The sequence below is a fragment of the Ipomoea nil genome, unplaced genomic scaffold, assembly GCF_001879475.1.
Source record: "Ipomoea nil cultivar Tokyo-kokei standard unplaced genomic scaffold, Asagao_1.1 scaffold0191, whole genome shotgun sequence".
Classification (NCBI taxonomy): Eukaryota; Viridiplantae; Streptophyta; class Magnoliopsida; order Solanales; family Convolvulaceae; genus Ipomoea; species Ipomoea nil.
The window spans coordinates 457,643-529,731 of NW_017616619.1; the positions used below are offsets into that span (position 1 = coordinate 457,643).

The 72,089-nt window shown below is 40.7% G+C and overlaps 2 protein-coding genes across 2 annotated transcripts; one reads left to right on the top strand and one right to left on the bottom strand.

Moving 5' to 3' along the window:
* Positions 1–18,633: 18,633 nt before the first annotated feature.
* LOC109187581 lies at positions 18,634–20,669 on the bottom strand. The gene is made up of 2 exons (XM_019337815.1): positions 20,499–20,669; positions 18,634–19,835 (listed from the first exon to the last, which is right to left on the bottom strand). Exon 2 carries the CDS (start codon positions 19,833–19,835, stop codon positions 19,020–19,022), a length of 816 nt encoding a protein of 271 aa, XP_019193360.1. The 5' UTR covers positions 20,499–20,669; the 3' UTR covers positions 18,634–19,019.
* A 3,955-nt stretch (positions 20,670–24,624) lies between these two features.
* On the top strand, positions 24,625–26,671 carry LOC109187787 (ABC transporter G family member 10). The gene has a single exon (XM_019338116.1). It carries the CDS (start codon positions 24,804–24,806, stop codon positions 26,643–26,645), a length of 1,842 nt encoding a protein of 613 aa, XP_019193661.1. The 5' UTR covers positions 24,625–24,803; the 3' UTR covers positions 26,646–26,671.
* The last annotated feature ends 45,418 nt before the right edge of the window (positions 26,672–72,089 follow it).

Genomic DNA, 72,089 nt, shown 5'->3' on the forward strand with positions numbered 1-72,089 from the left:
AGAGACTCAGTAGAAGCAGGAGGCACACAAACCGAGCCCGCACCCCATGGCGAAACCACACCTGAACCTGAAACCTGCGCAGGCATAGAAGCAGCAAACGGATAAACGGTTTCATCAAACCACACCATGGCGGCAAAAGAAAACCTTATTGTTAGCAAGATTCAAAAAGCGGTAGCCACGAAACAAACTAGGATAGCCAAGAAAAACACACGGGGTAGAACGAAACTGTAAGTTATTACGATTATAGGGACGCAAAAGAGGATAACAAAGACACCCAAAAACACGCAAAAAAGAATAAGAAGGATTAGAACGATGAAGCCGATAATGTGGACTAACACCGTTCAACACACGTGTGGGAATTTTGTTAATAAGATAAACGGCGGTCTCAAACGCGTAATCCCAAAATCGAGAGGGCACAGACGCTTGAGCCATTAACGCAAGGCCAGTTTCAACAATATGGCGATGCCGACGCTCTACCCGACCATTCTGCTCGTGGGTATAAGCACACGAGCGCCTATGATTAATCCCAAGAGACAGAAACGTTTTATGAAGACGATTATACACACCCCCCAAATCAGATTAAACGAAAACAATTTTTTGATTAAACGACTGCTCAACAAGATTGCGAAATTGATCAAAAATAGCGTACACATCAGTTTTGGCACGCATAGGAAAATACCAGACATAGCGAGTATAATCATCAACAAACAGAACAAAATAACGAAAACCATTGACAGACAAAAAAGGTGTTGGCCCCCATATATCAGTATAAACTAACTCAAGTACACGAGACGAAGTAGAAGCAACACGGGGTAGGGGAAATCTAGCCGATTTACCCAACATACAAGAATTACATAAATTCGAGCTATCCCTAATACTAGTAGTAGGCGAACAAAAACGCAAAATCTGACGCAAAACACGATCATGAGGGTGACCCAGCTGACAATGCCAAACGGACAAAGACGCACGGGTAGCCACTAACGCAGCAGGACTCGGACGAGAGACAGGCCACGAATAAAGACCACCCAAAGCCTGTCCCTTATAAAGGACCGCCCGCGTGGAGAGATCCTTCACAAAAAAACAATCCGAGTGAAACTCAAAAAATACACTATTGTCTTTAGCAAAACGCTGAACAGACAAAAGCGACGCAGATAACCCAAGAACACACAGAACACTAGACAAATTAAACAAACGACTGGGAGAAGCTACTGTAGCCGAACCTGTACTAACAATAGGCAAACGCTTACCGTTTCCAACCCGAAGAGTATCCGTGCCAGAATAGGAAGCCGAAGACGACATCAACGACTGATCCGGAGTAGCATGATCTGAGGCCCCCGTATTCGGAAACCAATGCTCAGCAGCCACGGTACTCGAGGCATCCATCGGGTAAGCAACGTGAGCTTGCGGACCAGGAGCATCAGAATATCGCCGAAAACATGTGATGGTCGAATGGCCACTGCCATCACAAATCTGACACTTCGGAGTGTTCGTCCAGCCACGGCCTCCCCCTCGGCCACGACCACCGCGCCGACCACGACAACCGCCACGTTGACCACCTGTTCGGCCACCACGCTGGGCAGCTAAGGCGACCGAAACAGCAGCTGCATCACCGGCATCATCCGCACAAATGAAAGCCTGCGAAACAAGAAAGTCAGATAACTCACTAAGAGAGAGCGGCGGTCCCCTGGTTAGAGATGCAACCAACGGGCGATACTCCGAACGAAGACCACGAAAGATGAACATGTTTTGGTCTTCGAGCGTAACCGGCCGGCCGGCTATTGCGAGATCCTCCACCAAAACTTGCGCCCGACCAAGATAATCCGAGATGGACGAATCCCCCTGCCGGAGAGATTGCAACTGGCCGGAGAGTCGAAGTGCACGGGCACGAGTCGTGGACCCTAAAGTCTGCTCAATCGTCTGCCACAACTGCCGAGAGCTGTGCTTCCCGATCGCCAAGTGCATCATCTCCTCCGACAAGGAAGAGATGAGTAAAGAAAGCACTGCCCGATCTTAACGCTGCCACGTGAGACGGGACGACGCCGGCGCAGCAGAGGAAGCTTCGGAACCACCCGTCGACGCCACCGGTACTGCTGGACAGACTTCTGATCCGTCGACATAGCCCATCAAACCTTGTCCATCAAGAAAGGGAAGCAATTGTGTACGCCAGAACAGGTAGTTGCGAGACGTCAGTTTGATGGAAACAAAATGATGTGCAGAGGAAAACGACACGGTAGATGGAACGGAGGCCGAGATCACAGCCTCGGAGACAGTCCGTTCTGATGAAACAGAACCGTCGTTCACACCAGTGCTCGCCATGAAGAAAGAATGAAAGAATACCAAGGACTCTTGATACCAGATGAGGATAATATGTTCTGTGTATACCAACATAATAGATACATCAGATAATATAAAGACTACACAAGAGAAGTCCTACTACAACTAGAGAACCAATAACATAGACTCCTAATAATAATGACATAATAACAAGAACACATACAAGACATGAAACAATATTATTTCTAATATTTCATTAGACATAAAATATGTCAAACTATATTAATTAAACGTTGAATTAAAACAAAACACAAATTAATGAAAAATTTTAAAAGTATGTGAAACATAAAATGAGAACTTACCTGTATAGAGTGAGAAGTCATGCTAAAACTCCAATTAATTGAATGAAGCCGGATACAGGATACTGTCATAATTGGTATAATTAAATCATTTAACATTGCTAAGGAGCTTATGATCCAATGTCACATAATTGAGAGGTTGTGGGTTTAAACCTTAGTAGATGCAAAAATGGCTATGAATAGATATGCAAATTATGATGTGCAACCGTGTGCACCATGTATGGTGCACACGGTTGTAAAAACGGCATCGTTTTGACTAAAAACGCGCGTCCCACTTTAAAAAAAAAAAAAAAAAAAAAAAACAGGTTCGATTCCCGGTAATAGCATTTTTTTGTGCACAATTTGAATTATATATCCACAAATTCATAACTATATATCCACAGTGAATGAATAACACAAAATCCAGAATGAATAAACTAAATATCCACAATGAATGAACTAAAAATCCACAATGAATGAACAACATAATGCTGTTGAGGGGAATCGAAACTGAATTTTTTTTTAAAAAAAGGTTAGGAAAATCTAAGTTGTAGCTAGCAAGATTCAAACCCGGGCCTTAAAGTTTCTAAAACCATCCCTTGAACCATCTAAACCAATAATGTTTCATAAACCTTTTACCAATTAAATTCCTTTTAACCTTTTCCACAAAACCTACCTAAAAATCCCCAAATTAAAATCTTCTTTTTTTCAATTTTTCCCTAAACCATTCCCTCTCTTTTTTCTCCTACCCGTGTGTAGCAGCCGAAACACCACCCCACCCGTCGACCTCCTCTACCCGTCGCTCAGGCCAGCCGCCCGTCGTCGAAGCAGCACCACCGCCGGAGCTCGTCACCGCCATTCCTCGCCGTTTGCCGGAAGCCGCCATCGTCGTCAGCCGACCGGAAATGCAGTCGAGGAGAAGAGAAAGGAAAAGAAGAAGAAAAGGGAGAAGTTTTGGGTCTACCTCACCTTGGACATCTTGCACCATGCCTAGAAGATCAAAAACCGCGAGAAGAGTGGAATTGGTGGATGCCCATTAGTCGGTTTTGGAAGGTAAAGCTTTTGACCCCGAATCTTTTTCAAGCTCTATGTTGGATTTGTTAAATTATCAAGGCTTGTTAGATGGGTATCTTGCGGTTAGAACCGAGACCTACCCGAGTTTGGTAAAAGAATTCTATCGTCACTGTAGTGTGACTAAGGATGGAGGGAAGTTGGAAATCACCTCGAAAGTGAGAGTTGTAAAGTTTTCCTTGACCGAGAAACGGTTAGCTCAGCTTTTGAGTTTGACGACCACCGGGGTCTCACAGTATAGTGGTGATTCTTGGATTGAGACGGGTAATATGGGCTATCAGAATTATTTGAGCTTCTTGTTAGGTAGGACAAGTGGTTTTACCCACGCCACGAGGCCAGAACGGAAATGGCTTTCTGCTGAACAGAAGATTTTGGTGATGCTTGTTTAGGATTGTTTGTTGCCTAACAACAATAAAAGTAGCTTGTTGGGAAAGTTGGAGTGCACCTTTGCCTTTTGTCTAAAGCACAAAGTGAAGTTCAATTTGCCCTCCTTGATGTTACAGCACATGGATTGTTGTAGGGACCATAACCGTAAAAGCCTGCCCTACGATATGGTTTTGAGTTGGATTTTCTTGAGGAAAGGAGTGAAAGTGGATAGCCTTGTACCCAAGCCTGTAGGCAAGACGGTTTTAGATGCCGTGAATCTCTGGAGTTGCAATTTGTTTTAGTTGGAAAATAATGATTACATCACCTTGGAGGAGGTAGCAAAGAAATCTCCTGCTGAGAGGAACTCTTTGGTGGAACAGCTTGAGATCCCTGTTAAGAAGTGGAATCGGGAAGTGCAAAGTTTGGGAGGGGATGAAGAAGAAGAAGAAGAAGAGGAAGAAGAGGAGGCAGAAGAAAGTAATCCCGAGAGTGAAGAAAGCTTGAGGAGAAAAGATGTGAGAACGAAGAAAGAGCATGATGCCATAACCCACGAGGAGTGTGTGGTGGCCCTTCTCCGTCAGCAAAATCGGATGATTGAAGAGGGTTTTTCCTTCATGAAGGCCTAGCTGGTCAACGTGAATCAAAGGATGGATGTGCTGGAAGCTAGCTCTAGCCGAGGTGGAGCCGAGGAAGCTTCAGATGAGGATGCTGAGGATTCGGAGGATGATTCCTCCTAGGCTGGAGTTGGAGGTAAGCTCGTTGCGTTCCTTGTTTGTTTTGATTGTTGGCTCGTTGGTAGTTGTTTGCTTAGTTGTTTTGTTTAGTTGGTGTGCTCCTTGTTTGCTTTGGTTGTTAGCTTGTTGGTAGTTTTTTGTTTAAGTTGTTTTGCCTAGTTGGAGTTTAGTCTGTTCGTGGTTTAGATCTAGCGTAGACGGTTGGTGGTAAGCCTTAAGTTGCGTTAGTTGTAAAGTTGCTTGAGAGTTTTCTCCGTTGCCTTGAAGCTTTGCCTTACTCTTGACCTTTGGAGCTCTTGATTGTTAGTCTTTGCTACCTTGTCACATCTTTGGTTCATTGTTTTTCCTTTTTGGTAACCCGTCGTGACCAAGCTTCGGCAACGAAGCTTCTTGTTAGGGGGAGAGGATGTGACACCTCGTAAATCTAAATGTTAATTGGGATTAATTAAGGAATTAATCCTAGCCTTCCTTGGTTATTTCTTCCTCAAAATCCTGAAATTTAATAGTCGAAGGACTAGAATTTGACTAATCTCTTTAGTCAACCAAGTGTACCTTTTGCCTTATGTTTTGTACCTCAACCCTTTTTGCCTTCCCAACCTTAGTAAGGGTAAAGTTGACCTTTCACACATGTTTTGTTGTTCAAGCTATCACTAACAAGTCATTCCATCCATTTCTCATGCTAGCCAAAGTTCCAAACACTCCATCCTCTCTCTAAAAAGAAACCTTGCTTATTCTTCAAGCCAAAAGGAGGATTTTCTAGCTTTGCAAGATCCCACCCCATTCCTACTTTCTTCTTCCCAAGCATAGGAAAGGGTAAGATTCATAGCTATTTAGTGGTTTTAGCCATCTTTTGGGTATCTTTATCTAAGTTAGAATCTTTCTTGTGTTTTGGCTTGTGTAAGAAGTTGGTGGAGAAGAAGGACTCCAAGAGGAAGCTTAGGAGAGTTTAAAGGAAGAATTTGTAGTCTACAAAGGTAACCCATGCTATACAAAATCTCTTTCTTACCTAAATGATGATTATTGGCTTCTATTTGATGTTCTTGATGTGATTTTTGAGATTTGATGCATGATCTTGTGATGATGCATGTTTAAAGCTTGTATTTAGGTTTCTTGAATGCCATTGCTTGGCTTATTCTTGGGTTCAAGTCATATCTTTGTTGTGTGTGAGGTTTTGGGTGTTTTGGACTTGAACTTGGCTTTGTTGATGATTTTTGCCAAAGGGAAATTTGTGGAGTACGAGTGTACCCCGCGGGCGGAACGACGGGCAGTGGCCTACCCGTCGCCCAGGCCCACGGGTGGGGGCCTACCCGTGGTCCCACCCGCGGGGAACGTGAAAGGGGATTGCGGGGATTTGTTCCCCGTGATCTTTTCTTCTTGGTATTTGATGTTTTGACCTCCCGTTGTTGGATTATTGAGCTTTTGTGAGTCTTCTTGATGTTTCGTATGCCTAGAACGATGAGTTAGGAATCCATGTTAGGATTTGGTGTCTTGAATCATGTTTATGGTCCAACCTTGTGATTCGTTGGGCTAATGTGAGTCTTGAAGGTTCGTTGGAACCATTTTCGATTTATCCGTTTGATGAGCATGCTAGTTTGATGTTGTTATGCTAGTATGTGTGGTTTGTTCCTTCTTGTTGGGGTTGGCAACTTGTGTTGTCAATCATTTTGATGATGGATTGTAGTCCTTTGTTGTTGAGTATTGCTTCATGTCTTCATTGAAGTCTCTTGGTTGATTCTTATGATGTTATCTTGTATAAATCGTTGTACCCTTTGTTGATACTTGATTGGGCTATTGATGAGCCTTAATCTTCTTGATGATGATGACTATGTGTGATTATGATTGAGATTGGTGGTATATTATTGAGCTTTTCTCATGATATCGGTGGTAATATTGTTACTTTACAGTACCCTTGTGTACTATGAGATCGGTGGTAATACGGTTCTGATTGGTGGTAAAGATTGGTGGGGGACGACGGTCCCAGGCGGAATAAGGTTGGGCTCAGAAGTACAGGGTGGCACTAGGAGGCAACGGTTGGAACTAGTTATAAGGCCGGGGGTAGCCATAAGGTTGGAACAGGGCATAAGGTTGGAACTTTGACCTATTATGTGAATTGTCATTATGTGATTGTTGTACTTCTTGCCTTTGAGCATGTTTATGATGAACTCTACCTTGTGTATGGTAGGTTGCATCTAGAGTTGTGTTGTCCTTTGTTGTTTGTGGTTTTGTTGTCTTGTTGAGGATGATGATCCTCGGTCTTTGTTGAGAGTGTGATGAGTCTTTGATGTTGATCTTCCCTCTCTTGGTTTTAAAATGACTATATATTGTATTCCTCAGTCTCAAACACTTTTGATTATAACTATCTATATAATATGCTATTTAACGCGTATTGATGGGTTACCAGCTTTATTCGCTGACCGGGTGTCATCCCCTTATCTTTTACAGGTTTTGCTTAGTTGTGGAGCACACTAGTTGAAGTTGGTAGCTAGTGTAGTTTCCCCTTTTCCCTAGCTTATGTTTTGGCCTGTGAGCCTTAGTTGTTAAACTCTGAATTAGACTTTGTGTAGCCTGTGCACCTATGTTATTTAGGTGTGGCATAATATCTCCGTTTTAGACTTGCTTCCGCTTATGGTTTAATGAATATTTAGTTTGCTTATCTTTGAATTTAAGTTTTAAAAATGTTGGTAAAATCGGGGGTGTTACATTCCCTATATGGATTAAAACAAGCCCCCAGAGCTTGGTTTAATCGCTTACATACCTTCTTGATGACAACAGGTTTTAAAGCTTCAAAAACATATGTATCTTTGTTTTACTACTCACGGGGTTCAGGTTTCATTTATGTTACGTTCTTGTTTATGTTGATGACATTCTTGTAATGGGCAATGATCAAGGTCTTATCAGCTCCCTTCTAACTGCTCTATCATCTGCATCAAGATTAGGGATCTTGGTGAACCCGGTTTCTTCTTAGGGATTGAAACAATCAAGTATACGGATGGAATTTTGCTCTCTCAACAAAGATACATGACAGATATCTTAAAACGTGTTGGCATGACAAATTGTAAACCTCTAGCCCCTCCTATGTCTGCTTCTAAACCCACTATCTCCAATGCTAATTTATATGACGATGCCACACACTATAGAAGTCTGGCAGGTGCTTTACAATATCTTACAGTTACGCGCCAAGAATTGTCCTTTGCAATAAATCAGCTATGTCAGTACATGCATGCGCGTACAGTCTCGCATTGGGAGCAATTTAAGTGTGTTCTAAGGTATGTAAAGGGAACTATCACTTCTGGTTTGCAAATTCGGCGATCAGTATCCATAGAATTACATGCTTTCACAGATTCTGATTGGGTTGGCTATCCTGAAGATCGTAAATCAACCAGTGGGTATGCAGTTTTTCTTGGTTCTAATCTTATATCGTGGGTATGCAAGAAGCAACGGACAGTTGCTAGATCATCTACTGAAGCCGAGTATAAAGCTTTAGTAGATGTCTGTGCCTAGGTAATCTAGACTCTCTCGCTTCTACGAGAAATTGGCATAATCGATGTGCCCGTTCCCAAGCTTTGGTGTGATAGTCTTGGAGCTACATATATGTGTGCAAACCATATTTTTCATGCTAGAACCAAGCATATAGAAATTGAATACCATTTTGTTAGAGACAGAGTTGCGAATGGTGATATACAGGTTAACTTTATTTCAACCAATGATCAGTTGGCAGATATCTTTACAAAGGCTCTACCCGGTCCTCGGTTCTCGCTCGTTTCTTAGGGACAAGCTACAAGTCACCAGTGTACCTTGTGCTTGAGGGGGAGTATTAGGATTCTATGTATTTGAGTTTGATTATGATTCCCTATCTAGTCTCTCAGAGACTTCATCTTATATATACCTGTAATCTGTACATTGTATTACACCATTCAATACACAACTCTATTAGCTCTCATCTCCACTATCTATTATATTTCACTTTCTTTTGTTGAATAAAGTTATCTTTCACTTTTTTGATGTGACTTTTGCTCAACCTGCATAAACATTGAGGCACTTTTCTTTTTTTTTTTTTTTTTTTTTTGCAAACGAATTGAGGCACTTGTTAAGAAATAATATACCTTAAAATCTTAAATGCAGGTATGATTCCAAATTGCCAAACTATTTTTACAAAGAAGATCAATGTGTAAGAAAGCATTTTGAAGCTTGAGAATTCAAATCTTAATCTTTAACTGGTTAGGCGGGTAGATTTTCACCAGCATAAATTAAAAAGTACACACAAAAGAAATCAGTGCGTAAGCTAAGGCATTGTTAAGTCCGTGAATCTATAGTAAGAATGTCATTTCATTCATTTGAGACTTGAGAGCTTGATTTTCATGCATCAAGAAATAATGCATTGTCATTATAATGTGTACTAGTCGCGCGTTGCACAAAAATATATACCCAATATTTATATTTTTAAAAATAACTAACAAATACTTACTAATCAAAATCTATATAAAATCAAATTTATTTATTATATTAATCCAATATATAATGTCTTCAAATATTATTATCATTGAAAATATATGATGGATGCATGTACATGGTAATTAACAATAGTGGAAAAGATAACGAAAGTTATAATGATATGGGTATTTTTGTCTTAAAAAAAAATTTATAATACAATTTTAAAAGCATAATGTACAAAATGATTAGCACTAAAAACATAAACATAAATTAGGAATATAACTTTGATTGAGACTTATTATATTTTTATATTTGATAGATAGTATAAAAGCCTACTGAGTCACCGGTGGCAAAACTTTTCAGCCTTTTTATTTTAGTTTGAAATTCATTTCCAAAAGAGAAAAGGGTCAAATAGACCCCTAAACTTTACCCCAAAGGTCAATTAGGCCCCTAAATTTTAAAAAAGGTCAATTAAACCCTCAAACATGTTAAATTGGATCAATAAAACCCAATAACCGGTAAATGACCTGTTATTATAGGTCATTTCAATTCCGGCGACGAATTCCGGCCACCGACGAAAAAATCCGGTCGTCCGGTCGTCTTCCGCCGGAGAAGACGACCGGATGGCCACCTTCTCCACCAGGTCCGGTCGTCTTCAAGGAGAAGATGGCCAGATCTGGCCGTCTTCTCCAATGGACGAGACGGCCAGATATGGTCGTCTCCTCCAATGGAGAAAACGACGACCAGATCTGGCCGTCTTCTCCTTGAAGACGACCGGACCTGGTGGAGAAGGCGGCAGTCCGGTCGTCTTCTCCTGTGGAAGACGGTCGGAATTTGTCGTCGGTGGCCGGAATTCGTCGCCGGAATTGAAATGACCTATAATAACATGTCATTTATCGGTTTTTAGGTTTCATTGACTCAATTTGACATGTTTAAGGGTTTAAATTGACTTTTTAAAAATTTAGGGGCCTAATTGACCTTTGGGGTAAAGTTTAGGGGTTTATTTGACCCTTTTCTCTTTCCAAAATAATATGTGAATTTGAAGCCAATTTCTTGATTTTTGTTTGGGTTATCAAGCATTCTACCATACAATCTACAATACTAATAAGAGCACAAGAGAGTTAGGCCTATAATGGGTAAAAAAAAAAAAATGACGGTCAAATTTTTCAATCAAATGAATGACTCAGATTGATCATATTTTAATTTTTCCTTGAGATTTCCTAATTTATCCTTAAGTTTATGATTATCCGTTAACTTTTCTGTTAAATATTATCTTCTCCGTTAATTTCTGTTAGTTCACCGTTAACTTACTCATTGATTTCAATAAGAAAGGTCATAATTCGAACCCCATCCCAATCAAAGTTGACATAATTAGTATTCTATTTTACTCTTATTAAATTAAATAATAATTTAGTATCTACAACAAAAAAAAAATAATAAATATGCATTTATTTAATTTAGAATTATGTGTATACCTGGCTTTTTTTAAAAAAAAAAACTATTTATTATCAATAAATTAAATAAGAAAAATAAGCTTTCAAAAAAAAAATAATAAGAAAAATAATTTCATTAGTTATATTGTCTTTATTTTTCTCCAATATAAAAATTCTTTACATTCAAATTCATCATTTGTGTTAAAAGAATATACAGAATAGACAAGGGAGAAAGGAGGATCATTTCTATTCATTCATCTGCTTCCCTTCATATTACAACAATACATATATGTAATATACATTTGTAACGGAAGGTAATAATGGTAGACATAAATCTGACCCCGTTACATCAGTTACATAATCAATCTCATAATGTCCACACTTAATTATATTTATAACACTCCCCCTTGGACATTATAACACCACGATCTTGCCTCATTAAAAACTTGCTAGGAAAACCCTGTGGGAAAAACCTAAACAAGAAAAGAGTACAAGGTATATGGATAGCATACATTCATGTCTCATTAAAAACTTCACTAGGAAAACCACGTGGGAAAAAACCTAGTTGAAGAAAAGAGTACATGATATATGTAAAAACATATATTGTATTGGTCGCCTCATTAAAAACCTTAACTTAAGAAAACCCTGTGGGAAAAACTTAGTTAAGAGAAAAAGAGTACAACCGTGAGCCTTCAAGGCATAATCGGCATACTCTTCAGGATTTTGGGATTTGTCTACTGAAGCAATTATTTTGCAACATTTTCCCATTTAAATTATTATATCATACTCATGCCTCGTTAAAAACCACACTCAAAAACCCAATGGGAGAAAACTAGTGAGGAAAGAGTACATGATATTTATGTATTTATGTGTTGCAAATAGTGCGCAACTGTTAGTCTTTTATGACTTAATCTTCAGGATTTTACATTCAATCTTCCGGATTGAGTCGAGTAGATGTACTTCCCGTCTCCCCCTGAAGATAACAATCTTCAAGTTCTACATATATTTCAAAATTTGAAGAGATGGATTGGACAGATCTTCTGGATTGTCACTAGAGTAGTGTACAATAATCTTATGGCTCTTCTAGAGCTCATATAACATTTGTGCAACACAAGTGTTATTGTCCTCATTTTGAACATTTAAAGAAATTCATTGTATAACCAGTTTGGACTTGACATTGCGGGGATCAAACAAAACAGCCAGTACTCAAGTTGTAACACCCCGAAATTTTGAAACTTTTAAAGCTTATATAATAGAGGTAATTTCTCATAAACAGAGTAATACTAATCACAAGTGTACAGGGTGCTATGCCACATCTGAGCTGGAGAACTCAGATGCACAGGCTAAACTAACTAATATCCTCAATACATTATTATGGCACGCAGGCCGAAAGGAAAGACTATCTATCTAATCCACGATCTTCTAGCGCGCTCTGGGATCTACTCGTCTGTGCCTGAAAGCCAAATATATCTGTTCAGCGAGAGATGCTGGTAACGCACTCCAACGCGTTGAAATACATTATAGATAGATATATATAGATATAAGAAAAACCATTTTGAAGCATGAAGATATATCCTAAGAGACTCTAGCTTTTAAAACAGGGAATAGACTCGACAGATAGGGATAAGCACAGTCAACAGTCATATAATTCACAAGCACAGGGAACAGACTCGACAGATAGAAATAAGCACAGCCAATAGTCATAACCAAGCATATACGGTTTACTAGCATGTATCCTATGGTCACGCATTCATAACATTCGTAACACCAAACCATCCATATCTCATCACAAAGCACACTTTGATGGCGCCACAGGACCAATCGCATGCCCATACATGAGGGTCAGCGCATATAGTTCTGACACGGCCCCGCAACACCCTGCCCCGTATCGCAACACGGAGGGGTCGATCGCAACCGACCAATGAACCGCAGCTCATCATAATGTTTGATCGCAACCAAACAGTGGACCGCAGCCCAAGAGTAGTCATCTGACCGCAGCCAGGAATATGAAGCGCAGCTCATGTAAAACGTTTGATCGCAACCAAACGGTGGACCGCAGCTTAGGAATAACCAATTTGATCGCAACCAAATTGGGGTATCATGCACACATAACACATAGCAAGCACATGCAACCCACATTGACACATTGGGAAGGGGGAGAAATCGTATAACGAAACCTATGCGTGATCATCCACATACTAAGAATAAACCTAAGGGGTTCATACTTCTCACACCTAGGCCAACGGGATACCAATTCAACTAGCATGTAATATATAAGACTTATTCAACCTACGAATGGTACCCGAACATCAAACTAGACATAGGCACGATAGACGGAGTCCGTTGGGACACCACGGGGGTCGGGGGAACAACAAACGGGGAAGCCGGGGTCCCGAAGTGGGAAATTTTCCAGCGGGTAGCCGGTGGGTGAGGGGTCACCCGCCGGCGACGAATTTCCGGGCAACGGGTGCCCGGCGGGCAGTCGCCTGCCCGCTGCCGGCGACGCCAAACTTGGCCGCGGGTAGGTGGCGGGTCCCCTACCCCCACCTACCCCCCACTGACTCTTTTTCACAATTAACGCCCCGGGAACCTTTGTGGAACCCGAAACCATGCTTAGACACCTTTAAACGCATTTGATGACAACACGTAGACAATTAACGGATCAAAAGCAAGAAACATACGGCACATATCCTATCATGCTTTCGAAACATAATTCGCACCCAAACATGCGAATTCCCACCCAATATATCAAGAATAACACCACACGAGTCTCACGATACATCCTAGGGCTCTAATTATATTTAAATCATCAAGAACGCAATTCATCTTTTTTAAGCAACAATGTGATTTATCAAGAATATCACACAATCATTAGGAATCTAGGTTTATCAAGAATATCACACAATCATCAAGAATCTCTTTCCATCATCAAGATTACCAAGATTACCCAAGAAATCATAACATCAATTATCAAGATCACACCATTAATATCATAACCGAATCATCAATACACAAGAATGTAGAGGGATGCCTAGAGGGAGATCATAGCTAAGAAAATAGGTTTTGTTGAGACATGGGTTACCTCTTAGCCTTAATTGATTTCCTTGGCTATGAAGGATCTTTCTTTAAGTCTTTCTTCTTTCTTGATTTCTCCTAGGGGAATTCTTGGAGCTCCTTGTGTGGTGAGAGATTATTGTGGTGTGGGTTCTAGGTGCCTCCTATGTCCCCTATTTATATATCTAAGAGTCCTAATTAGGGCCCAATACTATAGGCTTGCTATCTCTATTCCTTTTAGGACTAGGGGTTGGGTTTAGAGATGAGGGCCCACGGACTATGATGGGCCTTTTCCTAATTAATTATTGTAATTTAATTCTTTCTTTGGATAATTGGTTAAATGATTAATTGGTTTTAGGGGTCGTAACACGGGGTGTTACACAAGTAGCCTATTAAAACCGTATCATGGTTTCTTACATACATGTCATGTCTTTGTATCTCGAAGATACCGGAGGATATGTTAATCATTATTCAAGTACTTCATTTGTAGGGGGAGCACTAAATTTTGCTAGCAATTTCGTCGCAAATATGTTGCGATTATGGAACTTCTGGTTCTAAAAATGGTGCTCCAACGATAATGAAGTAAGGGACTTCGAGTCCAAAAAGGTTCCTTATCTGCTTCAAGAGATTATTAGGCAACATTTAGTTTGATAAAAACATGACACTTATATGCATTATAGACATGTGAAAAAGCAATTTTAGATGTAGGCTGACTGGTGTATATAAAAAAAAAAATCTTCAAAGAAAAACTCGATCTTCAAGTCGAGATAATACTTATAGCTTTCACAAGCTTTTTATTTCAAAAATCTCAGTCTTTAAACATGAAGTAACATTATCAAGCTCTTTATATATTTCATTGATGTTTACACCATCAATCTTGACTGAGATAATAAATAATAAATAAGTTCATTATCAACCCTTTATCGAGCACACAATGCTACATATTATTCCTTCAATGAGGATATTAACTCCATTCGCAACCCTTTAAAGAGTAAATAATGACACGTAATAATACTTAAATAAATCCTCATTTCGAGAATTATGAATCCATCCAGGATTTCTCAAAAAATTTAACTACATATCTAAATTTATTATTCTGCCAATTGTATTATGTAGCGGAATTTAATGCCATTTACCGTGGGAGAGAATATTTGATTAAAATCAATCAAGGGTCTCTGCGTGAACCCATATGCTACAAACTCGCTTCATATTCTATTACCTCATTATTCTTGCTTATTTCTCTTTCATGCACACACCCATTTGTAACCTTCAGGGTTAACGCTCAACGGTGTAATGTTATAAAGAGAATTTTTCATTTTAGCGAGTCGAGCTATGCCTTAATTGCTCCTTTATACGTTAAATAGTTATGACACTTCCGGTGCCTAACTCTGGATCCAGATTATCATATAACGAGCAATTTGTAATGGCAATTGTGTTGTCGACAACTATAATATTTTTATAAATGTCTCCCATATATGTAAAAGTAATGGCAATTTCTAAAACAACCAGATTCTAGACATTTCCCAAAGATATTTTGATTTGGTCGTTCCGCATCCCTAGAATTATGTTTGTTTGGTGCACCAATAAATTTTACTAGGATTTTTCGTCATCTGGACGAATGTCTGCAGGACATAATTGTTCAAATTATTTCAAGAGTGACAATATTTCTTTACTAGATCTAGTATTATGATTCGTATCTTTTTCATCGATAGATCTCCTGCACTTCTGGCGTTAAGGAGTATCGATAGAAATATTTGGTCCATGTTGGCCGGGGAAGGTACATGGGACCTAGTCACTCTTTTATGATCGGTTGATCAATAGATGTATTTGGCAGATTGTTTGCTATCGCAAATAGATTGTCTTCTGAACTTCCAGTTCAGTCTAACTAATACGTGGATTTAAATAGTGAAGATGTTTTCATTCTATGAAGTTTCTTGGCATTCCATTAAAAGCTACGGAGTAGTATATTATCTCCCCCTAATGCCGAGAAACCATCTTCATTAGGAATGCAGTCAACGTACCCCATTATATGTATTGATCCCCTATCATGGGCTTTCGGTATTTAATCGATAGACGGATGTTTCTTTGATAGCCCTTTTAGAGGTACGTTGTGGTGGTGATATATAAAAAAATAAACTGCGCACTAAAAATAACACAGATAGAGAAATGTTACTTTTGAAACCACGTATTAGGTGAAAAAGGGGGTATATAGCAATCATTGAGGGATTGATTTGTGATATGCAGTGAGTTGGGTAAAAAGAACTTGACTCGTAGTAATGTCATAGCAATCCTTCGGGGATTGATGGGATAGGTGGACCATTTTCGGTCAAGAATTTATCGTCAAAGTTCATCCTAAAGGGTGACTTAGAGAATTAAAGTCCTTAATTTACCTTCTGGGCAAATAAATATACAAAAAAAAATGAGGGCTATAAATTTAAATATCATATGCCCAAATCTCATGTCAAAGAGTTTCTATAGCATAAACTAACACTGTAAACATGTCATAGCCTTTAATTGTTATCATATGCAAGCTAAGGCCGTCTCCAAGGAGACGGTAAAGCTGCGCCAAATGCCATTTTAGCGCCTAGTTTGGCGCTGAATCTACTCCAATGTAGCGCCAAATTAGGCGCTATTTTGGTGATTTGCTACAGTGCAGCGCCATATTTTAATTAGGGAGGGACAATATATGTCACGTTTTGAAAATTGAGGGACAACATTTACACCACTAATAATTCAAGGGTAACATTGATAATTAACATATTTGTGAGGGCATAAATTACAATTTTCCCTAATTAAAATATAGAAGTGATAAATTAGTGGATCCACAAAAAGTTGTGAAAAAACTTAAAACTAATGAAAAGAAGAGATTCTGTAATTGAGTGAGATAATGGATGATGAGGTGGATATTAGGGCCATAAAATTTTGGGGTAAAATTCCCAATGCCCTAATGATCGCATAGCAATAATACCGCCTCTTTGTCATTCCAGTTCTTTTTAAATTGTGATCCTAGTTATATTAAATTGTTTTAACAGTAGTGTTGACTTGCTCGCCCATTCGCTCGTAGTTGTAATATGGCTCAATTAGTCTAGAGTTTAACACTCGTCTAATAATTTGAAGGCAAAATATTTGTATATACATTGATTTATTTGGGTTAATTAGTGGTTAGAAGATAGTATTGAATAAAAAGATACTCGGTATTTTGATAATATTGGAGTATCGATGGAAGGTGCTCACTAAGGATGTGTTTGGTTCACACATAAGAATTGAAATCAGAATAAGAATCAAATACTTAGTAATGGTAATAGGTTTTGGTGAAAATATTATGCATGTTTGGTAGTAGAGTAGAATTCGAATAGTTATTAATATTGATATTTGGTTGTGTATGACCATATAATAAGAATAAATGTTTGAAAATACAAAAATAAAAATTCAAGACAATTGATCCTAATATAATGACATCCAAAATATCAATATAAACAAAAAAAAAATCAAAACAAAAATCTAAAAGTACAAATCCAAACTTAAAAATTAGATTACCAATAAGATGAAATGATGCTCCTTTTAATTGGGAAATGTGATTTATAATTGCAGGAATAATCAAATCTCATAGTTGTGTTTTAAAAAATTGTCAATTAAACATTAACTATGATTTTAATTCTCATTCTTAGTGTGTAAACTCATGCACCAAACACACTCTAAATTAGCTCAAAATGAGTCTATAGCAATCAGCAATGGCCAATAAGCAATAACACAAACAATATGAAAGAATGCATGATGAATACATATTATTTTACCCTTGCAATAATAAAGGATTTGTGAGTTTTCGATCAGGTTGAGACGGAAACCTAACGTCGGGGACTCATAATCAAGGAACTGAGTTTGTAATATAGGTATAATTCAAGGACTAAATATGTCATTTTCCCTAAAACTATATTCTTATTATTGAACTGGTTTCTTCTGGAAGTAATGTTTTGTTCAAATTCTTTTACCTATTTTAATCATCTAAAGGACCGCAAATTATGATGTGCAACCGTGCGCACCATGTTACCCATGTATGGTGCACACGGTTGCAAAAACGACGTCGTTTTGACTAAAAACGCGCGTCCCACTTTAAAAAAAAAAAAAAATCAGGTTCGATTTTCAACAATAGCATTTTTTTGTGCATAATTTGAATTATATATCCACAAATTCATAACTGTATATCCACAGTGAATGAATAACACAAAATCTAGAATGAATGAACTAAATATCCACAATGAATGAACTAAATATCCGCAATGAATAAACTAAATATCCACAATAAATAAACTAAATATCCATAATGAATGAACTAAATATCCATAAATTCATAACTATATATCCACAATAATTCATAACTATATATCCACAATAATGCTGTTGAGGGGGATCGAAATTGATTTTTTTTTTTAAATGGGACGCGCATTTTTAATCAAAACGACGTCGTTTTGCAACCGTGTGTGGTGCACACGGTTGCACAGCATAACTATCCCTAAAGGACTAAAATAGATATAAACTTAATGGGTAAAACTATGTGAGACCGTCTCACGGGTCTTAATCCACAAAGTGGGCCGGATTTTTGATTAATGGATCCAATCTTTGACCTCATTAATCAAAGATCCGACCCGTCTCACGGATTGAGACCCGTGAGACGATCTCACACAAGTTTTTGCCAAACTTAATAGTCATGAACATTATTGCATAATATCCCGAAAAGAGTGGCCAAATGAGTAGAATATAATTTTCGTTCCCAAAATTCAAGAATTTGACTCAATGCGTAGCTCCTGGTTACCCAAAAAGACATGATTGGATGGAATTGAAAATTGATGACCAATTGGTAAAATTACTATAGTGGATACACCATTTCAGTAATCTACTCCAGCTGATGATAATGAAGTAATAATAAATAAATAATTAAATGAAAAATAGGAAAACAGAGACTACAGAGCAAAAAATACACATTCTGACATACACAATGCCAATAACATTTGGTTTTCTACTGTACTACAGAGCACCTGCTGTAAAACCTTACAAAAGGAGCAAAGGTAATTGGAATTGTTGAGGCAAATAACATGATGAATGAGATTCAAAATTTGTGCATTGTGAATCTTCAGTTTGAGAAAGTAAAGTGGTTATGGCAAGGCAAAGAATAGAATAGTTCAACAACTGGACCTAGTAGAAATCTGTTCACAGAAATTTACATATCTTTCTCCATTTCCCCCGGGAAAGTTCCTTGATCTTCCAAGTGCTGCAAAGTCGTCATACTTCGCCACAGGTGGTTTAAGCACTTGAGGTATAGATCAAACATGAGTAGTATAGCTTAAGGGATGACGGCGGTGCAACATCCTTTGCAACCACCTTCTGCGCGGCTCTGGGTTTAAACAAACAAAACATTCCCTTTCTTCTGGATCTCTGACAATGTCAAGAGCGTCTAGATACATGGTGCTTGATTGAGGAATATCTCCCATTTCATTCAAGCACTTTATGGCAGTAGCTATTGAGGTATCAGGAGCACCATTGGGTGATGAAGTCTTTAATGGTGTCCCTAAAGGAAACTGTTCATTAATGAGTTTGTTGAGTTTACTCAAGCAAGCCCTCACCTCATTCATCCATGTGTCTCCGTTAATTTGAGACTTTGTAGCAGGGGGCTGAGAAAAAATAGCATAAGCAGCAGGGCTTGGCGTTTGAGCAGCAAAATCGCCGCCATTTGTGTACACACACGGCAACCCCTCTGGCAACAACTCATCATGCATATCGATTTGCTGTTCAATGGTCCACTGAGCAGAGACTCCCCTCGGCTCTGAACTACCTCCTGTATTGCCAAAACTTGTATTATTTGTCTGTAACTTCTCCTTTTTGTCAAGCTTAACCACCGGACACGCTCCCTCAGTTACATGGCGAAGTAAAGTGGTAGTCCCACTTCTGCTAGAACAAGAGAAAATCTTGTTACAATGATTACACTTGCATTTCTCGTAAGTTCCATCCTCCCTTATAAGCTTTGTGAAATGCTGCCAGACTACCGACCTCGACTTCCCCTCCCTTCTTAATTTTTCGTCTGTGTTTGTGTCAGTGTGATAGGCCACCTCCATAACATTTTCATCATTTCCATCAGCCATCTACAGAAATACAAACCAAAACATGATAAGGAACCAAAAACAAGGCCTTTCTAAACATACACCCAAATTATCAAGACTTACACAATATATTTCTATACATTTGCATCTAGACGTGATTAGGATTCAAAGTACGCATTAATGAACAAAAACCATCCAAATTATCAACACTTGTACCATATATTTCTATTCATTTGATAGAGCAAATGATAACTTCACTCTTACCTAACACAATAATACTTCTCTTTTTCATGAGTTAATATTCAAAAGCAGAATTTGAGACCAAACTCTTTATCATGGTAGCAACAGCAATGTATTTATAAGAAAGTTAACAACACAACAAAACTCTCAAATGTTAAATCATACGAGTATTTATTATTTAATCTCAACCGTGCGAGAAACTCTTCACTATGCTAACTCCTAAGTTCATGAATTTGATCACTATCGAAAATAAGTGTTTGTCGCCGCCAATCACTTTCGATCATTAACCTGGGTAATCAAAGAACTACATTTGATCGCTGCTGTTAAAATTTCAGTTTTTTTTTTTTTTATATAGGTAATCAAAACAAGCAAGAATGTTGCGATTCAGAGGAATTTATAACTACTGTAAAAGGTAATCTGTATGCTTATATAAGTAGAAATTAAGATATAGATGGGAGTACTTGCCGGAAAGTTATAGGAGACGGCGCGGCGGTGGCCTACGATTGCAGCAGACGGTGGTCAGGCGCTGCTTCCGTTCTCCGAAGGGTTTAGAGGCCGGTTTTGGACGTGAAACCCCCAACGGTGAAGCTTTCTATCAGAAGGAACTGAAACGGTCCTGATTGGGCCCGCTAAAAATTTTCGGGCTTCCAAATTGCACGAACTAGCCCGATTGGTTAAGAAGCAATTCTTATGCCATTGACAATCGTTATACCCAGTACCACGCTGCACGTTGCATTGTGCGCCCCGCGCCTCTCAAAACGATGTCGTTTTGATAAGTTATGTAGGGAGTTAGACGTGATTATGCGTATTTGTTTATACAATTATATACATCCGAAATGTGTATTATGTTAAGAGTTGATGTTTATTATGTTAAAAATTTATGTATATTATGTATTATGTTAGATTATATGTATTATCTTTTAAAAAAAAGTATGTGTATTTTGTTATACAATTATGTACATTCATGTATACAATTATGTGTATTATAGTATAAAATTATGTACATTTTTGAACATGAGATTTTCTTTTACAAAAAATTAACCGCCAACACAGGGTAACGAAATTTCAAAAAAAAAAAATTGAAACGACGTCGTTTTTGCATCAGGGCACACAATGCAATGCGCGCCCTGGTGCAGGATACAAATTGCATGCCATGAACCATGGACCCAAGTCTAAAACGCACGTCTGGAATAACGGTACCATTAGTGGCATTGTTTTCTAAGTCAATGGTATATTTTTTTGAATATAAAGTTCAAAAATTGTGAATATAAAGTTCAAAAAATTGTGAATATAGATTCAAAAGTTGTGTTATACTGTTGAATATAGAGTTCTGAAATTGTGAATATAGAGTTCTGTAATTGTGAATATAGAGTTTAAAAATTCTGAATATAGATTTTTGCAATTGTGAATATTGAATTCTGTAATTTTGTATATTGAGATCTAAAATTGTGAATATTCAGTTCTAAAATTGTGAATATAGAGTTCTAAAAGTGTGAATATAGATGAATGAATTATGCGGCAAGTTAACGACAAGGAATGAAGCAATTTTTTTTTTTTTTTTTAATTCAGACGGCGACATTTTGAAGCATAACGACGCCGTTTTGGACCCGGGTGCACAACATAATTTGTCATTAAGAAGAGTGTCAATGCAACCTAACCCGTCTAACGCAGACTACAAAATTTTTAATGAGTAAGCAGCTTGGTTGGCGTGAGTGGCAGTGCACTCTTATCCCTTAAGAGAGGTCAAGAGTTCGAACCCCTATCATATGGAAAAATCAATCTGGCCAGCACTTTGCCCCTTAATTGTGCCGGCCCGGTATGATACGGGTTTAAAGGTGCCTTAATTGTGCCGGCCCGGTATGATACGGGTTTAAAGGTGTAGGGACCCGGTGCGAATGAAATCTGCTCAAGACACCTCATGGCCAATCATTACACCCTGCACCACGGAGCACATAGCACTGTGTGCCCCGCGCCTCTCGGTGCGAATGAAATCTGCTTAAGACACCTCATGGCCAATCATTATACCCTGCACCATGGAGCACATAGTACTGTGTGCCCCGCGCCTCTCAAAACGACGTCACCCTGCACCACGGAGCACATAGCACTGTGTGCCCCGTGCCTCTCAAAACGACGTCATTTTGATAAGTTGTGTGGGGAGTCGACGGGACAGAGTTTATGTGTATTATGTTATGTACATTATGTTAAACAATTATGTACATTCTGGTATACAATTATGTACATTATTTTATACAATTATGAACATTTTTTTTTATACAATTATGTACATTCGAACACGTGATTTTTTTTAACAGTTAAAAGTTTATGTACATTCTCATATACAATTATGTATATTTTCAAAACATAATTTTTTTTAACAAGTTAACAGCAAACACGAAAAAACAAAATGTTAAAAAAAAAAAAGTTTAAAACGACGTCGTTTTGCATCAGGACGCACAATGCAATGTGTGTCCTGGTGCACGATATAAATTGCCCCTCATCAATAGTTATGCTGTGTAACCGTGTGTATCATGGTGCACACGGTTGCAAAACGACGTCGTTTTGACTAAAAACGCGCGTCTCATTTAAAAAAAAAACATTCAGTTTCGATTCTCCTCAACAGTATTATGTTGTTTATTCATTGTGGATTTTTAGTTCATTCATTGTGGATATTTAGTTCATTCATTATGGATATTTAGTTCATTCATTGTGGATATTTAGTTCGTTGATTGTGGATATTTAGTTCATTCATTGTGGATATTTAGTTCATTCATTATGAATTTTGTGTTATTCATTCACTGTGGATATATAGTTATACATTTGTGGATATATAGTTATGAATTTGTGGATATATAATTCAAATTATGCACAAAAAAATACTATTGCCGAAAATCGAACCTGCATTTTTTTTAAGTGGGACGCGCATTTTTAATCAAAAAGACGTTGTTTTTGCAACCGTGTGCACCATACATGGTGCACATGGTTGCACAGCATAATTTGCGGCTCCTCATGGCCTGATCAATTTTTTTTTTTTTTTTTTAATGAGTTGAAATCCTCTAGCCCAAACCTCTTTACACGAGCTTATGGCTTTGGGCCGATTCACAAGCTAAACTTTTTTTTTGAAGATACATTCTAAACTTTTAAAAATAATTATATTTCGTTATTCCAAAAGGCTGAATCCCAACCCTAAGGATCCACACACAAGTAATTATATTTCATTAATATGTTGATTGTTGTCTTCATTAATTTCTAATTTATTCATAACCACATCCAAACATATACGAACACATATACACCTTGATTATCCATAACAAAGTTGCATTTCATTCGAACAAATACTGATATGGTTTCTTTTGTAGGAATCAATCAAGATATAAACCTTCTAAACTCCAAGAAACCCCAACAAGTTACTCTAATTCTAAACCAAATTGGATGAGAAAAGAGAGAATGCTAACTTTTGGGTGCTAAAGAGTTTGGTTTGATTGTTAATGGGAACCTCATATGACACTACTACTATTCAAACAATCAACACCAAAGTCATGACATTTTTCTCCTTTTTCATACATGCTCTTTCTCTTTTTCACCTCTTTATAACATCTTTCTCTTAAAATAAATAAACTATTAATAAACACAAAATTTTAATATAAAGTAAGAAAAATTGTTAAATAGACCCTTGAACTTTACACAATAAATCAATTAGACCCCTGAACTTTTAAAGAGTGCAATTAAACTCTTTAACTTATTAAAAAGCGCAATTAAACCCGTTAACTACCGTTGACTATTGTTTTCTTCCGATGGATGAACCGCCTTCTCTATTATGGTCGCCTTCTCAAGAGAAGGCAACCAGAAATGGTGGTTTTCTCTCGGAGAAGGCGAGCAACCAAAATTGGTCGCTGGAACTGCGATCGTCGACTGCCAAAGAATTGTTGGAGCAGGGCCGGTTTTTGGATTTTTGTGACTCCGTTCTTATAAATAAATGAGACTCTACCAAAAGTATAAGCGCAATCTTTAATGATGAATGGTGAATGGTATTGGTGGTGAATGGTACAAGTTTCAAGTTATCTCCAAGGTTTGAGACATCATATGTGCCATTGGGGAAACAGAATGGTAGTGAATTTCACCGGAACGGTAGTGATCGGCTATGACAGGTTTGTGGGTTTCAGTGTACAAAAATAACATGTTGATGGGTTTAATTGTACATTTTAAAAGTTTAGGGATCTAATTGATTTTTCGTATAAAGTTTAAAGATATATTTGACCATTTTCCCTATAAAGTATTATCCAAAGAAAAATTACACCAAAGTTAAAGAGTTGGTTGGGTAATAGCTGTCTATTGACTTTCGTGGTTTGAGTTAGAGAGAGACAAAAGTGAACACTATATAACTTGGTTATATCATTAATTAATAACATAAAATAAAATAGAAGAAGTGGCAGTTAGGAAAGAAAAGATTGATCATCAGCAAACCAACAAGAATCTTCAAATATGGTCAACATGCAGTTTACCTGCAAGACTCTACACAAGCAAACTCCTCTGATCTCTAGTCTTCATTGTATACTTGTCTTCAACAAAATACAAACTTAGCGAAAACTCCTTATTCTTTTTTCCCAATTACAGTTAGAAAACTTGTAAACATGCCCATTTTTGAATGACTTATAACTACTAAGCAGGCATAGTTGGTGAGTCAGCTCATCCTCTCCTACCTTTTTTCCCCCTACCTCTTCTGAACCAACTTTATCTAAGTCTCATCACTTTGAGCTTCCCTGTTGTTTCCCAATGGAATTGCCGGTCTCCGGTGGCCGGAGAGCATCATACTCCATAGAAACAAGAAACCTGAGTTACAAAATCTGCAGTTTTTATGATGGTTTGAGGTGGAAGAGGGAGAAGGGGTCTTCAAAGTTTATCATAAAGGATGTCAACTGTGAAGCAAAGGCAGGGGAAATCACAGCAATTGCTGGGCCTAGTGGGGCTGGGAAAACCACACTGCTGGAGATTCTTGCTGGGAAGATATCCCCAGTTGATGTTTCTGGTCAGGTGCTTGTCAATGGGTGTCCAGTGAATGCGAAAAGCTTTCGGAGATTGTCAGGTTATGTGAGCCAAGAAGATGCACTATTTCCTCTGCTGACAGTGGAGGAGACATTGATGTACAGTTCTCTTCTGAGGTTGCCAGGTGGGAAGAAAGAGGCTAAGAGTAGAGTTGGGGTGCTGATTAGGGAGCTTGGGTTGGAGAATGTTGCAGATTCGAGAATTGGGGAGGGATCGAACCATGGGATTTCGGGTGGGGAAAGGCGAAGAGTGTCGATTGGAGTTGAACTGGTTCATGACCCTGCTGTGATCCTGCTTGATGAGCCAACTTCTGGGTTGGATTCATCTTCTGCACTTGATGTCATTTCACTCCTCAAACTTATGGTTTCTGGTGAGGGCAAGACTATTGTCCTGACCATTCACCAGCCCGGTTTTCGCATCCTTGAGCTCTTTGATCGCCTCGTTTTGCTGTCAAACGGATGTGTGTTTCACAACGGTTCGCTGAAATCCCTGGAAAACCAGCTCAGTTTTGCTGGGTTGCACCTTCCTCCAAGGATAAACCTGCTCGAATTCGCTATTGATGTCACCGGAACCATCGTGGTCCAAACTTCAGAAGCCCTGAATAGCAGCCATTTCTGTGTCAAAGATCATAAGGGGATGGTGAGAAAAGAGGAGTATGTTAGAATTTCTAATAACTCCTCCTGTGTTGCTGCAGACAAGTGTCGAAGCTACTCGAATTCTGGGTTGGATGAGGTTCTGATCCTGGGAGAAAGGTTCTGCAAGAACATATTCAGAACCAAACAGCTGTTTGCAACAAGGATCTTGCAGGCACTGGTGGCAGGGTTCATACTAGGATCAATCTTCATGAATGTTGATGACAACCTAGGAAAGATTGCGCTGCAAACCCGGCTAGGGTTCTTCGCATTCAGCCTAACATTCCTGCTCTCCTCCATGGTAGAAGGCCTGCCAATTTTCCTGCAGGAGAGGAAAATCTTCATGAGGGAAACTTCTCGGGGAGCCTACCGCGTGTCCTCGTATGTCATAGCAAACACCATTGTTTTCCTGCCATTCCTCTTGATGGTAGGCCTTCTGTTCACCGTCCCGGTCTACTGGCTGGTGGGACTTAGGCCTGAGATGGACAGGTTCCTCTACTTCGCCCTCGTGGTTTGGCTGGTCGTGCTGATGTCCAACTCGTTCACCGCCTGCTTCAGCGTCCTGGTGCCTAATTTCATAATGGGAACATCTGTGATTGCAGGGCTGATGGGGTCTTTCTTCCTGTTCTCGGGGTATTTCATCGCGAAAGACAGCATTCCTCAGTACTGGATGTTCATGCATTACTTGAGCCTGTTCAAGTACCCGTTCGAGTGCTTCTTGATCAACGAGTATGGAGGGGAAGCAGGGAAGAAATGCATACAAGTTGAGGCTTCTTCAGGTGAGTGCAAGATGTTTGGGAGTGGAATGTTGGCAAAGCAGCAGCTTAGAGAGTCACAGAAATGGAGCAATTTGGGTGTGATGGCATGTTTTATCTTTGGTTACAGAGTGTTGTGTTATGTGATTTTGTGGGTTAGATGTTACAGATCAAACAGAAGTTAATTAATTAAGCCATCAATTTTCTTCCATTATTATTATTATTTTTTTTTTCTGATTATTATTGAGCTGATTTGGGGAAGGTAGATCCAAGTTTACAGGAAAAGAAATTCATCAATCCATGTAATGAATGTTCATATAAAATAAAAAGTGTTGTTGCTTTGCACATTTCTGCTGTACGCCAGTGATGAATTTGGCCGGGGATTAAACTAATATATATATATATATATATATATATATATATATATATATATATATATATATATATATATATATATATTTGTGTGTGTGTGTGTGTGTGTGAATGATCAATTTAGCATTTTAGTTGAGAGATGAGGTACTTGCTCAACATTTTTTGGGCAAATTATTGTGTGGACCAATGTTATGTGGACCATAACAAAAAGTACATTTTTAATATACTAAATGTACATTATTTTTCTACTGAATATACATTATTTTACACTACAAAATATGATCCATACAACTTGTGTGGACCATGATCCACATAATAATGATTTTTTTGTGTATGATAACATTGGCAAATTATGCTGTGCATCCATATGCACCATACATGGTGCATACGGATGCCAAAACGACGTCGTTTTATTAAAAAACGCGCGTCTCCCCTTTAAAAAAAAATTCATGTTCGATTCCCAGCAACAACATTATATTGTTCATTCATTCTGGAATTTTAGTTCATAGATTATGGAATTATAGGTTCATCGATTATGGAATTTTAGTTCATTCATTCTGAAATTTTTAGTTCATAGATTAGATTATGGAATTATAGTTAATCGATTATAGAATTATAGTTCATCGATTATGGAATTATAGTTCATCGATTATGGAATTTTAGTTCATATGTTGCTGCTGGGAATCGAACCTGATTTTTTTTTTTAAGGGGAGACGCGCGTTTTATTAAAACGACGTCGTTTTTGCATCCGTATGCAACATGCATGGTGCATACGGATGCACATCATAATTTGCCACTTGTTTTAAGACAAGATATTGGGCTAAGCTCGGCATCTCTAGTTACAATCGTTGTTATACCATGGACCAGGATCCACCTTGCAAGGTAGATATTGGTTTTAAACAATGTATAAATTGTGTATTTTTAGTATTGAAATTGTGAACTTCTAGAATATAAATTGTGTTTCTAAATCAAAATACATAACAGCTGATAGAGAATATTCATTGGTATAACCTCCCAATATGTTCATGCTCTCGCTTTATAGTCGGGTCGAAGTTAAACGGTTCGAATGAACAGATCAAAATTAAACCCGCCAAATACTTGAGCCCCTATATAAAGAGCCTTAATCCTTCATTTTAGGGGGCTCTCTCTCAACTGTAAAACACTCTCTACAAACTCTCTATAGTATGAAATAATAAAAGGGTTCAAGCCAGATTCTCTTAGGCTCTCCCTGGTTCATACATTTCTACTTGGTTCTTCATACATACCAACGCATATACTACTATACATGAGAAATACACGGAACTAATTTTTCGTATCAATATTCATTTTTAATATACTAAATATTCATTTTTTATGTATTAAAGATTTATTATTTGATAGTATACTAAATAATAAAACTTCAATACACAAAAAATGAACATGTAATATATTTGATGGTTTCTGGGTTTTCAGGCCCAAGGAGGTCCAACACAACCTTCGGCTGGAGGATACACCTTTCAGTAAAAATGTATGCCTATGCTGGAAACGATGCTAGTACTCGGAATCTCTCTGGTATTCTCCTCTCTCCGGGTGCTCAATTGTCTGTCTTTTTACAAGAGTGAAGGAGCCTTTATATAGTAGCTCATCCTCTACCGACTTGAAGGCCCTTAATGGCCGACTTCAAGACTAATCAAGATATGGAGCCGTTGGACGCCATTACTCGGTCGACCAACGGCTCTTCCAGGCTTGTAACAGCCTGACCGAGTCCTGCTTTCAATGCCCTAACGGCTCCCTTTTAAACGAGCCTCTTCAATGCTCCCAACGGCTCCTTGGACCGAGTCTTTCCCTGGGCTTGGGCCTTGGTCGACTCCTCGTCTCAGCCTAAGCTCCCACTGGGCTCCTCTTTAGCAGTTCTGAACCGGGCCCCTAATTCTTGGGCCTGGGCCGACTCCAAGACTCGGCCCAATTGTTCTTCGGGCTCCTTGGACGCTGGCCCACTTCTTCGAACCATTTCCTTTGGGCCCCTAATTCTTGGGCCGGGGTCCTTACCCCATCAACTAGTCCCTCACTTTTTCATACCCGGTACGCTAGCCTGGGTTTGAAAAAGTAGCAACTGTCCATCCCCTTCAATCACCGCATCCACGCCTTGAATAGCCTTTCGTAACGTCCGGATCCTCAGTCATTCTCTCCGGATCTTGCGGGGCCGTTTGGATTCTTCTGTCTAAACTTGGTACCTATAAATGGCCTCCTCCCTTCTCTCTTACCTTCACAAGTCCATCATGGGTCGTTCTCCTCTGAAAGGAAAACGAATTGACTTTGGGTCTCCTTGGCGTCCGCTGCCTTCCAAGCGGACTCGGCCTGAAAGGGAACACAAAAAGAAGACTCCTCGCCCCGCCCCTCAGAAGTCTCCTGCCGACGCTACTTCCTCAGCTTCTCAGTCGCCGACTCCTCCTCGTCGTGAGGTCGCTCCGTCTTCACGCCAACCGCCTACTCCCACAACTGCCCGAGTGACTTCTCAAGACGGGTCCTTTGTTGAGGTGGCGGTTCCAGAGCAACTTACTTTCAGAATGACCTTCTCAATTCCGCTGGACGACCTGGACGGGCCAGTTACGGGCCTGATGAACGATGAGGATTATGCCCGCTACCTGGAGGAGTATCCGGATGATGAGGAACCAATTGCGCCACCACTCATGCCAGCTTTCTGGGACTCGTTCTGTCCATCCCCACCCGGACCATTGGGGGGATTCTTTAGGGGCGACTCTTCCTCGCCCGGCGAGTGATCATATGTACCGGAGTCGGCCATAGTTCGGAGGAATCTTTTCTAGGAGCATTTTCATATTCCTTATTGTAATAAGCTCCTTGTTACTTGTACCCTCCTTTCCTATAATAATAATAAAAAACATTATTTTCGCCTTGCCTTATGTTTTGTCATATTTTGTTGCGTACCCATCCAGACGACTGGTCAAGGAGTCGGTCACGTCATCAGATTCTTTTCAGTCTGACACCTGCAAGATTCCCCGTATCTCGGGCGAATCCAATCTTCTCTGCGTTGGCGTGCGAATCTTGCTCTTCCCGGCGGATTTGATGGAACTAATCTCTGACAGAGATTCGCGTCATCCGTCCAATCCGGCTCAGTTATATCAGTTATAATCTACTTCGTGATTATTGCCTAGGTATTCGCCTTCACTGGGCTATATAAAGGCCCCTCATAGTTGATGCAAATCGCAACACTCTCCACTTTGCGAAGGCACGGCGCTATGAGTTACAGGGATGGTGATCGCCGCTGGTCCATTCGTAACAAGGAGTATGCTCGACTGGAGCAGTTAAGGCAGAAGAGGTTGGCTAACGGAGGTCGTTTGGTGGGCGACTCGACTTCAGACCCCATTGTGGTGCCTCCAGACATGCTGGACCTGATGTGTAGGGAGCCTATCGACGTGGAGATGGAGCCTGTGGTAGAGATGGAGCCTGTAACACCCCAAATTTTCAAGACATTTAAAACTTATAATAAAGGTAGAATCTTATTAAATCCCAAGATATAAATACAAGCGTTCGGGGTGCTATGCCACACCTGGGCTAGAGAACCCAAGTGCACAGGCTAACTAACTAATATCCTCAAAGCGTAAATACGTAAACGTGGCACGCAGGCCAAAAGGGAAACTATCTACTTCTAAGTTCTAGTGCACTCCAGTGACTTAATCTTCTGTGCCTGAAAGCCAAATATATCTGTTCAGCGAGAGATGCTGGTAACCCACTCCAACGCGTTGAAATACATTACATATAGAGATATATATATATATAGATATACGAAAAGTCATTTCGAAGCATGAAGATATATCATACGAGACTCTAGCTTTTAAAACCGGGAATGACTCGACAGATAAGGCTAGACACAAGCAACAGTTATAACCAGCGTATATAATCCACAACAGGCAAGACAGATAAAGATAAGCACAATTAATAATCACAACCCAACATAAACAATCCCCAGCATAAACCCCTTAGTCACATCCCCCAATATACTCATAAACACAACTCCTCCATATCTCATCACATAACACACTTTGTTGGCGCCACAGGACCAATCGCATGCCCATACATGAGGGTCAGCGCATATAGCTCTGACACGGCCCCGCAGCACCCTGCCCCGTCTCACATTACGGAGGAGCCGATCGCAACCGACTGATGGACCTTTGTCCTACATAATATTTATATACCTGACCGGTCTTTACCAGCCTGGTTAACAGTTGGGATGGTTCTCAGCCCATTCAACTGCCCGTATAGTGGACCTTTGTCCTATATAATATTTATATACCTGACCGGTCTCTACCAGCCTGGTTAACAGCCGGTATGGTTCTCAGCCCATCCGACTGCCCGTATAGTAGAACTTAGTCCTATATAATATTTATATACCTGACCGGTCTCTACCAGCCTGGTTAACAGCCGGTATGGTTCTCAGCCCACCCGACTGCCCGTATAGCCCGATTGATCTTAACCAACTCGGGGTTACATGCACACATAACACATAGCAAGTACATGCAACCCACATTAACACATTGGGAAGGGGGAGAAAACGTATAACAAAACCTACGCGTGATCCATCACATACTAAGAATAGTCCTAAGAGGTTCATACTTCTTCCACCTAGGTCAACGGGATACCAATTCAACTAGCATGCAATATAATAGACTCATAAACCTACGAACGGTACCCGAAATATCAAACTAGACATAGGCACGATTAACGGAGTCCGTTGGGACACCACGGGGGACGGGGAAACATCAAACGGGGAAGCCGGGAACCCAAGATGGGGAAAATTCCAGCGGGTAGCCGGTGGGTGGGGGGCCACCCGCCGGCTGCCCGCCGGATTCACTATTCCGGGCAGCGGGTCGCCGGCGGGCAGCTGCCCGCCCGCCGGCTGCCCGCTGCCGGGATCATCATTCTGGCCGTGGGTAGGTGGCGGGTCCCCTACCCCCCATTGACTCTTATCACACAATTTCGCCCCGGGAACCATTGTGGAACCCGAAACCATGCTTAGACACTTTACAACGCAATCAACGACAACACGTAGACAATTAACGGATCAAATACGAGAAACGAACAGCACATAACCTATCATGCTTTTCTAACCATAATCAACACCCAAACATGCGATTACCCCACCCGATAATCCAAGAATAATATCATACGATACAACCTAGGGTTCTAATCACTTTTATATCAACAAGAATACGATTCGCCTTCTAATTGCAAGATTCGGTAAGAATAACACATAAGCATCAAGGGCATCACACAATTATCAAGAACAACACATAATCATCAAGATCTCCATATAATCATCAAGAACATCATAATTATCAAGAATCTCCCAATATCAAGATTATCAAGATCCCCCAAGGGATCATCACATCAATCATCAATCATAATCATCACAAGTCATTGATACACAATAATATGGGGAAACCCTAAGGGGGAATCATAACTATGAAAATAGGTTTTGTTGAGACATGGGTTACCTCTTAGCCTTAATTAATTCATTGGCTATGAAGGATCTTTCTTTAAGCTTTCTTGATTTCTTGATTTCTCCTAAGGGGATTCTTGGAACTCTTTGGGTGGTGAGAGATTATTGTGGTGGGGATTCTAGGTGCCTCCTAAGTTCCCTATTTATATATTTAAGACTCCTAGTTAGGGCCTGAATGGTATGGGTTTACTAATTCTATTCCTTATAGGGCTAGGGCTTGTTTTAGGGATAAGGGTCCATGGTCCATAGTGGACCATATTAATTAAAGAGGATCCTAATCATAATCTGAATAGTAAAAGGCCTACTTCCTTTATTCCTAACAGGCTTAAGATTCTTATTCGGGCAAGGGTCCATGGTTCATGGTGGACCTTACTAATTAATTAAAGGTAAACCTAACATAATTAAATCATATTTAATTATTATTAACGGGATTAATTAAATAATTAATCCGAGATTGAAGGCCGTAACACGGGGTGTTACAGAGCCTGTGGTGGAGGATCCAGAACCAATGGTGGAAGAGAAGTGGGAGGCTCCTCCCCTCTTTGGTGTTGCCATGTCACCGAGTGCTTTGGAGAGGCCCTTGCAAATGATCGATGACGGTAAGCCCGCCGTGTATCTGGACGAAATGCCTGAGCCCGAGCCGAGTCCTCTGCCTTTCCGCTCTCAGTACCTCCTGGAAGGCCCTCCGACTGCTCGCCCGCCAACAGAGAAAGAAGCCAAGCCTTGAACCGTTTTTCTCTTGTAATTTGCACCGGCCGAGTTCTGGGCCTTGTAATCTTCGTGCTAATTCAATAAACTGTGTGCTTTTCTGCCCGACCCTACATTTTCTTTATTATTTTGTCGCCCGACCTCTGGTCTACGAGAATGATTCCTAGTCATGCTACGGCGAGACCCTCATGGCGAGGGAGTCGCCGAGTCTGATTGTCGACCTGGCGACCGGAGTCTCTTCGTGAACTTGGCTGATATCACCTGATGGGCCGGGTTCTGCCGGGTCGCTCTAGAAGTTTCTAGCTCGTACTTCGTGGGCCCAGAGGCCATGGCCTATGATGGGCTTCCGGCTTAGCAGGCCGGGTCACTGACGCCCGACCCTAGCCTATGGCAGACGCGCCGTCTGCAAGCTAACCCTAGGCCTGAACCGTCGCCCCGCCTTTTGAGGCATTAAATGCGGTGTCTCTTCACATCCCGTCACCTCCACTTCCTCCAACGAGAAGGTGACACGTGGCCGGCCTTTGAATTCCTCCCCCTTTAAATATCCATTTCGTCTCTTTTCCACTCTCTTCTCCAGTCTTTCTCTTCATTCTCAACTCGAGCTTCTCCGGCCACTCTGCGTTTCCTCCGATCTCCCACCTAACTTAGGTAATGTCTTCCTCTTCACATTCTTCTTCTTCCCGTCGTTACTCGGCCGATAACCCGGTGGCGACCTCCCCCTCTTCTTCTTCTCCTTCTTCGTCTTCTTCTTCTCCTCCCCGTCGTATGGAACTTCCGGCGGACGTTCCATCGACGTCTTCTCTTCGTCGTATGGAACTTCCGGCGGACGTTCCATCGACGTCCTCTTCCTCCGACCCCCTCATCTTCGAGGGCGGTTACTTCGCTGAGCCCCGCTCCTTTAACGACGGTGGCGGCTCTGCCGGGTGGCATCGGACGGCCGCGAGGCAAGTTTGATTCCATCGTCCGTCCCTCCGGGCTACCGTCCATTGTTAATGCGGTGGACCTGGAAATGGCCCAATACCTTCTTGGGCCTTCAGCCGTAGTCCTCGCCCCGGAAGGCCGGCAAATTTACGACCCCCCGAGGGTTGTGTCGGCATTCACCTGCACTCGGTTGCCTTTGGATTCCGAGTTCCTCCGTGTCCTTTCCTTTCCCTTTTTTATCGCCATTACAACTTAGTTCCGGGCCAATTAGTGCCTAATTCTCACCGACTCCTCACCTGCTTCGTCAACCTCTGACACTGGTGGTTGTGCGAGCCGGATCTAGACCTGTTTCGGTATCTTTTCACCGTGAACAAGGTCGGCTCACACTCGCCGGGCTTTGTTCAAGTTGCCGCTCGCCTGGGGCGACAGCTTTTCGAGGGGTTGTCCGATTCCATTAAGGACTGGAAGCTCCTCTACTTCTTCGTCCGCCCTACTTTCTCTTCCTTCACCTTTTCCGACCTTGTGGTCGGCTGCTCTATTCAAGCCTTGCTCTCGGCGTGCCGTCCCTTCCGATGATGCGGTCCTGGGCGGCGAGTTCTTGAAGGGCTTTGGGCCGTACTCAGTCAAGTACTGGTCCCGAGTCCGGGCCATGGCTAAGCGTGGCTTGCTGCCGGAGGGTGCGGCCACCGTAAGTAGTCTTCGTCGCCTCTCGTTCCTCTTCTTTTTATTCTGTCACATTCCGACTTGGAATACTTATGATTTTTCCTCCTTTCGCAGGTCCGTAAGACTCCGACTCCTCCAGTTCCGACGAGGCTGCTGAACCGACTCCAGAGATGACGGACAGAGCCAAAAAGTTAAGGCGTCGGTTGTCCCAGCGCACTTCCGGCACTGCTGCTGCCTCTTCCTCCCAACCGTCTCCGGCTCCAAGGTCGACTCCCCCACCACCTCGTAATGTGGTGGATTTGACTCCGTCGCCAATTGTGTCGCCCACTCGACAGCCGCCTCCTCCTCAGACAGAGAGTCCAAGCTCTAAGTGTCCGGCCGGTCAAACTGGTGGGCCGACTCCGAAAAGGATCCGGCTGTGCCACGAGGTAGAAGAGGATGCCCAAATCTGGATGGGCGCCTCCTCCGTCCGCAAGTGGTGTACTAACGTCCTTCTGCCTAAGGACGTGGCGGCGACTCACGCTCTGGGGGATGAGTACATCGTCGAGGCCTCGCTGCGCCAGTCGTACCGCGTAAGTGTTCTCGACTTAATTCCTCTCATTCGTTCTTTCCTTTTATTGTCTGAGTCGTGGCTGTTTCGCAGAACCTCACCTTCCAGATGGAGATGAGCAAGCGGCTGCAGAACTACAGGACCGAGACGCGGTCTATGGCCCTCAAGTTACGCCAGACGGAGGAGGCCTTTCTGGAAGAGCAGGCGAAGCACCTCAAGGTGGTGGAAGTGCACAACTCCGAGATGCTGAGGGTCACCCGGCAGTGGGAGGAGGAGCGGGACAAGGTGGCGACGATCGTTGCGACCTCCGTTGAGGCTTACAAGAAGTCGGCCGTCTTTGAGGCGGATGTGAAGGCGGCGATAGAGGCTCGCCAAGGAGTGGCTGTCGACGCCGGATGGTGACGAGTTCCTCCTGGACATGGACGAGCGTGACTATCGCCTTGGCTTTCGCGAGGCGCAGACGGAAATCCACTCTGCCTTGCTGGTCCGCGACTCCTCTTTCACTCCCGAGGGCTGGGGCCTCAAGCCCGTGATAGATGCTCTTCCGGCGACTGAAGGACCATCGACGACTGTTGACCCGGCAGCTCTTCCGGCAGCCGCTGATCCGGCGACTCTTCCTTCAGCAACACCTCCTGAGCTCGCCGAGTCCGCTCTTCAGGCTGAGGACCCTTCTTCTGTTCCCCTGGCTGGACCAACGGCAGGGGCTCAAGTTGAAGGGATTGATGTCGACACCCCCTCCCCAGTAGTTTAGGGCTATTCTTTTAGGATAGTCCCTTTTGTAAAGGCTGGCCTCCTTCTCGGGCCCTTTTAATTTTAATAAAATTCCCATTTTCTCTTCCTTTTAGTATTATCTTGGGCTCGATGCTTTTTCTTTAACCTTGTTTCCTTAACTGCTCACCGAGTCCCTCAGTCGAGGCGACTCCTCATGGCTTTTTCATGGAAACAACTAAGGGTCTGGGCCCTTGTTTCCTAACTCTTTCTCGCCGAGTCCCTCAGTCGAGGCGACTCCTCTTGGCTTTTTCACGGAAACGACTAAGGGTCTGGGCCCTTGTTTCCTAACTCTTTCTCGCTGAGTCCCTCAGTCGAGGCGACTCCTTAGGCTTTTTCTTTCTCAGAAACGTTTTAGGGTCAGTGCCCCGTTGTTTCTTTAAATACTCGTCGAGTCCCTCAGTCGAGGCGACTCCTCTTGGCTTTTTCACGGAAACGACTAAGGGTCTGGGCCCTTGTTTCCTAACTCTTCCTCGCCGAGTCCCTCAGCCGAGGCGACTCCTTAGGCTTTTTCTTTCTCAGAGACGTTTTAGGGTCAGTGCCCCGTTGTTTCTTTAAATACTCGCCGAGTCCCTCAGTCGAGGCGACTCCTATTGGCTTTTTCACAGAAACGACTAAGGGTCTGGGCCCTTGTTTCCTAACTCTTTCTCGCCGAGTCCCTCAGTCGAGGCGACTCCTTAGGCTTTTTCTTTCTCAGAAACGTTCTAGGGTCAGTGCCCCGTTATTTCTTTAAATACTCGCCGAGTCCCTCAGTCGAGGCGACTCCTCTTGGCTTTTTCACGGAAACGACTAAGGGTCTGGACCCTTGTTTCCTAACACTTTCTCACCGAGTCCCTCAGTCGAGGCGACTCCTTAGGCTTTTTCTTTCTCAGAAACGTTTTAGGGTCAGTGCCCCGTTGTTTCTTTAAATACTCGCCGAGTCCCTCAGTCGAGGCTACTCCTCTTGGCTTTTTCACGGAAACGACTAAGGGTCTGGGCCCTTGTTTCCTAACTCTTTCTCACCGAGTCCCTCAGTCGAGGCGACTCCTTAGGCTTTTCCTTTCTTAGAAACGTTTTAGGGTCAGTGCCCCGTTGTTTCTTTAAATACTCGCCGAGTCCCTCAGTCGAGGCGACTCCTCTTGGCTTTTTCACAGAAACGACTAAGGGTCTGGGCCCTTGTTTCCTAACTCTTTCTCGCGGAGTCCGGGGAGTGATTAACTGTAACTTGTACTTTTATTCGAGTGTCTCAGGACCCCTGGGCCCATACATGTTTTGTGCCTTTCTATTGATAGAACTTCTTTAGGTGGATGACGTTCCAAATCCGATCCACGGGCTTGCCCTCCATGGTTTCCAATTTGTAGGTTCCAGCTTGGACAACCGCGGCAATGTGGTATGGTCCCTCCCACTTAATCGCAAGCTTGCCCCCCTCTGTGGGCTGACTGGCCTGTCGATCCCGTAGTACGAGGTCGCCGACCTGGAAGGCTCTTGGACGAATCCTACGATCGCGATATCTTTTTAACGCATGTTGGTATTCAGTCATTCGCGCACTCGGGGGTTCCCTCTTTTCTTCTAGGAAATTTTTCTCGATTCGAAGGCTCTCTTCGTTCTCCATGTCTGAATAGGTACGGACCCGGTAAGTGGGCTCGACCACCTCAATTGGAACCTTTGCCTCGAAGCCGTACGCGAGTGAGAATGGACTCTCTCCCGTTGCTTGTCCCTGGGTAGTGCGGTAAGCCCATAGAACTCGGTCAAGCTCATCCGCCCAATTTCCTCGAATATCTTCCAATTTCTTCCAAATCCCATCCACCAGCGTTCAGTTCACGTTCTCGACTTGTCCGTTGGCCTGTGGGTATGCCACCGACACCTTAGTGTGGCGGATATCGTGTCGGCGGCAGAAGTCGGCGAATGCCTGACAATCGAACTATCGCCCGTTGTCGCTGACAATGTGCTCGGGCAGGCCGAAGCGGCAAATCACCCTTCTCCACGAAAAGCGCCGGCATTGGTACTCGGTTATGGTAGCCAGTGGTTCCGCCTCGACCCACTTGGTGAAGTAGTCGATAGCTACGACACAGAACTTCAAGCCTCCGGGGGCGACTGGTAATGGCCTCAACAAATCGATTCCCCACTTGGCAAATGGGATGGCGGTGGTGACCGGCGTGTAAAAGGTAGCTGGCCGAGTGTCTTTCTTGGCGAATGCCTGGCAAACGCCGCACTTGGATATCCATTCAATACAGTCCCGCATCATGGTTGGCCAATAATATCCTTGGACGACTAACTTCCGAGCGAGCGTGTGGGCGCCTTGGTGCGCGGCACAAATGCCTCTATGGGCTTCATCCATTATTTTCTCAGCCTCGGGCCTGAGCGAACATCTTAACAAAGGTCCTCCGAACGATCGTTTATATAATTGCCCATCAATGATTTGGAAGGAGGGGGCCTTTCGTCGAACCCTTGCGGCGACTCCCGAGTCTTCCGGTAACTCGCCTTTTTCTATGAATCGCCAGATGTCCTCTATCCAGAACATCTTGGGGTTTTTCTCTCGGTCCCATTCCTCGCCAGTCACTTGCTGGATCCTTAGCGGTGTTTCTTCAATGCTTGGTCGATTTAGCTCCTCCTTCTGACAGATTTTTACCAGGTGGTCCGGTACTCCTTCCAAGGCAATCTTGGACAATATGCCAGCTTCTATGTTATCCGTTCGGGATATATACTCTATTTCGTAGGCTCCGAACTCTTTTAACATCTCGACTGCGCGCTCTCTATATAGAGTCATCCGGGCATTCTTGGCCTCGCATGTGCCTGAGATCTGCCCGACTACTAACCTAGAGTCAGTCTTGACTCGTAACCTCTCGACCCCTAGGGCCCTGGCGAGTCGGAGGCCGTTTAACACAGCTTCGTACTCGGCCTCGTTGTTGGAGGCTTGGAACAGGTAGCTCAGGGCATAATACAGTCGGAATCCTTCGGGAGTGATAAGCACAACACCACCTCCACAGTGTTGTCGACTTGATGCTCCGTCCGCATGCATTTCCCACCACTCGCCTAGGCAATTCTCCGTGGCGTGTTCCTTCTCTTCCTCGCTCGTCGTGCATTCGACCAAGAAGTCGGCCAAGGCTTGTCCTTTTATGGAAGGCCGGGGCTGGTATTCAATCCCATACTGGGTTAGCTCTACGGCCCATTTTACCAGGCGGCCGGACGATGAAGGGTTTCGCAAAATGCTCCCTAGCGGTTGGTCTGTCAGTACTCGTACGGTGTGGGCTTGGAAGTAGGGCGCCAATTTGCGTACGATGATCACCAACGCATATACAATCTTTTCCAGGGCGGTATACCTTGACTCGGCAGCCTTCAGGGAGCGGCTTACGTAATAGACCGGGTGTTGGACTCGTTCTTCCTCTCGGACCAATACCGAACTTACCGCCTTGCAGGAGGCGGCTAAGTACAGAAATAAAGGCTCACCCGCCTGAGGGGTAGACAACACCGGGGGTATCGAGAGGTATTGTTTCAATTCCTCAAACGACTGCTGGCATTCCGGGGTCCAAGCAAATCCTTCCTTCTTCTTCATGGCTTCGAAGAAAGGCACGGTCTTATCCGCCGCCTTGCTCAGGAAGCGGCTAAGGGCAGCCAATCGGCCGGTCAGCCGTTGCAGGTCTTTTACAGTGCTGGGAGGCTGCATGTCGACGATGGCCTGTACTTTCTCAGGATTAGGCTCGATACCTCGCTTGGTGACCATGTAGCCCAGGAACTTTCCCCCTTGCACGGCGAACGCGCATTTCTTAGGGTTCAACCGGAGGTTGTACTTTATCATCACTTTAAAGCAGTCGGCCAGATCTTCGGCGTGTTTGCTCTCCTCTCGGCTCTTGACGAGCATGTCTTCGACGTACGCGGCCATTGATTTTCCCAGCAGGTGTTGGAATAGTCGGGCTACCATTCGGGTATATGTGGCTCCAGCGTTTTTGAGCCCGAAGGGCATGACTCGGTAACAATAAACCCCGTCCGGCGTAAAAAACGTGGTCTTTTCTTCGTCCGCCGGATGCATGAATATCTGATGATGACCCCTAAAGGCGTCCATAAAGCTCAACAGTGCCGACCCCACCGTCTCGTCGACCAATTGACCGATCTGAGGTAAGGGAAACGGGTCTTTTGGGTAGGCCTTATTAAGGTCGGTGTAGTCCACGCACATCCGCCACGCCGGGGGCTTGGGTACAAGGACCACATTCGCCAACCACTCCGGGTACTTAACCTCGCGGACGTGCCTGGCTGCTAGTAGTGTGCTCACTTCCTTCTTCACAAATTCTCTTCGGTCGTTGGCCAGGTATCGCTTCTTCTGTATGACCGGTCGATGCTCGGGATCCACGGCGAGTCTGTGCGATATGATCGATCGGTCGACGCCAGGCATGTCCTCCGGGCCCCAAGCGAAAACCATCCGGTGTTCCCGGAGCACCTTTATAATCTCTTCCTTTACTTTCTCGGGGACGCCGACTCCAATTCGGACCCGTCGGTCCGGCTGTGTGGAGTCGATCTCGACTTCCTCCAACTCGACGGCAGGCTCCGGACGAGGTATTATCGTCTTTTTTGGGGGCCTCTCGGTGATCTCATGGACTTGCATCTCGCGTTTGCCATCCCTCTGCATGCCTGCAGATAGCAGTCGCGGGCGACTTTTCGGTCACAGCGCACCGTACCTATTCCGTTTGGCGTGCGGAATTTTAAACAAAGATGCTCGATTGAAATCAGAGCTCTTAGATCATCGAGACCCGGCCGGCCGAGTATAGCGTTATGCGAACAGGCCAGGTTCACCACAATGAACTTCATGCTGAGTTTCTGTACATCTGGGTAACTGCCAATCTCAACTGGAAGTGTGATTGATCCTTCCGCCTCCACCGAGTCCCCTGTGAAACCGGCAAGGGGAGTTTTGACAGGGCTCAGCTGTTCTCGAGTCATTCCCATTTTGATGAAGGTTTCTAGGTATAGCACATTGACGCTGCTTCCGGTGTCTACCAGGATTCGTCGAACGACAACGCCATTGATGTCCATGGCTATAACCAACGCATCTCGATGCGGTATTTCTCCGGCTGGTAAATCTCTGTCGGTGAACACGATGGGCTCTCGGCACACCTTTTTAGGGTTCTCTTCGCGTCCGTACACCGTCCCGACGTACAACTGGCGGGCCCAGGCTTTTCTGGTGTTCGCTGAGTCACCACCTTCCGGCCCGCCGACTATCATGTTGATAACCGGCTTCTGGCGCCACTGAGCCTCCTCCTCTTCGGGAACCGGCTGCTTGCCTCGACTGTTTTCGGCAACGGCGGCGGGATCCTCATCCCCTCGATTGACCGATCTACGCCTCCACTGATTAGGAGGCGGGGTTCCTTCCTGAATAATATCCTCCATGATCTTCTTCAGGTAGAAGCATTCCTCCGTGCTGTGGGTATAAGATTTATGATAACTACAGTACTTAGAGGTCTTACCAGTCTCTTCGTTCGTCGCTCGATCGTCGGTCGGCGGAGGCGGAGGCAGGGCAACCGCTTGTATCTCGTGGACCGGCCGTTCGGGAGCCGGCCGATAGGCGTGGGCGACGGGCCTGTCGTACGGTCGTCTGACCTCGGGTCGCCGAGTTACGTCCGGGCGCCTTTCCTTGGTTTCAGCTCGCGTCCTCTTCCCGCTGGCGGATCCGCCGACTTCACGCTGCCGCTTGTGCTTCATAGCCTGCTCTGTGTTGGCCCTCTTGTTGGCCATATGAATGGCTTCTGCGTAGGTAGCCGGGCGGTTGTCCCTTAGGTCTCGATATAGCTGGCCGGATCGCAAGGACTCGATAAAGAAGGTGAGCGCCGTCTGGTCCTCGACCTCCTCTATGGACTGGATTTCTTTCTGCCAGCGGGCCAGATAGGTTTTCAAGGACTCGCCTTCATCCTGATGAATGTCGCCCAAGTGTGTTAGGTCCTTTTGTGGTTTGATATTAGCGGCATAGTGGCTCATGAAGCGGTCTGCCAGCTCTTCAAAGCTGTGAATCGACCCCGAGGGCTACGCCACTAGCCACCTTTGTGCTGATCCTTTCAACGTGGGTAAGAAAGCGCGGCACATGACTGGATCTCGTACCCCCAAAACCTGCATCTTAGCCTGATAGCTAAGCAAATGCTCTCGGGGATCGCCAGTTCCATCGAACGTGGTCTGCTCCGAGAACTTGAAATCACCCGGTATCTTAAAGGCCATAACCTCGTCCGAGAAGGGTAAGGCGGTCAATAACGTACGTCCTAGAGATTTGGCTTTCCCCTCCATCCGTTCTTTCAGATTTCGCACTTCATGGACTAAGTTCGCCGCTTCGACCCTCTCCCGGGTGCGATTTCCCGTGGATTCCGTGCTCTCACCGACTTCAGACTCGGCCGGTTGGTCGTGGTTGCGGGGGGGTTGCTCCGCGCGGCGAGTCTCAGTCCTGGTTCTTTTGGTACGATTCTTCTCTCGTACAGCTTGTCGATCGCGAGCGGCTAACGGGGCACGACTGGGTTCCTTCCGACCCAGTCGTTCTCTTGCCGACCGACGCCCAACGCTGGGACCCAGTCGAGAATGAACGGACTGTACTGGTTGGCTTTCGGCCCGTCGGTTCTGTTGCCGGTTGTCGGGCCTATGAGGCGGCCGTGAATCGCGTTGTGGTTGGCGAGTGACGGACTGTTCTCTCACTCCCAGGCTTGCTTCGGCGCAGGCGCGCCCAATCGCACGTAGATGCTCTGGGGTGAGTAGCACTTGGGGCAACTGTTGGTTTATCGGTGGTGTCGGCGGCGGTGTTGTCTCATTTTCCCGGCTCCGGGTGTTTCTTCGATTCAGCTGGCTTCTCAGGTCTGCCTCCCGTCCATTGTCATGACGGCTCGATTGTTCCTCACTTCCTGCCATGTTAGGAGCTTTTCTAATTCGACTGAGATTCTAATTATCGTTCCTCGGACTCGCCTCGCTCAGGAGGACACGTGACTCTTAGTTTCGATCCCCACAGACGGCGCTAGTGATGGTTTCTGGGTTTTCAGGCCCAAGGAGGTCCAACACAACCTTCGGCTGGAGGATACACCTTTCAGTAAAAATGTATGCCTATGCTGGAAACGATGCTAGTACTCGGAATCTCTCTGGTATTCTCCTCTCTCCGGGTGCTCAATTGTCTGTCTTTTTACAAGAGTGGAGGAGCCTTTATATAGCAGCTCCTCCTCTACCGACTTGAAGGCCCTTAATGGCCGACTTCAAGGCTAATCAAGATATGGAGCCGTCGGACGCCATTACTCGGTCGACCTATGGCTCTTCCAGGCTTGTAACAGCCTGACCGAGTCCTGCTTTCAATGCCCTAACGGCTCCCTTTTAAACGAGTTTCTTCAATGCTCCCAACGGCTCCTTGGACCAAGTCTTTCCCTGGGCTTGGGCCTTGGTCGACTCCTCGTCTCAGCCTAAGCTCCCACTGGGCTCCTCTTTAGCAGTTCTGAACCGGGCCCCTAATTCTTGGGCCTGGGCCGACTCCAGGACTCGGCCCAATTGTTCTTCAGGCTCCTTGGACGCTGGCCCACTTCTTCGAACCATTTCCTTTGGGCCCTTAATTCTTGGGCCGGGGTCCTTACCCCATCAATATTAAAAAGGAATAAGGGTCAAATAGGCCATCCAACTACACACTAAAATGCAATTAGGTCACTGAACTCAAAAAACTTACAATTAGGTCCCTGAACTGCACAAATTCATGCAATTTAACCTAAAATAATTTGTTTGCCTATTAATGTGATGACGTGTCGGTTCCTTTATTTAAAAATAATTTTTAGAATTTTATTTTAATAATTATAAATAAAATAATTATTTTAACTCAATAAAAAATTAAAAAAAAAAAAAAAAAGTCTTCGTCTCCGGGCAGCCAGCCAGGGAGATGAAGGGTCCCCTTCGTCTCCGGCCGCCATGGAGACGAAGTCTCCTTCGTCTCCCGCCGGGCCATGGAGACGAAGGGGACCCTTCGTCTCCCTGGCTGGCTGCCCAAAGACGAAGGGTTCCCTTCGTCTCCGGCGGGTTTTTTTTTTTTTTTTTTAAATTTAAAATAATTATTTTATTTATAATTATTAAAATAAAATTTTAAAAATTAATTTTAAATAAAAAACTGACACGTTATCACATTAACAAGTAAACAAGTTATTTTAGGTTAAATTGAATGAATTTGTGTAGTTCAGGAACTTAATTGTAAATTTTTTGAGTTCAGTGGCCTAATTGCATTTTGGTGTGTAGTTGGATGGCCTATTTGACTCTTATTCCTATTAAAAATGAATAGTACAATCTTCCTCGGCTATATTCTTTCTTTGGGCTCCTAGAACTATTTGTCTTGTTTTCTATCATCTTGTAAACACAAGGTTGAATGAAAGAAACCCCTTAGGGTCCGATTACTAATTGAAGAATTGGATAATAGAAAGCATAAAGTATGTTTACTATCATATATAGTTTTTCATTTTGAAAATTGAAAACATTTTTCAATTTTATAGAAAATTGGAAAATTTTAAAAATTGTTTTCTAAATGGAAAACATAATCTCTATCATCTATTTAGCTATAAATCATTATAAACTCGTTCTCACAATTATCTACTTATATATTTATTCCTTACTATGATTACATTTATTATAATCTTCGTTTTTTTTTACTTATCACCATTTTCTACTCGCATTTACTTATCTAAACATAATTTATTTGCTTACGCTTAAAGTTAGACATTATTCACATAATCACAATTAAAACTTGAACTTCACACCAAGTTTTAGATTTTGATTGAACTCAATAGATTATTGGTTCATATATTTTTAGTTATGTTATATCGTAATATAAGTTTGATCTGAATATCAGATATTAAAATTGCACATATATCATATGTAAAAGTAAAAAATTATTGATGGTTTTTTCAGAACTTGGCCACCACAAACCGGGTATAATTGTACATAATGGGGGTATGAAAAATAGTAATATTATTTCTTGGGGCGCTAGGCCGAAAATGATATGTACAAACCCGAGATACTTGCCCAAATAGTGAGTGAACAATACAAGTTACAACCTAAGGAATGGACTAAGAATAAAATTATAGCTACTAGGAATCGAACCCAAGTGAATGGGTTGAAAGCATAGACACGAGAACACTAAACCAGGAGGCTTGTAATGATCAAACCAAGAAGCCTTGAGGAAGCAGGCATCCCTCCTTTTATACTGCACTTCAATCCCCGACGTCATCCACGTGTACGACAATCTAAATTATCTCCCTCCACTGTCCACGTATACCACGCATGCCCAATCCATGCAAGACGACCTAACACCATCCCCTAAAAACGAGAGGGATGCGACGCCCCCTAGGGCGACGACAGGCACCGAGGCCACGACGGGCACGCGATACCAACGATGGGCACACGACACCTCCCGCTGCCCCCTTCGATTCACGTCTACCCCACCCTGCCAGCCACAATTGGCCCCTGGCTGCATTGCTAGCAAACAGGGGCGCACGACCTCACCGCACCGAACACACACCGACTGGCGAAGGTCGACCCGCCCATCGGTGCCCCTTCCCCGTCGGCAACACCCTACCCCCTCTCAGCCTTACCTCCCTCAGCCACCACCATTGGACTAACCCAAGCCAAATAGTCCTAGCCCATAACCAATATCCCCATCACAAGTCCCCTACATTCTTTAGGCATCAAGATGGCTAAAGGAAGTATAACTCTAAACCATAACTGCCTCTCGTAATCCCCTATCCTTTCAAATTTCAAATCCTTTAGCAACTCATCAGTTAGTTACCTAATTTTTAGAACCAACCAAAAAACTATTAAGAAAATCTTTAGAATAACCATGGACACCCTATATGGCTTCATAGTATTGCAGATACCATATTCCCCTTGAATAACTATGCCTTGCGATTCTCCTCTGTAACTTGGGGCATCGGTTTCTTGCTCACCCGTAATAGGAACTACAATTCTTGGAAGCAAGATCAGAAGAGCGGGAGAAGCCAAAGGTGTAAACGGTGACGACGATTGGGGCGGAGAGACGAAATCGGGATCATCGATTAAAGGTGTCAAGGGAAGCGGAGGATTGTTTTTCTTCGAGCGGAGCGAATGAGGCGACGCGACACTTTTTCTCCGGTGAATTTGATCCTTCACCATTTGGGAAATTCAGGTACCGGTCTTCTTCTTCTTCCATGGAACCACAACGACGGCATGGCTCCTTCTGCTACAACCCCGGTTGTCAAATTCTAAACAAAAAATTTGCAATAGATCAGAAGAAGATATTTGTGTATATTTGTCAAGCATCCGTGCGTATATTGGGGGAATGAAGATGAAATATACCCTCAGTAGGAGAAATGATGCTTTTACCCCTCAAATTGACATCCACTTAATTAACTAGGATCTATAGAAGGATCATAATTAGAAAGATTTTGATAGCCAGGTGATTAAATTGTCCAAATTAAAAGTCGATAATCAATTGTGGAAAATCACCATACTCAGGGGACCATTGCTGGAATTAACTCTACTTGAAATCATCTCGAAACCTATTACACACACAAACGGGTATAGCGATCTCACTACTACCTAAACCATTTCCAAACCAGACTATCAACTTTTCGAACTTGTCCATTAGAGTTTGGAGGCCAGGTACTTGATATTATTTTATATGTTGTCGTTCATGAATATTATTCTTATTGTCCGAATTAAAACTCGAAAAGTACTTTAATACTCAAAATAATATTTAGATATAACCGACTTAATCCAACTCGCACAGATGACCATACTAATTGATATTATTGATATAACCGACTTAATCCAACTCGCACAGATGACCATACTAATTGATATTATTGACATTTATAACTAGTATTATTTGTATTTTCTCATTTGAAAAATAGATATTAATAAACATGTTTTATATTTTTATATTTTTAATGAAAAAGAATAAAGAAAATTAAAAGAAAATTAAAAAAAAAAAAATACAAAAATGTACTTAACAGGATGAGAATGTACAATAGTTCTGAGAATGATCTTATTATTGATCTTATTAAGATATATATTTATAAGGATACAAAGAGTTCCAGTCATAATAGGAATGGTAAATGATATATTCTCAATAATACAGGGAAAAGGGGAGAATGAATTCTAGTGTGCCTAGAATACAAAGTTCTAATACGCCACCTCTAGCTTTAAGGTTCTCTAGAGAGAACATTGAGTTTGTGCCTTAGATCGATCATTTAACCTTCTTGTGGTTAGTGGCTTGGTGAAGATGTCTGTCAGTTAGCCTTTTTGTAGATATGTAGTTTACATGAAATTCCATTAATACTACTTTGTTACAAACAAAATGATAGTCGTTGAGTTGATCAATTGTCACATGTTCTTTAGTGGTCAATGAGGATATCATAGCACGGTACTCAAGGCAAAGGCTTTTGAATAAATAGAGATTTTGTTCATCCAAACTAATTGGTTGGTTGGTAAGTCCAATTAAAACCTTTGCTTTGCTGAGATACTCACTCGTATTGGAATCCCTCTAGCACAAAGGCAACAACTGACTACAGAAACTCAGATATCGTGCCCGAGAAGAAGACCCAAAGGTGACTTCAATAGTCTGTCATAGGGCCCGGACATGGCATGTCCCACTGCAACATAAAAAACTTCATCGGACAGAGATGAGATGAGCATGGACAAAATAAAAGAATTCTGACGGACCAAATTTCTGGTCGCGTGATCGGCTACAACGGAAGACTACTCATCCGAAGCCTTAATAAATGAAGTCGGGCATGGTAACGTCTCATCAACATATCCACTGAGATTTTGACTGTGGAGAAAGGGAACAAGTTGAGTATTCCAAAACAGATAGTTTGAGAAAGTAAGTTTAATGGAGATCAAGTGATGAGTTGTTTGTAGGGTATTTATTGGGGTTGTGGTTGGATAGGTAATATCAGAGATGGTGCGAGAAGAGGAGGTGATGTCCTCGGCCAGCGGCGGTGATTTTTTTTTTTTATTATTATTTTTTTTTAGGGTTTGTAGCCATAGAATGCTTGGTCTATTAATACAAGATGAAAACAATAGTTTCCATTATATTTAAAATATTAAAAGATATGTATTTATAAAAAAAAAAATACAAAAAATCTCAATTAAAATAAGAATGATAAATGATACATACTCGAAAGAGTGGAAAAAAATTCTGTTGTGTCTAGGATATAGAGTGTTAATGAACAAGGCCATAATGGCATAATGTCTTGAATCATTAATGAGTTGTTTTGCATACTCACTCCATCCACTTGTTCCTCCAAGTTGCATTGCCTTTTCGGTCGAAATTAATGTCACCACTCACCAAGCAGTGAATGCAAATTAAAGGGTATCACCTGCAAAAAGTTATATTACACTGCGCTTGCACTTTTTTTTTTTTTTTAAGTTTTTACTTTGATTTATGAGAAAATTTATAATTATTATCTAGAACTATATGAATAACTAAGTAGTGCTAGTCTAAACTAGAAGTTGTTGCTTGTTCGGAAGCTTTTACTTTGATTTATGAGAAAATTTATAATTATTATCTGAATATGTATTTTTATGAAATTATAACTATATTTTATAGTTAATAAAAAATATAAAAAGATAAATCAGTTTAGGTTGTTCATAATTTTTACTATTTTACAAAATAATTCTTTATATTTATTGATTACTCATGCGTTAATTAACGTCACTATAAATTATATATATATATATATATATATATATATATATATATATATATATATATATATATGTAAAAGAACCAATCAAATAATATCACATCATGAAATGAATACGGAAGAAAATATAACATTGTTCTTTATATTATACTTTAAAATATAAAATTTTATCAATATAAAACATAAGGTTAAAATGCTAACAAATATTGGCTAAAGTATTACATTTTTCAGTATAAGTATTATATTTTTATATTGAACCAATCCGAATCGTCTCACGGATAAGTGTCCGTGAGACGGTCTCACACAAGCGTAACCTCTACTTAAAAGTGTTTGCTAAAAATAATTACTAAATAAGCTAATAAATATATACTTTTTAAAAAAATAAATAAATAAAAATTGGATATTTGACTCAAATGCATGTTAGCGGGAGCAAAAATAGAATAGAAAGTGAGAGTATATGTAAATATTATGACATGTACTTTACAAAATTGTATAATACATTTTGCAAGTTGAAAGCTATATTGCAATGTCCTTGCACTTTTTAATATTTTTTATTTTGATTTACGAAAAATTGACAACTGTTATCTAAATGTGTATTTTGGATGAAATTCGTTTTGTGACTCAGTTGATAAAGAACCACAAAGAGATAAACAAGTCCAAGTTATCCATAATTTTTACTACTTTAAAATACAATTCTTTATATTTGCTGATTACTCATGGATTAATTAACATCACTATAAATTTAAAAAGAAACATATTTATTATTCAAATATTAAAAAAAAAAACAAACAAACAAATCAACCAAATATTGTGATAATGAAGTGAATACAGACCCTTAGGGTTGGGGTTCAGCCTTTTGGAAGAATGAAGTGAATACAGAATAAGAGTTACAGTCTTACAGGATCTATACTATAGAATAAATATTAAATATATATGATTTGAAATGGTCTTCACTGCTGGCAACACTTAGATGGTAATCATGGTATATACCATGTAGTGTGGCATATCATGCCATGTTTGTACCTTGACTTTAAAATGTTGAGTAATTATTAAAATAGCCTCTCGACTATAGTAACTATTATTTAAAATGTTCTATTTTTAATTTCATCCAATAATGTCATTGACTATTAAATGTATGTGTGCCTATTTTAGTCATCTAAAGGACTAATTATAAGTAAAAATTCATCTAGAGGACTAATTATAAGTAAAAATTTAGACCAAACAATACCTCCAGATACTAAAATAGGTACAAATTAAATTTTATAGTTAGACAAAATTAAAAATCAAGAATCAAAGTGTTGAAATCACTATAGTCAAGTGTATTATTAGACAAAATTAGAAACTGATGAGATTCAAAGCAATGATGAAATCTTTCGTTCGTTGATGAATTATTAGAGAAAATTAGAAATTAATAGTCAAAGTGGTGAAATCATTATAATTGATAAATTATTAGACAAAATTAGAAGTCTAGAATCATAGTAGTGAAATTATTATAATTGATAGATTATTAGACAAAATTATAAATCAATAATCTTAGTGGTGAAATCACTATTGTCGGCAGATTATTTTGGCAATTTACTCTAAATTAATATTGGAAACAATTGTGTATGCTCCAATGTAAAGGGCATTTGGAATCATGAGATAAAAGTGGTGATGGCTAGCTAGCAAGAAGATTAGAAATAAAGAGATGCAAAGAATAAAGATGAAGAAGCATAAATACATTCACATTTAGTGAGCAATATCCTTGAATTGGATTGGAGGGCACTGTATTCTTCTTGTCTTTTACTTGCTGCATTTTGCCAAGGAAATCAACCTAAACCTACTCAAAAGGACAAACATAAATTCCTTCTTAGTATTGACATTTGTGTCTACTATTCATTCTTTCCGAAAGGTTGAACCCCAACCCTAAGGGCCCCTTCACCCCTGTCCGACAGAGCATCTTCGATTGCAACGATCGCGTGCAGAAAAGTACCGACATGTCCAAGAACCTCTGCGGCGACTCGATCGCAGGTAGAGTCTAGCTGGTCGGGTGTTACATCAGGTACGAGGTGTTCAGGTTCCGGCAAGTCGGCCCCACCGAGCTGCTCTACGGCTCAACCCAGGCGAGCGGGTCAGGGTTCGACGATAGAGTGGAGACGGCGCTTGGGGAGATCGCGAAGGGCATGGAAATCAGAAACGGGTTCTACACATGCGGCTATGAATCGATGTTCGTGCTCGACCAGTGCGAAGACAATTCGGGAAGCGGCGGCGACTGTTTGAAAAACACGGCGGAGAAGTCAAAGAGCAATTGCGGCTCCGCCATCTCCGCCCAGATATATCTCCAACAGTGCTACATTAGTTACACTTACTACCCCAACGGCGTTCCCACTAAATCATTCCCCTCCTCCTCCTCGAGTAACCCTCCAAAATTTAACAAGATTATCCTTTATATTCATCATTAAAATACACTCATTAATGCCCTTTCTTCATATTATAGGGACAACACATAACACTCAAAAGACAATGGTCATTAGAAGGAGATAACATGAAATGACACAAATAACCTCCTCTCAAACGACCATCTAACGGGAAATTCAGACGGATGACCAAAATTGTCTCTGTCACAATAAGAGTGTCCACAAATTGTCTGATTTTTTTTTATAAAGGACTAAAATTGTCTGCGTGCCATTATAAGTCTATGACCAAAAATGTCTTTTACTCTAATTTAAATTCCTAATTTATTTTTACCTTATTTTTTCCACCGAATTACAATTCTTTTCTCCCTAGTTCATTCATTCCAACCAATCTCCTTGTTATTTTTCGATGTTAGTCTCAATTAATATTTACTATCAATAATTTTTTTTTTCAATGGTCAATAGGAATTTTATTCTAATAGTCTATAAGAATGTTTAACTTCTAGAAACCTTAATTTTGTACTCTTTTTTATCCCATTTTCTTTGTTATGTTTATTATTCACGAGTCAAATTAACTGTGTATCTTTACTTATTTTTTAACAATTTACAATTTATTTTGTTGTATTTAATAACACTTTTAATGTAGTTTATAAATGTATAAATTTTATATAATAATATTAAATTTAATATTATGAAAAATCAACATCAGTTAACTCTCATTGACACAGAACCAAAAACATTAAATGGGATGGAGAAATCGAGTAGTATTTATCAATGTTGCAAAAATCGCGCCTAGGCACCAATTAATCGGCGCCTAGGCGCTAGGCGCTGGCCGGCCGCCTAGCGTATCACCAACCGCCTAGGCCGCCTAAGTGCCGTCTAGGCACTGACCGCCTAGGCCTCCTAGGCATCGATTAGGCCTCCTAGGCACCGACTAGGCCGCCTAGACACCGACTAGGTCACCTAGTCGGCCAATTAACTATAGTTCCATTCTTTTTTAAATGAGTTATTTAACTCAAAACGACATCATTTTGATTGAATAACCCTAAATTGTTCAAACTCTAGATGTTTTTAAGTTTAATATTTAATATTTTAATATTAACTATTAAAGTATTAAATAGTTTACAATTATCAAGTCTTAAAAATTTTAAAAAAATTTAAACAAATTTTTTAAAAATAAAAAATACACGGGCGCCTAGGTGCCGATTAATCCCCGCCTAGGCTCTAGGCGCTCCCCGAGCGCCCAATGGGCGCCCAGCGATTTTTTCAACCATGGTATTTATTACATGGCATACATTAGTTGGTTCAGAAAACTAAGGGCCCGTTTGGTTTGCGGAAAATATTTGAAGGGAAGTGGAATTGAAATTCCATGGAAAAACAATTACTAGGAAGATGAATTTCATTGTTTGGTTGGTGAAAAAAGAATTACTGGGAATACTAATTCTATTGTTTGGTTAGATTTGGAATTGTAAGGAATAACGAATATAAAGACATATATGTCCCTACAAATTAATAAAAGTAATATAATTTAAAAAAAGTAAACAAGGGTAAAATATGCATTCCATCTCACTTTTTCTTCTCATCTTCCATGGAAAACAAAATCCTTGGTCCAACCAAGGATTTTGTTTTCCTCATATTTGAGGAATTCATTTTTCAATGGAAAATGAATTCCATGAGCCAAACACAAGAAAACAACATTTTTCTCCACTTTCAGGACGTTTGGTTGGAGGGATTTTAAATTCCCTTCCCACCTAATTCCAAAGGCCATTAAATTCCGTAGTTTGGTTGGAGGGAATTGCAATTCCCCCAATTTCATGGAATTAAAATCCAATGTCCCCCCCTCCCCCCCCCCCCCCCCCCCCCCCCCCCGGTATTTTAATTCCTAGAAAAAAAAGATAGTGATGAGTCAAAATTACCCCTTCCTTTTTTAACCTAAAATTAATGTCTAACAACAATAATGGACATTTTTGACTTTATACTACTTATTCCCTTTCAATTCCCATGTATACCAAACATTGGAATTGAAATTCCCAGTAATTCTATTCCTGTCAACCAAACACTGGAATTTAAATTCCCACTTTATTCTCAGTAATTCAACTCCCATGGAATTACAATTCCTTTCCCACATAATTCTCCCACTCCAACCAAACGCCCTGCTTAAGGAAAATGTTTTGGAAAACATTTTCCATGAATCAAACATCCCCTAAGATAAATTTTTTCTCTTTTTTTTTTTCATATAATAAAATCAATACACATAACTGTTAATAATACCGTATGAATACAGTATTTTTCATCAAATTATACAAGCCATAAATGCAAATAGAAGCCAGTCATTCCATTATATTGTATGATTTGACTGCCATTTTCTTCAATATGCAGAGACGCGTTCAATTCATTGAATGACCACCCGTCAACCATAGTGGTTTTCCCTTGAATTTGAGCATGTTGGTTGGATGAAAAAAAAAAAAAAAAAAAAAAAAAGTTTTCTTAAGGAAATTTGAGGAATCGTTTGATTTATGGAAAAAAAAAAAAAATTACAGGAATTTTTTTAAAAAAATTTTTGAGGAAAAAGTTTTTCTCAGTATTTTGTTTTCTAGAGAAGTTGGGGAGAAAGTATCACATTCTTGGACAATTTTGTCCTTATTATTTTTATTATCATTATTATTGTTTAGGAGTATGTTACTCTTTATACTCACTAGTAATTGTCTTGTACGATGCACGAACTATTATTAATTTAACAAATTTACCAATTAAATTTTAAACATCCTCTAAATTAGCAAAGAAAGTAATGGTTGTAGAAACAAAAAAAAAAACGTACTTGGATTCTTGAGCTTAGAATTAGTTTGATTAAAAATGTAAGTATAACTATACAATGTAATATTTAATACTTTTAAAAGTTTAATTATGCTATTATTATGTTGATTTTAAAGTTTATTATTACTTGTATTATTATTTGAATTTGAAATTTTTTTTGAAAGGAATTTGAATTTGAAATAACTATTTTAATTATATAACTAAAGTATTTAAATAAAACTTGTAAATAAAATAACAGACGATATTTGTTGAAAATCTTCACCAAAAACTTATTCATTTGAAAAAGATTATTTATGTAAGAACCATATTAATTATGTTGGAAGAAGGGCTGTGGTCCTTTGATAATTTCACACTGGTGTGTCGACAATTGGTGGATGGGGTGATGCCCGGTGACGTGGTGCTTGATTCCGTTGATATGTGGGTTCAGTGTCACGGCTTGCCTATGGGGTATACGACGGACATTATCCAGGAACAGGTTGGGAATTATATTGGCAAATTTATTCGTTGTGATAATCGTTTTGTGGGAGCCCCATGGAGATCCTTTTATTCTATTAGGGTTTCGGTCCCGATAACAACACCATTGAAGCGACGCATGAAGCTTATGAAGCGGGACAAAACAACCTGTTGGGTATTATTTAAGTATGAGAGGCTGCACACGTATTGTTTTTTTTTTCTGTGGAATGATGGGACACGCTTATAAGTTTTGTCTGAAGGCACGGAATTCTGATCTTCCGGTTGAGCTCTACCCGTATGGGGAGGGATTGCGTGCAGGAGGACGAGTTGGCCTGCGTCCGGTGGGGGATCCATGGCTGATCCCGGTCACGAGACCATCTCGGGGAACTGGAAGTCCGGCGGCCGTAGTCGGGGGCGCTGAATCCGACGCGGTGAAGGAAGAGAGGCTTGGTCGTGAGGGTGTCCCGGCGGTGGTCGCGGCATCTAAAAGGCGTCGCGAGGGAGAGGGGGGGTTAGGTGGACAGTCTGGAAGTGGAAGTGGAGATACGGTTATGTCGAATGTGTCAAAAAACTTGCAGTTGGCGGGTTCTGGTTCCCAGGCCCGCCCATCATCATGAGTACTCTAAGCTGGAACTGTCGTGGCTTGGGCAATCCACGTACAGTTCGTGAAATTGTGGACATAGTGTCCAGTAAGAAGCCTGACTTTGTATACTTAATGGAAACTATGGTTGGGCGGATACATGCAGAACAGCTCCGCGTCAAGCTTGGTTTTGATGGTTTATTTTATGTTGATAGTGTGCGTACGAGTGGTGGTTTGGCGTTGTAACACCCCCCCCCCCCCCCCGCCCCCCCAAAATAAGCTATAATAAAAGCCTTAACGCATGCAGATAACATAACAAAACACTAGCATAGCGGAAGAAAAAGGATAACTGGATAACATAAAAATCCAAACGGGGGTGTTATGCCACGCTTATCAACACGATAAACGCTACGGCCAAATCTGCATGGTTTACATCTATCCAAAAACTCATAAGTCTAAAAACCAGATCGGCTCACAGGCCGTACAACAAGGGAAAGATACTACACTATCGGGCACTAGACATCGCGCTCGACTATACATCACCTGTAAGAACACAAAGATAAACATGGGACGACGCCCGGTCAGCGAATAATGCTGGTAACCCACCAATACATGTGAAATAACATACATAAGTAGGATATAAACTGTAAAACCATTTTCGAAACGGAATACATATATATAAGTCAAAAACCGAGAGCAATAGCCAATATAAGACTCAACACTCTCAACAAACAACACGGGAACACATCCCAAGACCACAAGAACAACACGACTCACAAAAGAGTCAAGGCATGATCTATCATCACTCAATAAATCAAAACCCGACAAGTACAACGCAAAAGAATAAGACTTACACAACCGGCAACACATGTCAAAGCAACACATGCCTCCGTGACTACACACGTCACAAGAGAAGAACACACAACACCGGCTACAATAGCCCTCGCGACATCACCCATCACGAGTTGATATGCCTGCCTTATGCCCGATTCCAACCTTATGGCTACCCCCAACCTTGTTTCTTCTTTCCAACCATTACCTCCAGGACCCCTGTACTTCTTAGTCCAACCTTTTCCCTCCAGGACCGTCGTCCCTCACCAACGACCACCAATTTCATAGTACACAAGGTACCGTACACACACAAGGCAACACATGCCTTCCCAAGAAATACGTGGACCCATCACTCAGGCCACAACTCCACAACTCCATAATCACGTCACGGCCACCACGAGGACCACTGCAATACCTCGGTGACTAGTGTCCCATACCACTAATCGTGCAATCCAGGTAAAGCCACACACACCACACCTCAACAGGAATCAATTAACGGATTACAACGAAGGTATGAACATACTCAATCAAGGAATGGGTCACAGCCCAACAACAACAACAATGAATAACACAAGTTATCATCAAACAATCGAAAGGTACAAACAACACACACACTAGCATTTAGATACCAAACTAGCATGCTTATCAAACGGGTAAACCAAACGTAGTTCCGAAGAACACACAAGACTCACCACGGTTCAACGAAACACAATGTTGAACACTTAGCACGATTCAAGACACCAAAGCCTACATGGATTCCTACCATATAGTTCTAGACATACGAAACATCAAGAAAACACTCAAATAGTTCCACAAAAGAACAACGGGAAGTCCAAAGATCAAATACCGAGTCAAAAGAATCACGGGGAACAAATCCCTTCACAACTCCACTTGTGTACCCGCGAGTGGACCCACGGGTAGTGCCCCACCCGTGGTTCCGCCCGTGGGAACACATTCCCACAAGGCCCGTACCCGCGGGTAGGGCGACGGGTGGTGCCCCGCCCGCGGGTACATGTCCTGTACCAAACAACACATTTCGCGGATTTTTCTTCTCCAACTCAAATTCAAGTCCAAAACATGCCAAATCTCACCAAACACAACAAAATGACTTGAATCAAAGGAAATGCCAAGCAATTGCACACAAGAACCCTAAACACAAGCTCTAGATATGCATTTTCACAAGATCATGCATCAACAGTCACATTTCATAGCAAAACACATGTAGAATCCAAGAAATATTCACATATAGGTAAGCAAAATAGGTTTTGTAGAGCATGGGTTACCTCTTGTAGACTAAAAGACTTCACTTTACACTTCAACAAGCTCCCCACAAGGCTTACTTTCCAAACCCATTTCAAAAACAAACCAAAAGATCATAAAGATCCTACTTTTAAGAAAAGGACACCTAAGATGGAACCAAAAACACAAGATGGACTTAGATCTTACCCTCCTAGATGCCCAAATAGGTGAAAGGTTGAATCTTGGAAGCAAATCTTGAAGTCTTGGCAAGGCCTAAACTTAGCTTGGAGGAAAAGCTACTCACCTTTCTAGAGAGAATGTAGAGCTAATGTTTTAGAAAGTGTAAGGGGTGAAATGAAGATGTCTTCTAGGTTAGGTTACAATACTAACACTTGGTGAAATGTCAAGAATGCCCTTACTAACATTTAGAAAGTGTAAGGAACAAGGGAACTCTCTTCAAAGCTCAAGGTACAACATGACTTTGAAGTTGACTAGTCAAATACTAGTCCTCAAGTATTAAAAATCATGATTTTAGGAATTAATTCCTCAATTAAGATAAGATTAATTACTCAATTAATCCATGGATTGAATGTGAATTTTTGGGGTGTCACAGGCGTTATTTTGGAGGAAAAACAATACTGCTAGACTATTGAGCTACTCTAAGAACCACGTAGATGTTGAGGTTCGTATTAAGGAAGACAAGATGTGGCGCATGACGTGTTTCTATGGTCTCCCGGATCGCAATGGGAGGCGGGAATCATGGGATTTACTGAGTACGTTGAGTGGTAGATCAGCACTGCCATGGGTTGTGATAGGGGTTTTTAATGATCTCTTATTCCAACATGAGAAGATGGGTGGAAATCCACACCCAAATAGCCTCCTACGCGGTTTTGGGGAGGTGGTAGACGAGTGTGGGTTAATGCAGTTACCCATGCGAGGGCATCGGTTTACCTGGGAGAAGAGTGCTGGAACTGATAACTGGATAGAGGGAAGATTGGATAAAGTTCTAGCGACATCAACCTGGTGTGACGCTAATGAAGGGGCTACTGTGGAAAATATTATGACACGAGTTTCAGATCACTCAGCTCTCTTCCTCGATGTTAATGCTATGAGCATGCAAAGGGGTCGGGACGGAGGGGTTTTAAGTTTGAGATGGCCTGGTTTGTGGATGAGGGGTGTAGGGAGGTGGTTGAGAATGCATGGAATGATGGGAGACCGGGAGGATTGTTGAACTGCCAGCAACTATGTGGTGCAAAACTCATGCGGTGGGGCGGGGAACACTTTCAGAAATTTGGTGACCGCATTAAACAGTTGCGTAAGGAACAGGAGGTTCTTCATAACCGGAGGGATCCTGTAACAACCCAAAATTTCATTTTATAAATCCAGTATTAAGAAATTTCAAAATAGTCTTTTTCACTCCATTAAAAATTTTTGCGATCAATCGGTGTTTGAATAAAATATTTTCGTTACATTTTAAATTAATTCGACACCAAAATGGATTCTATTCAAAAATTCCTAAGCTTTTGGGTACCTCGCGTACCAAAATTAAATCGAGAAATTTATCTGAGTGAGACCGGGAGAATTCAAAAGGATTTCAAACAAGTGTTTACCAAATAGCTTTTTGAGAAAATTCACTTTCAACCCCAAAGTATTTAAAATAGTATTTCTAGCCTATGGTTAATGTTGCATGGTGGACCACTAGACATCCAAAAATCTCTTCCTGATTCATCTTCTAGCTTATGGAATTACTCCTTTGCCCTCAACCAATCATTGATGATCAACCTAGGGCTTTGAACCCTATATAAACCACCTTATTCCATCTTGATTCCCTGATCTCTTTCTTTGCCTCTCCACACACCATTTGTCTGCCAAGAGAAAGGGAGAAACAACATAACAGTAAGCTTGTTCATCCTTCAATCCTAGCCTTCATTTCTCTTTTAGTTTCTTTAATCTTTGAGGTTCTAGGCTAAGGATGTATGGTGTGTTTGGGAAGTATAGGTGGTGAAGGAGGCTCAAGCTAGATAGAGAGGAAGAAGAGATCCAAGCTAGAAGAAAGACTACAAGAGGTATAACCCCATGGATTCCTCTTTAAAATTGGCTTTGTGAAGCCTTAGTTTTGAGTAGAAATGACTAGAAACTATGAGTTTTTGATGTGTTTATGCTTAGAAGTGATTTAGTATTTGTTTGTGAGTTGTTGAGATTGTTTTGGACTTGTTTGGATTGGTTTTTGTAGATGAAAAACCTTCTGGTGCATAACACAGTGTGCACCAGATCAGATGAACGACCCTAGCCGTGGCCCATCAGGAGGGCCGCCGGCTAGAGCCGTAGTGGCAAGGGACTAGGGCACGGCCCTAGAGGAGGGCCGTTGCCTAGTCCCGGTGAAGTAACGGGGTGTGCGGGGCGGACCATGAGGAGTCCCGTCCCAGGCCCCTGACTTTGATTCTGAGAAGAATCTGTGCAGTGGCCGGGCCCTTGTGGCTCAGCTACGTGTCGTTTCGGGCCGAGTGTTACGGGCCCTTGTGGCTTGGCTCTTCGGGACCATCTCGACGCACGTTTTGACTTTGATTTCGTTGAATTTGGATTAAAAACGAGTATGTTATGAAGGATTTTGTGAAGAATTGCTACATAGAGCATATGTTTGCTTAGTTCACTGTGTATGAGAAATAATTGGTTATGTGATCTGATGATGTTTTTATTGAGTAAAGAAGCATGATCATTTGAGAATATGATTTATTATGAAAGCATGACTAGATTGAGATATTTGATCCATGAGAATTGAAGCATATTTTATTGCTAAAATGTATAGAATTTGCTATGTTGCAAACCAAGCATGATATTATATTCTTGAGTACTTCATGATATTTTATACATGATTTAGAAGCATGTTATAGAGCATTTGGCATTTCACATGTGTTATATTTCAAAAATGCATAAGAGGCCAACGTGAGCCCAAGAATACTTTCAAAAACCATAAGCATGTGGTATATCATTCTTTGATGCATTGAGAAGTAGTAGAGTTGTTTGCATGCATAAGATTGACACATGAGAGATATATTTATGTATTATTTATATCGGTGAGGTTTTGGAGGATACCGTTTGGACTAGGTCCTCTCGGGAGATAATTATGGACATTGCGGTCCCAGTATATGTAACGCGGCATATTCCCACGTTACGATGCTGGAAACTTCCCGCCAGGCTTGGAACCCTGGTTAGGGGGTGTGCACACTAATAGTTCGATACCTGATTCCACAGAGTTTGAACCACGAGATTGGTTCCGTAGACGGTAAGAGATATGTGGTCGGATTTATGCCGTTCCCGATGGGGTAAATCACGCTTCGGTGAAACACTAAGCCATCTACGAGTATAAGGGAAAGAAAGAGAGTCAACAGAGACTCAAGAAAGAGAGTCAACAAGACTCAAGAAAGAGAGTCAAAAGAGACTCAAGAGAAAGAAAGAGAGTCAAAAGAGACTCAAGAAAGTAACAAAGAGCCCTCCACAGAAAGTACTCTATTTTATAAAAGAGTGTATGAGTATTTATATATATATTGTTGCACGAGATTGCATATGAGTATGAGTATATTATTGCACGAGATTGCATATGAGTATGAGTATATTATTGCACTAGATTGCATAAGAGTATGATTATATTATTGCACTAGATTGCATAAGAGTATGATTATATTGTTGCACAAGATTGCACATAAGTATGAGTATATAGTTGCACGAGAATGCATATGAGTAAGATTATTGAATTGCACAAGATTGCCTATTTGAATGAAGTATAATATTGCACGAGATTGCATATGAGTATGATGCATATTATTGCACGAGATTGCCTAAGAGTATGATTATAGTATCGCATGAGATTGCATATGAATGTGTTTACAGTTTTGCACAAGTTTGTATATGAGAGTGATGTATAGTATTACACGAGATTGCCTGTGAGTAAAATATCGTATAAGATTTCATAATGAGAAAGTTGACTTAAGATTTTCCATCGAGTATGATTGTCTTGTTGTACTAGAAGCTCTATTTATCAAGTTATGTGATGAGAATGTGAAAGTATGAGAATACCTGTTATATGGTCTATTAGCATGATCCTATCTGTGAGCATGAATAGTTTGTTAAGTTATTTGAGAAGTTTGTATGTTGATGAATAGGGTGCCAGCTGATATTATAGGGTGTAAGCATCTAGAGAGATTGTGATAAATCTAAAGATGATTTGAGATGGGTTTATTGCCATTAACAAATCAAATGTTTTCTAAGTATACGCTATAATACTTTACAGGGTTGAGTGTGGTTATACTTAGCTTTGTGCTAACGGATGTTTTCCTATTTGTCTATGTGTTACTTGCTAAACCCCTTTCAGGTGGACCCAGCAGTGTGAAGAAGTCGAGTTAGATTAGTCTCGTAGATAGAGATATCTAAACTCTAGTTTGAATGATATTTATGTTATGGATTTAAACTTATCGACTTTATGTTTTGAGGATGTTGTAGACTATTTGGGGTGACGTTTTTCCCCCTTACGTTTCCAGTATTTATATTTAGTTACCAGACTTAATCTTATTTCTAGTTTTACCCATTTAGCCTGTGCGATCGCCACGGAGTGGTGGTTGTGGCGGTGACACTCCCACTAATTATCTTATAGTTATTTCCGCTGCTTAGTGATGTTAATGATTGTTTAGAGTTGTAATTAAGAGTTAGAAAAGTGGGGTGTTACAGATCCGGCTGCTTTAGCCGAGTTCCAATATCTTAATACCCAACTTTGCCAACTGGAGGCCTAGGAGGATATTTTCTGGAAACAACGAGCAAAGCAACACTGGTTACAGGAAGCTGATGCTAACACAAAGTTTTATCACAGGTATGCTTCTGCTCGTAAGAAAAAGAACTCTATTGCTAGATTGAAAAATGATGATGGGGTTTTGGTGGAAGGAAATAATATGAATTTGATTATCCTAGAGTACTATAAATCTATATTTGATTCTAGCAACTCTATGTGTAATGACTCCCTATTTGATGATTTCCCTGCTCGCGTGTCACCTGCCAAAAATGATGTATTAATGCGCCCTTTTGAGCTTGAGGAGGTAAAAATTGCTCTGTTTGCTATGTTTCCTGACAAAGCACTAGGTCCGGATGGAATGAATCCTGGTTTTTACTAACATTTTTGGGGTGTTATTCGGGAGGATGTTTCTACTTTTATTGTTGACTGCTTAAATTCATGTGATTTCCCGGAGGGGTTAAATGATACGATGTCATTTTAATTCCTAAGAAGAGTGTGCCAAAAAAAGTTTCAGATATGAGACCTATTGCTTTAGGAAATGTGTTATATAGAATTATGACAAAGATAATAGCAAACAAAATGAAACCTCTTATGGGAGGAATAATTTCAGAATCTCAGATTGCCTTTATCCCGGGAAGGTTAATCACTGATAATATGTTAGTTGCTGCTGAGGTTGGCCATTATTTAAATCGGAAGCAGTGCGGCTTGATGGGTTGGGGTACTTTAAAACTTGATATGGCAAAGGCCTATGATAGGATGGAATGAGGTTTCTTGAAAAGAATGCTTGAGGTGATGGGGTTTGATGAAAGATGAATTAAATTAATTATGTTGTGTGTAACCACGGTTACTTATTATATCATGGTTAATGGTGTGGACACTGGCCAGGTGGTCCCAACGCGTGGTCTCAGACAAGGTGATCCTCTCTCACCCTACTTATTTATTATTTGTGCGGAAGGATTGTCTATGCTATTACAGAAAGCTCAGATGGCAGGATTAATACATGGTTGCAGGGTAGCTAGGGGAGCCCCCCTATCTCACACCTATTTTTTGCAGATGATAGCCTCTTATTTTTCAAAGCAAATATAGAAGCCAATGTGGTTAAACAGTGTTTGGTAAGATATGAGAAATTATCTGGACAGATGGTGAACTTTCATAAGTCAAATATTTGTTTTAGTATAAACACCCCTGAGATTATTAGAGATGAGGTGGCGCAATCTCTGGGAGTTGTACAGTCCCCGAATTATGGAAAATACCTTGATTTACCTTCATTTGTGAGTAGAAATAAAAGGGTTATTTTTGCTTATGTGGAGGATAATATAAAGCAAAGAATTGGATCTTGGAATAAGAAACTGCGTTCCCAGGCTGGTAAGGAAGTACTCTTGAAAAGTGTGGCTCAATCTATGCCCACGTTTACTATGAGTGTTTTTTTGTCACCTGATGTAGTTTGTTTATCAATTGAAAGAACTATGAACAGATATTGGTGGGGAAGTGGAACTGACAGGGGAATCCATTGGAAGGCTTGGGATAAGTTATGTGTCCCGAAGAAGTTTTATGGTTTGGGCTTCAAGGATCTCCGTGCCTTCAACCTGGCTATGCTAGGGAAGCAGGCTTGGCGTTTCCTATCTGATCCCAGCTCCCAAGCTGCGAAAGTCTATAAGGCTAGGTATTTTCCGAGAACCTCTTTTGTTGATGCCACTGTAGGAAATTGCCCAAGCTATTGTTGGCGAAGTATCATGGCAGCACATGATATGGTGTGTTCTGGAGCTCGCAGGAGAATTGGTGATGGAAAAACAACTTTAATCTGGGGACATCCTTGGTTACCTGATAATCCTAGTCCCTTGATTCAGACAATTATGCCTGAGGAATTAAGAGAGGCTCGCGTGGAAGGATTAATTGATCAACAGACAAAAACTTGTGATCCCCATATTTTGGCAGATTTATTTGACTCGGTTGATGTTGCTCGTATATCTAAAATCCTGGTCAGTCCAGATTATGAGGATTCATGGTATTGGCTCAGTGACCTCAAATGAGAGTATACAGTCAAAGATGCTAATAGGCGCATTATTGACCATGACCATACCCCAGGTGCTTTTGATAAATGGGTAGCATTATGAAAATTGAAGGTTCCACCAAAATGGAAAATCTTCCTATGGAAAGCGTTATGTAATATACTCCCCACCACAAATAACTTACTTTTAGAGATGGTAGATGTGAACCCAACATGCTCAATGTGTGACTTGCAACATGAGAATGTTATGCACTCTCTTGTTCTTTGTGATTATTCTAGACTTGTGTGGAACATTACAGAACTGTCTATCACAAATATTTTGTTGATTCTTTTCCTGTATGGCTCATGGGTGCATTCAATATTTTGACAGAAGAGCAATGTGGCTTCCTGGTTGCTGTGTTTTACCATCTATGGAATGCTCGGAACACGGCGGTACGAGAACGAGTATTACCGCGCCCCGGACAGGTATGGCGACGAGCCGCTGCTGCCATGAACTCGTATGCACAGGTCCACCGCTGGCATCCTCGGCAGTCGACAGCGGAACCGGTCTCGACCACGGCGCTGGCTATGCCGAAGTGCTATGTAGACACAGGTTTTCGGCTATCCACCGGAGAAGCCACCTACGGCCGGTTCTCCTCTCGCAAATCGGAACCTTTTTGGCCGCCACGAATGGACATCTATCGGGATGTTTTTCACCGCTTATGGCTGAAGCACTTGCGTGCAAAGAAGCTTTATCTTGGCTCATAGAACGGGATGCGATGGATGTGGATCTTTTAACGGACTGCTCACAACTATGGAACTATTTACTCCAGTCTCCCACGGCTATTCGGTCCTATGTTGGTGCCGTTATAGATCAATGTAGCCATGTAGGATGTCTTTATCTTTATTTAATCATTGTTCGCTATATGTTATTTTTAGGACTGTTAATTTACATGCTGATACATTAGCTTCGGTAGCTTTTGATCAGGAACACTCTATGTTTTGGGACTCTGTACCCCCTGACTCTATTGCTCCTTTCATTCATTAATATATGGCTACGGCCTTTACTTTCAAAAAAATGTAAGAACTATATTTATTTTATATCTAATTTCTCCTCTTTATATATGTAGAGTCAACTTAATTATAATTGAGGTTTAAATGAATATATACACAAATTATATTAAATATAAAACTTTACCAATAAATTTGAACACAATAAACTTTTTTCCATACATATAGAGATAGAGATAGAGATAGAGCTATAATAATAAAATATAATTTATAAAATATAAATACACATAATAACTTCAAAAAAAATATGTATAAATACATCTACCCACACAATTAATGCATTCATACTTGCTAATCTTGTTTCTATTAAAATGCATTCACACTTTGGAGGAAAAATTTTGTGACTAGATTCTGTTTTATTATATACTAGTAGTTGCACCCGTGCGATGCACGGCCATATGTATAGTTTATGTAATATACAGTATGTACTAAAGCTTAAGAAATGTAATAAATTAAAAATCCCCACAAAATTAAAAATTGATTAAACATTGTTGAAGACTTCTTTGTACACCACATTTGTTGTCTTACTAAGACATGTTACATCTTCTCCGCAAATCAATACTTTTAAACCCCTAGGGTTACTGACTCTTGAAACAGCTACGTACATTTGCCCATGGTTAAAGACTGGTCTTTTTAAAAACAATCCCACTCTTGAGAGCGTTTGTCCTTGACTTTTGTTTATTGTCATGGCATAGGATAGCATCAAAGGAAATTGCTTTCGTTGGAATTTGAAAGGCAATATTGGATCTGACGGTGTTAGTGACATTCTTGGAATCAAAACTGTAGTACCTGCATTTATACCGCCCATTATTTTTGCTTCCAACACGTGATCAGCTAACCTTGTTACAATCAATCTTGTACCGTTGCGTAAGCCAAGTGTGTGATAAATATTTCTCAAGAGCATAACAGGTGACCCAATTTTCAAAGTCAATGCATGATTAGGTACACCAGAACATCGCAGACCATTCAAGAATTCTGGAGTGTGCAAATCCGCTAACATATCTGCATTAGAATCTGACTTGCAAACTGAATCATAACTCAAATAAGTCCTACCCTCACATGGATTTTTATCATTCATGTATTGGTTAATGATATCTACCACATCCAATGTTGGAGCCAATATGGCACTGTCCTTAGGTATGATAAATCACCATTAGCGCTTCTAAACAACTGGAAAATGCTATCAACAATCGTAGAAATAGTATCATCATCACAGTTAAGCAGAAACTTATCTGGAATTGTTATCTCTGCGTCACCATCCGTTGTATTCCCAATTTTCCCGTCACCTATATCTGCTATCCAGTTTGCAAACTCTTCAATCTCGTTGGCCTCTAGTTGCGATTTTACACTTCTTAGGCGTAGATTTTTTGTTAGCCTAACTACTTTGCATGATCTCCAAAGGTATGAGGAATTTATGCTCGAACCAACAATATCTTGCCTTGTGCGTGCCCTTTGGAATAACCGGAAGAATTTGTCTAAAATCGCCACCTAAAACAACTGTTTTACCACCAAATGTCATTTCACAGCTACTTGGATTTGTGGAGCACAATAAATCCCGCATAGTTCTGTCTAGGGCTTCAAAGCAGAACGTGTGCATCATTGGAGATGCATCCCATATTATCAATTTGATTTGTATAATAAGCTCAGCCAATGGGGTGCCTTGTCTTATGTTGCAAGTGGAATCTTCACTAACAGATATAGGTATTGCAAATCTAGAATGTGCTGTCCGACCACCTGGTAGCAGAAGAGAAGCTATGCCGCTAGATGCAACATTTAGAACAATTTCACCCTTCCGCCTTAAAGCGGATGAAAGTGCTCTCCACAAGAAGGTCTTACCAATACCACCATATCCATAAACAAAGAAAAATCCACCAGCTTTGCTTTCAATATTTGTTAACACCTCCTCGTATATTACCTTTTGCTCATATGTCAGTTGACTAACCAATTCATTATTCTCTTTCTCCTGAGCAACACGATCATATGTCAATTCTTCTTGTATCAACCTATTTGATATTACATTATAATTCTCAAAATCTGCAACTGGCATTTCTGGAAAGTTCCTCATACTCTTTCCCATCATTGATAACAATTTTTCAATCTCAACCAAAGCAAAATTCATCTTTTGAGAGTCATTCAACACAAAATCTGCAGTAATTTCAACCATTAAAGTACTAAAAAACAAATGTGTTTTGCTTTATTAAGTTATTTTAAAAATAAATGAAAATAAAATGCAAAAGAAATAGCTAGAATAATTTGTGTACCTGAATTTTGCAATTGTTTCCGAACTTGATATTGTGCATCTTCAGACAAATGTTGCCACACCGCATCCCACACCGCTTTAGGTTTTCCTATACAGCTGGTCATTAACAGTGTAACAAATAATCTCCTCAACTTATCTCCAGAAGCCCAATGACTTGCTTCCTCTATTGCGTCTATATATTCTTGGTCATCATCAACTAAGCCTCTAGCATAACACGCATCTCGGAATGAATCATATTGCACACCATTCACAATTTTTATATCGGCAAAAGATGTAGGACCACGAACTTTATTCAACAAACATCTTAAATAAAAGATTTCCCCAGTGGCAGGTGGGACATAAAAAATCCTTCCTATTGCGAATCCTTTTTTCCTTGGCTGCCATTTTCGTAGTTGTTTCTTCCACACAAATTTCGTTGGCATCTCAGCATAAGTCATCTTTCTTTCCTATGGGAATGTCTTATTAGCCTCAAACCATTCCAAGAACATACTTTGTGCTATAGTTGGTCTATTCACAATGTTCTCAACTAGATCGTCATCGGCAAAAACCACACTTTGTTGATTGGGTAAGTGAAAGCTTAGCCTTTCCACTGAGGGAGCCCTAAGTTGTATATCAAAACCAAACAACCGCCATACAGCCTCACAAGGTGATATGTACCTACAGTCATAGTACATATTAATCTCATCTACGGATTTTCCAACATCTGAATCATTGCTGGTTTTGTAGAACTTGGTTGTTACCCTATCGTGTCCCTTATTGACATATTTGAAAAGGTACTTGATTGAACGGGACTCGTTGCACCACTCGACATTTATATGAGCCTTGTATTTAAGCAATAAATGTCTATTGTGCGGTACAACATACCTGTTGTCCAAGACAATGCCATTCATTGTAATTGCCCTTCCATTTTCTCGATGTCTATATAAGGGATATCCATCATCATCAAAAGTAGAACATTCCAAAAATCTCTTGGGAAAATGTTTTGAACATCTTCCTTTCACCATACACGGAGAATTCAACCTAGCTTTTCCACATGGCCCATGCATCATAAACTCCTCAACCACTTTGTAATATTCTACATCCGTATTTTCATCAGGTATCTCAGCTGAAATTATTTTGTTAAAGCTCCAACTTCACTAACTTCATTTCTTTTTTCCAAAAAGAGCAATATATGTGCATGCGGAAGACCTCTTTTTTAGAACTCAATGGTATATATAACTGTGAAATAAATAATCAATATAATTTAGAAAGAACAATCTTAACACGATAAAATACGTTAAAAGAAAGGTGCAGGGGTTTACCTCTAGCAACAGATCCAAACAGTTGCTTCTTTCTACAATCGGCTATCAAGGAATCGAGCTTCATCTTAAACAACCTGCAAATTATGTCAGGACGGTCTTCAGCTTTCAAACTTCGGTCATGCAGGAAACGTTGCACCTCAGGCCATTTTGGGTTGCATGTAAAAGTTATAAATAAATCTGGATATCCAATCCATCGACATATAGCCATCGCATCGTGGTAGTTTTGTATCATGTACCTTGCTCCGCCTGTGAAACTCGATGGTAGAATTATCCTACGCCCCTGAGTTGCCGAGTTTATTTCTCCCCTAGTTAAAGCATCGGTCAATCCACTATATGATTCACACCGTAAGCTTTTTTGGTGTGTCCTTATATAAATGAGTCTTCCTGACTCAACCATTGTGTATCCGTCAACAACAAATTGTTGGAATAACCGCTTCGCATGTAGTATTGTACTGACCACCGAATTTCTTGATTGTAAGCGATAACAAAAAAATTCTCTTGGACTAATCCTTTGTCTACCGCCACCACCGACGTTGCCTTTTATGTTAGAGAAGGCAATGTCTTCCATATAACCAGCTTCACCATATGGAAACAACAATGGGTATTGAAGTGGCAAGTATGAAGGGTTTAATTCACTTATTCTTTGTAGCTGGCCGCTCTTAGTTTGAACGACAATATCACGCTCACCTATACTGGTATCAAGATCTCCAACTATTAATGCAGCTACCTCAGACACTTCAGGTAAATTGTATGTCCTAGCATCTTTCTTGCGCTTGCCTAGCAATTTGATCTTTACTTCAGCGCATGGATTTCTATCCATTTCTGACTTAGCCATACGAAATGACTTAACCAAGACATTATTTTGATCCAACTCACCTTGAATGACATTTACTATGTCTATATGAATGTCATCTTGATTAGAACCATCTCTGCATTAATTATAAAAGGAATATATACTTTATATAATTGGTTTAAACAAAAAAATCATAACATAAGTAAGCCAAGATTTTCTTTACCTCACAGCATTGATACGGTTTATTTGTTCATTGCTTGTGTCGTATATGTATAGTTGGGCAAAATGTGGTGGCTTGCCTTCTTCTGGAAGTAGACTCCCCATTAAATGATAGTTCTGTCCATTTAATCTGAATACAGGGGGTCCGCCTCCCTTGTTCACGCTTCTGTCAACCCTACCTCCCATTGATGTGAAGCAAAACATGTTGTTGAACGTCCTGATGTTTTGTAAGAATTTCCTCGATAGTTCACATTTGCCGAAAAAAAGATCGCTGATACCTTTGGGTGGCAAGGGTAATGTGGGCAACTTAATCTTCCCACTGTTGCAGCACATGGAAAATCGCGGTGATCCCTTAGTCACTGTCTTATTTTGTCTCTCCTCAAACGAAAATAACGCACCATAATGCTCACAAGTATTTGTAGCGTCTCCAAAATCACAATACTCAACTGCATTAAACGGAAATATTATGAGGCGGTATTAAGATTGCGCAACAACTACTACTATTGTAACATATACCATTAGAAACCGTAGGTGTGGTAGCAATATCGTTGTTTTGTAGTTTTCCGTCAACATTTATAACCAAACTTGTAGCAATAATACTTGCTTCGGTAGGCAAGGGAATATTTGATAGAGAAAATTGAGATAAGCAATTTCAAAGAATATAAAAAATTAGAATAAAGTAATAATGAGTTTGGAAAAAAAAAAGTTAACAAAATCAAATAAAAGGCTTAAAGTATCCATATATTTAACTAATGAAAGCATATATATAGAAATGAACGAATTACCGGTTGAGCCATTATCTGTTGCAACAATCGGTGCAGGAAGAGATTCTTCTTTAAACGCTAATAGCAAGTCCCTATTTACGCCATGTGAAGGTTTAATACTACAACAATTAGTACCGTGTAGGATTTTGTTGCATCCACTATTAACATTCGATATGTTCTGGAACGGTTGTCGCGTTGCTCCTTTATGTTGTGTGTTACAACCTATTTTCAAAGTTCATAGCAAATGAGCTACAGTATCAACGTAATAAATTAAAACGTAAATTTATGATCTGTATAGAAAGTTACCAGTTAATATAGATGTTGGTACGGAGGATATTGAGTCTTGTAAGTCTCCCAAAATAAAAAATATTTGAATTTTTAGAGCCCAATTTTTGTGTTATGTTCCGCCCACTTAAGTGTATATTGCAAGTACCTTTGTTACACATAGATAAATATTTAAGTTAAACACAAATACATAATAGACAAATAGATTCAAAAAATAAAAAATAGCTATCTAAAAAAATTATATATGGATATTTGAAAGATTTATAAATGTACATCGTCATAATATGTAATAGTTTTACCGTTTGTTATAGTAATCATTGGTGTAATATTTTGAGTAGAAGAACATCCATTTGAAAGTCTTCTAGGGATACTTGAAGTACTTTCGTCTCCACCTGGAGCGTCAGCATTTGTTGATGAGATTTTTTCTAAATTCTCTGAGGTATATGTAAGTCAAGATAAGTAATTAGACCAATATTATACAACATAAATTTCCAAGTATAATTATCAATGCAGAGCTAATAACATAAGTATGATGATGAGTTCATGTACCAAGGTCCACCATATGGTGTGCACCCTAAATAGAAAGTATATTGTTATGTAACAATGTGTTTCCCTATCAGTACAAAAATTAAATAATTATCAAGATGATTTAGAATAACATAATGTGTGATTATTTTATACAATGTACGATAAGGAGCAATAATTTTTACTTTAGTAGTCTTGAGATGATTAGATAACTTAAATTTGTATATACTTATTTTTAATTCGAAATGACTGTGGATTAGTATATAAAGCAAATGAATATAAAATGAGTATGAATATAAAATGAGTATATTAGAGCCTTATATTAGTACATTCCGTTACAACACAATTTCTAATAGTACTAAGCAAAAATCATATTTATAAAGATGTACGTTCAATTTAAAAGTAATATTAAATTAGACTAAAAATATGGTTCTATGAATATATTAAAAAAATGTATCTAATATACATGGAATCTTAAAATTGTGTATACCGTTGTCCAAATAATATTTGACCACATAAGTATTCTATGATATCCTATTAATCCATTACACAACAATTAATTCATTACATCATTGTACTAACTAAACTAATAAGTGGTAAAAGTAAGGCCAAGCTTAGTCAAAACCCAATACTAACCCAAATCCCTTACAAACACCAGCCCCACTAACTCGACCCACTAACCCGACCCAATACCCGGAATATAAATTCGGCCGAACAGCTTCAATTCTACCCTACCTGACCTTTCGCATTCCTTCCGCCTCTCTCGCCTTTGTCAGACTCTATCGCCTTCCTCCGACCATCTCTCACTCTGTCCGAAAGCTTGGTAGCAAGCATGTCGTCTACAGTATCTAGGGGGGTTTGCGAGAACTCTTTTGGTTGTAGCTCGAGGGAGTACAAACCAAAGATGTAAACAATTGCCCTTGAAATCATCTGTTTCTTTCCTTCGATTTACTTTTTCATTCGAATTACCATCATGGAAATTACCGATTTCTTCCTCATATCAGCCGATACAATAGGTTTATTCTATTCTTGGATCTAGGGTTTTGTTCTATCCTAACCCTAACGTGTGTCCCAGCTTCGATTGTTCGGCTTTGATGAGTCCGAGATGATCGTCCAAAACCCTAAGTCCAGAAACAACATATGAGCTAAGTATATCTACAATTGTTTATAATTTGTTAAGGTTTAGAGTGCAGTTTGATGATTTTTAATGATTT

What these genes read in the sequence shown, in the direction of transcription:
- LOC109187581 (XM_019337815.1), bottom strand. Translation starts at nt 19,835, where the DNA reads ATGGCTGATGGAAATGATGAAAATGTTATGGAGGTGGCCTATCACACT.
- LOC109187787 (XM_019338116.1), top strand. Translation starts at nt 24,804, where the DNA reads ATGGAATTGCCGGTCTCCGGTGGCCGGAGAGCATCATACTCCATAGAA.